Source organism: Abrus precatorius, unplaced genomic scaffold (assembly GCF_003935025.1).
Source record: "Abrus precatorius isolate BTA unplaced genomic scaffold, Abrus_2018 Scaffold3, whole genome shotgun sequence".
NCBI lineage: Eukaryota > Viridiplantae > Streptophyta > Magnoliopsida > Fabales > Fabaceae > Abrus > Abrus precatorius.
In genome coordinates this window covers 4,360,528-4,432,616 of record NW_020874373.1, presented here as the reverse complement: position 1 = coordinate 4,432,616, position 72,089 = coordinate 4,360,528, and the positions used below count along the sequence as shown (strand labels likewise).

General features: G+C 30.8%; 7 protein-coding genes across 7 annotated transcripts; 5 read left to right on the top strand and 2 right to left on the bottom strand.

Moving 5' to 3' along the window:
* Positions 1–1,221: 1,221 nt before the first annotated feature.
* On the top strand, positions 1,222–1,770 carry LOC113863794. The gene has a single exon (XM_027497509.1). It carries the CDS (start codon positions 1,223–1,225, stop codon positions 1,748–1,750), a length of 528 nt encoding a protein of 175 aa, XP_027353310.1. The 5' UTR covers position 1,222; the 3' UTR covers positions 1,751–1,770.
* Positions 1,771–5,374: 3,604 nt separating this feature from the next.
* On the top strand, positions 5,375–5,968 carry LOC113863850. The gene has a single exon (XM_027497604.1). It carries the CDS (start codon positions 5,375–5,377, stop codon positions 5,966–5,968), a length of 594 nt encoding a protein of 197 aa, XP_027353405.1.
* Positions 5,969–13,346: 7,378 nt separating this feature from the next.
* Positions 13,347–18,837, top strand: LOC113863361 (probable beta-D-xylosidase 2). Its single transcript, XM_027496917.1, has 7 exons — positions 13,347–13,751; positions 15,349–15,627; positions 16,491–16,660; positions 16,761–16,858; positions 17,040–17,390; positions 17,584–17,997; positions 18,230–18,837. The coding sequence occupies exons 1-7, from the start codon at positions 13,347–13,349 to the stop codon at positions 18,835–18,837; spliced, it is 2,325 nt and encodes a 774-aa protein (XP_027352718.1).
* Positions 18,838–33,386: 14,549 nt separating this feature from the next.
* Positions 33,387–37,683, top strand: LOC113862869. Its single transcript, XM_027496135.1, has 3 exons — positions 33,387–33,654; positions 33,760–34,160; positions 35,080–37,683. Exons 1-3 carry the CDS (start codon positions 33,589–33,591, stop codon positions 36,299–36,301), a joined length of 1,689 nt encoding a protein of 562 aa, XP_027351936.1. The 5' UTR covers positions 33,387–33,588; the 3' UTR covers positions 36,302–37,683.
* A 5,665-nt stretch (positions 37,684–43,348) lies between these two features.
* LOC113861021 (phospholipase A1 PLIP2, chloroplastic-like) lies at positions 43,349–46,355 on the bottom strand. Its single transcript, XM_027493618.1, has 5 exons — positions 45,810–46,355; positions 44,933–45,433; positions 44,646–44,705; positions 44,112–44,528; positions 43,349–43,930 (listed from the first exon to the last, which is right to left on the bottom strand). Exons 1-5 carry the CDS (start codon positions 46,353–46,355, stop codon positions 43,349–43,351), a joined length of 2,106 nt encoding a protein of 701 aa, XP_027349419.1.
* A 2,391-nt stretch (positions 46,356–48,746) lies between these two features.
* LOC113861424 (dnaJ protein ERDJ3B-like) lies at positions 48,747–53,820 on the bottom strand. Its single transcript, XM_027494227.1, has 10 exons — positions 53,555–53,820; positions 53,282–53,430; positions 53,019–53,151; positions 52,535–52,646; positions 51,897–52,013; positions 51,552–51,638; positions 49,920–49,979; positions 49,769–49,846; positions 49,533–49,604; positions 48,747–49,427 (listed from the first exon to the last, which is right to left on the bottom strand). Exons 1-10 carry the CDS (start codon positions 53,623–53,625, stop codon positions 49,269–49,271), a joined length of 1,038 nt encoding a protein of 345 aa, XP_027350028.1. The 5' UTR covers positions 53,626–53,820; the 3' UTR covers positions 48,747–49,268.
* Positions 53,821–64,926: 11,106 nt separating this feature from the next.
* Positions 64,927–67,737, top strand: LOC113861020 (transcription factor MYB11-like). The gene is made up of 3 exons (XM_027493617.1): positions 64,927–65,059; positions 65,321–65,450; positions 66,798–67,737. Exons 1-3 carry the CDS (start codon positions 64,927–64,929, stop codon positions 67,735–67,737), a joined length of 1,203 nt encoding a protein of 400 aa, XP_027349418.1.
* Positions 67,738–72,089: the final 4,352 nt, after the last annotated feature.

Here is a 72,089-nt window from a genome sequence, read left to right as displayed (position 1 = left end):
TTTTTTTATTGTATGTATCTTGGTACTTTAAAAAAAATTATTACGAAGAAGAAGTGAAATGTTTTCATTAAAAATAATCTTAAGATGAATTAAAAATCACCAAAAAAGTAACATTAACAACAGCTTTTAATAAATACTTTTCACTTATATTTTTTTTAACCAGTATTTTAAAGTTATTGGTTGGCATTTGTCATTAAAAAATTATTAAATAATTGTAACAAAACAATTAAATTTTAATTTATATAATATTTTCAAAATAATAAATAGAAAAAGAAATAATATTTTTTCTTTTTTTTTATTAATGAATTGTTATATGTTTTTCATTACAAGACTATAATTTGTCTTGCCTTAATATCTGTTTACGCGATTCACTCAGGTATTTGTCACAGGTGAACACTAGATGGTATTTCGAAGGGGAAGGTAGTCAACTATTGCCTGAACAAGGTCTTCTGATATGAATGTCACGGTGTCGAGAAGAGTCAACCGTTTGGAACCCTCTGGGAGAATGATACTTTTTTTAAAATTATGTTAATGATATATTGAAAATTTTATGAATAAGTATAATTTTATAAAAACAATTTGTTATCGTGTGTTTTAGATACATAATAAGAATTTATTCGTGATAAATTTTATGATATTTTATTATTTAAAAAAATATTATATTGTGTATCTTTAAACATTATTAAATATATATTTTTTTAGAAAATAAATTATAAATATAAAATATATGAGTCGAGAGGCAGGCAGAGCAAAGAGCAATGTTAGCACTGTAAAGCGCACTGCCGAATCAAATTAAATTGAGATATGAATTTTGGCCTCATTCTCAATTCTGGTAGCCACGACTGTTCCCTGTTCGTTCAAAATTGGAATCTGACTCGCATATCATAATGGATGGCAAGAAAACTCCCACGTATTCACCTCCCACTCACTGACAAATTCACGAATTTATTCATTCTTATAACCCCATCCGTAAATATATTTTTTAAATATCTAAGTCATTTATTAATGATTGCTTTTAAACATTCAAAAATATTTTTATCTTTTTAATAAAATCGAAAAAAAATAAAGGTCCGCGTTCTTGACACTACTTCTCCGTCACTCCCTTCTTTGCGTTGACTCATTTTTCAACCTTAAGTTTCAATTAATTTCTCTACTGCCCATAATAACAATACACACAACGCAACACTTCACCGTTCACCACCAAAGCAAAGCATTGCATTCGATGGGGAACAGCACTTCTTGTTCTTGTGTCTCAAGTGTTAGTATTGAGAATAGTTTGAAGAAGAGTGGAAAGGGTACTAAAACCGCGATACTGTTGGACACCAGTGGGAACATTCGGGAAATCAAGCTACCCGCGAAATCCGCTGAGCTAATGATCGAACAAATGGGCCACGTCATTACTCCGGTGGACGAACTCCGGAGAACAGGACGCGTTTCGGCCTTACGCGCCGATGAGGAGCTTGGGGCGGGGAAAGTTTACTTGCTGTTGCCGGTGACTAGGGTCCATTACAAGGCTACAGAATTTGAGATGGCGATTGCGGAGAAACAGAGTGGCCATAGAAAGAGCGTGAGTGGGAATAACGTCGCAAAGGTTTCACAGTCACTTGTAAGGGAAAGGGACGGAGAAAACGAGGTTGTCGTTTTCCCTGCATGTACTCCAAGGCCCAGGAACAAGGCACGATGGAATCCCGTTTTGGATACAATTTCTGAATCTTCTTCGTGTGTCAAGGAATTTACCCCACAATTATAATCTTAAAATCGTCTTCATTATACACACTTTGCATCTGTGTGTATTCCTTTTTTTCTTTGTTTAACATCGTTATTTTAATACAATAGTTCGTTGGCGAGGAATATTTTTTATATTCTCAAATTTAACAAATGAAACCTTTCATGATTTTGATATACATCCCACATCACTGGTTAGAGGAATTTTGTGATCAATTTTGACAATCATTATTTTTTTAAAAAAATTTAACGTTATTATAGTAAAAAGAGTAATATGATATAAATGTAAAAGTTGAAAAATTATAAATTTATAATAAAAATTCTACTAAATGCGTTCTACAATAAATTATTTCGTATTTTTATATATTATAACATTTACTTTTATTTCAAATTTTATTACTCAATCCCACAATTTTTTAAAGTAACGATTGCTTAATTAAATAACTATAATTATTATACTCTTCACGTCAGTTTTTTTTTTTTAAAGAACAACGATTGCTTATTTAAAAAATGTGGTTAAATATCACCTCCTATTGAAGATGCTTTTAGGATTACATTCCCTCTATATTAATACTCTTAATATTTTGTTAAAGATCAAATTGAATCAAATGATTTTTTAAGAAACAAATTGGGCCTTTTACTCTCAAAATAAATTAAAATATTTTTTGTGGATTTTTTATTAGAGTTTAAAGAATTCCTTTTTGGATCATTTATTGGAATTTATAAATTAAGGGTGTGTTTAATTCAACTAATAAGTATAAAATGATATAATATGTATATTGATTATATATTTAATCCAAATGTATTAATATTATAATTTAGATAATGTTACATTATTAAAAAATGATTATAAAAATGTATGTATAAAGAGTTTTATAATTAAAAAATTAAGAAAAAACATAATGAAAATTATGAACTTAAAAATTCAAACGTTATATAAAGTAACATTTTAAAAAATATATATTATAAAACACAAAAAGTAATTAAAATAAAATCGTTAAATAATAAATTTAATTTAATAAATCAAACTTGTAAGTCAATTAAAACTAACTTATTCATCTTGTTTTCTTTTTTTTTTTTAAAGTCGGAAATTTATTTATCTTGTTAAACACATTACTAAGTCAAGAACTAACCTCAACGGCCGAAGTGTTTTAAACAAAGCTTAGAAAAGGTTACAGCCCATACTCTTTTTGATCGTGATTACGGCCCATACCAAATGGTACCCCCTGTCCTTAATTATAAAATGTATAATTGTATTGACCAAGAAAAATAAATAAATACCACTCTAGCATTTTAACGATGACAACGACAATGATTATTGAAGTACGTAATTATTTTGATAAATTAAAATTGATTATTTTTATTATTCTTTTAATGAATAAAGAATTAGTAATTCAAAATCATACTTCTTGAGAATAGTTGTATTGTTAAATTATTTGTATATTATTTTGGAGCAATTTAAGAGAGTCCAAATTTAACAACGTAAAATTTAGATTGGGCTAAACACATGGTCTAAGGTATGTTATGGTCCATGCACTTGCACTTTTCACTTATTATACTTAGCTCAATGTATGAGATAACAACTAAGAGCTTACCCATATAACTCTAAGGAATCATAACTTTTTATGATGCATTAATCACATTAAGCAAAGCTGGACTGTACTATGCAAACCTACTATAGTATCTTCACTATTAGTCATCCTGATTTCGAGTCATTAGCCAAAATATAGATTCTATCACTTAATGTAACTCTGTTACTGTATCTTGATTTGTACCTAGAATGTGTTTTGCAAGTATCCCCATCACTTTGAAACTCTAACTCACTGGCCCATTAGCAACCTTAGTTTTGGATTGAACCACATTGAGCTTCTTCCTTTGAGTTTATCAAAGTGACACCAAATTATTTATTTTATTTCTAATCTATTTTGTTGCATTCTATTTAGAGAAAATAAACAAATTGTATATTATTTATAGCACGAGAAACTAGCCAAAATATTTTAAATTGTTGTATTTGATGAAATAATTATAATAATCTTAGCAGAACTGTAATGATTTTGCGGGCATGTGACATGTCCCTATGACCGTCGGTTTGCAATGATTGTCATCATTCTTTAGTTGCTTCAATTGTTAGTAAGATTTTACCAATATATCACATGAATGTTAGGTTTGATGGGTATAATATGCAACATCTAGCTCCCCCAAATTGAGGAAAGCACTTTTTTATTCTAAGTTGTTTGTTGTTAATTGTTATCCAAAAGTTACCTTGAACCCAGGCACGAGATTTTCCCAATATATTTCATAGCAATGAAAATTTGCTTGTATAAAAATCAAATTGCCAACTGAACCGTACCTCAAATCTTGTTTTTCATACAGGAGGTTATTCAGAAGTTATAAAGACTTTAAAAAAAAAAACACTGCAGGAGCTATCTTCACGAGGGTTGAACAAAACTTACATATTACCATTCTGCTGAAAAAGTTTTTAAAGAAAGATATATAGATTGGGATGATTTATATGATGAAGAGATATATAGAGAAAAAATAATGCTATAAAAAATGTTATGTGAATAATATATATTATTCTTATTTTTAACCTTTCTCCTTGAATGGTCATTTTTTTTAATTTTTTGTTAATTTGTTGTTGTAATGATAACTTTTGCACTTTTAGCATTTTTTTGCTGACACGAAAAAAGTTAGAATGAGAGCAAGTAATTTGACTGATAGAAAAAATAAAGATTTCTTTTTTCAAATTTTCTAGATCGTATATAGGAAGTTGTTTTTCTTTTTCTTTGAACTGGAAAACATACATATGAATCTAACCCTTTTACATCTTACTATTATCCGTCATTATTACAGCATAAATCTCAACGAAGCTTTTTCCAATGAATTTTACATGCAAATCGCGTGCTACCTTCATGAAATCAAGCAAGCAAATTAATTCCTCATATTTCACGTTATATACCATGCATGGTACATCAAATTAATTGCATCCAGCAACATTGGGCTGTTCTAGCTGCAAGTGAATCGGTGAATACGTGTACTTTTTTATTCCCACTCAAGCGAAAAGGTCACGGTGTTACAAAAATACAACCCACAAGCAACCTAATTTTCCTTTAATTAAGTTAGAACCGTCATTAACAATAGAGAAAGGGAAACACAAGAGAAAAAAAAAGGCACATTAATTGGAGAGTTCAATATAATTACACTGCGTCACATACAACAATAACCGAATCAAATTATTTGACGTAGTTGTAGTTGAACGGTTCCTTGAATTAATTTTCCCGTTAGGTAAATAGACTTGGCAATATTAAGAACACTCTAACGGCGTCACCACCTATCAAACTCAAGGCCATACTAGATCCACCCACAATCTAAATAAATAGAAAAAACACACATCAAAGTCGAGAATCTTATATTTTAAATTTAATAAATTAATAAATATGGGAGGCAGCCAAATTCGAAGTCAAAAAAAGTGAAGTAATGTACTTGTAACTCACCTCAGAGCCAACGACCCAGCCAAATCAAACCACCAAGTCCACCATTATATCCTTCACAAGATGGAGCGGTTTAACAAACATCATTTTTTTTACGTACATTACCACAGCCACAATATAACTCAATTCACATCCTCTACAACTGAAACCTAATAGTCATGGGAAACCAAATATCATTTCGTGGCTCAGATGGCACGGGGAAAATAGTGTATTGGGACGGTTCGGTTCAACAATTTGACGAACCACTAACGGTGGCAGAGCTCATGTTGGAGCACCCACAACAGGTGGTGGTTGAGTTCCATTCAGCTGTGAACCAGAAAAGGCCAACACCATTACCAGCTGACAAGAAGCTTGAGATGAAGAAAACCTACGTAATGCTTCCAGTGAAGCCAGGGAAGCCTGTGGGATTGAGTAGTGAAGATAGTCGACGCATGATCTTGATCGTTGATTCTGCTTTGCATTCTAACTATCTCATGCGTTCTTCTGGCTTTCTTCCTTGGTTTGCACGGTTATTCCATCCAGGGAATGCCTCAATTGGGGATGCTGCAATGTTAAAGGTGGAGAATGTGGAAGAGAGGTACGGTTTTTCTGAGCTTTTACAAGAAACGATTGAAGGGAGGCCTGAATATATGAGTAGGCAGTTATCAGGGAAAGGGTGGAAGCCTAGCTTGGACACTATTAAGGAGAAGAAGGTTAAGAGAAAAATGCTTCGTTGGTTGTTTCTAAAGAGTTTTAGTGGTTCAGAAATTTAATTAAATATATGGTTAAACTAGTGAAATGTTGCTTTATGGGGTGTTATTTTTATTTTTATTTAATTTCTAAGAGAGTGCAGGCGGGACTTAATTATGTATGTATATGCTAAGGTGAAAGAATGTGATGGAGCCTGTTCTTGTGTTTGATGTCACTGAATTTAGCAAAGCCTAAAGCTCATGGGATTAGATTAGAACATTGCTTTATGTTCCTGAACTTTTTAATGAGCACAGTTCATGGGTTCATATAAATTATGAGACTTCATATATGGTTTATTTTTGTTGTAAGTTGGAATGTATACCAACGTGAATTAAACATGAATGTTAAGAGGGGTCTGATAGAGTTTCTTTCGGAGCCAGAACAATGACAAGGAATTAGATGAATTTTTAATTCAGGTTTGTCCTGCGTTGATCATGATGCAGGGCAAGATACTCGAAAGGAACACGATTCAGGAAGATTTAGTCAAGTCACGATTACGCCTTGAAGCGAAGTCACACCGACATGATACAAAATTTCTTAGTAACTTGTGTCAGTTTGTCACACGTACCAGGTGTATTATCGATTTTTTTAATGTATATTCTATGTGTAAAAATTTAAAAATAAAGATGATTCTTATCTTAAAATCATAAAAAAATTATTTTATATATATTTTCTAATAAATTGTATTTTTTTTTAACTTTTTATTTAAACGTACTTGAAAGAATGTGATATTATTACGAATGTTTGCTTTTCACTTTTTATTGGCATTGCTTTTATACAAGACAAGATAAAACAAGCGAATACTAAGAACTTTTTGTCCTTTTGACATATAACTTCGATGAAATTACTTCTATCCTTTATATCATCAGCTTGGAAGCACCTCCTCCCTATCTACCTAGAGATGTCATTCTATATCAAGTCAAACTAAATAAAAGATAAATAAAACCTATGGATCTTACTAAAATGCGTTTTGAAAACGATAGTTATAAAGTGATATATAAGTATTTTTTAATAAAAATTACAGCATAATTGTATTAAAAATCATAGTAGAAATGTATTGCAAACTTTTTAAATAATTTTAATTTTAAATTTTTTAATTAATATCTTGAGAATATTTATTAGTATTTTTCAAAACATCAGAACTTTCAGTTTCATTCCGATTGGGAAAAAGAAAGTGAGGAAGGATATGGTAGTTTGTGTACAAAGCAATTCTATACGTACTCTCATAAAATATTACCATAATAAGCTTTTAAATATTTAATTAAAAATTACATTTAGAACCCGGTTGACATAGATTTCATTTTATTATATAACATAATATCGTTTCATTGTTTGCAGACACTATCGAAATTATATTGTTTTTCCTTTCTTATTTTACACGTATTAAAAGTTTTATTCTTGTAGAATTGTAGTAAGTGGTAACCCCTATCGCCCGAGAAGATTTGATCTCCTCTGCATTTGTAGCCAACTAACTCTCGTTTAGGAACACGGTCTTTGACAATTAAATCTTTGACTAGCATATACCAAATCAAATATTAAAATGTGTAAGTAAAGTTTAAACGCTCACGAAACCAAGCAATAACTCATCAAATTAATACTAGTTAGACAAGCTCAAATGGATTGAAGCGCTCTCTCTATTGTAACTGAAGAAATTAAAAACGACAATAGAAATTTAACAAATACACAAAACACCAATTAAAGAAGTTAGCAAAAACAATGACAGGATTACAAGTGAAAAGAATATTACCATATTGATTTCATCAACTCCTTCACATGTAATGATATCTTAATCCAACCTTAATTCCTTTCCTTATATTTGAAAGCAAACCTTTCCAATGGCAAGTTATCATTTCCTTGACTAATTAATTATCTCTCTAATTATCAATTAAATTTAGCTTTCTGATGTCAGTTATTTATTTATTTATTTATATTGAAAAAGCATAAAATTAAATAATTGGACGGAAACCGACTTAGGCCCAACATATTTAACGGCCCACAAAGCTGTTGAGCGTCAAGATAGTTAACTACAGCCGAAAAAGTGGGCCTGATGGGACGTCAACCTGATATCTGCACAAGTAAAATGAATCAATGCTAATACAGAGTATAAGAAACACGCCCACACGTACACACGAAAAGTTGTATATATGAGAAACAGAGCACCCAAGGGAAAAAATTGCTGGTACTTGGTAATTTGGGGGCTCCATTACCATTAGCTATGTTTGCTTCATTTTTACACCAAGAGTAAGGTCCCATTCATCATAATACAATTAGGTACAAGTTCTCCTGCGTCAACTGCTTATCATATATCCCCGTAGTTCATCGTTTATATGATCCCATCATTTGTTAAACCACCACCAGCCCCTCTACTTTAAACCCTAGTGGGAACACTAACTAAGTGGATTGCCATCTATTTTTATCCTAATCGAACAAGCCAATGATACACAAGTCCATTATGTACTTGAATAAAAATTTAAAAGTGAGGAAAGCAATGACGAATTCAAAAAAGTTGGACAGTGAAGTAAGATAATATTTCTTACTTCACTTGAGAATTTTTTTTAATAATAAAGGCAAAGTAAAAGATAACAATATATAAACGATAACATTTTCACAAGAGTATTAAAAAACATGAATGCTGCCTTATTGCTTTATGTACCGTCGCTAATTGAAAGCATGAATGTTTGAATTTTATATTTAATGGTAGGTTAGAGCACAAAGACACGAGAATGGAAGAACGAGAATGTGAATCTTCACCATATTTTTGTTTCTCTTATTTGGCTTAAAGAACCAGATATTATTTGCAATCAGACTTGTGCATATTTATATTTGAATATATTAATCCACGTCATGGGCATACCATATACTAGAGTCTTTACCGATGTTTACAAAAATCACTTTTGGATCCGGTATTAATTTCTAGTGATTAGCGCTCCAATTGCAAAAGGGACATGGATCATATATATATGCTCCCAGCTCTTGCAGGGCAACGTGATGTGATACCATTCTGGGCTGGGTTACAACTTTTTTTAGAAAACTGGCTGTAAAACTTCGGGTTGGTTAACAGAAACATTCTTACGAACTGAGTTACCACCAACCTCAAAGTATAGTTCAAGTGCTGAGACTTAGTATCTTATATATAAGATGATCGTTTGAATCCCGTGTCTTGAAAATATCCACATCCTCCTCCCCAATTCCTATCTTCCAATGACTGAAAAAATGGAGTTAGCGTTGAGTTGTTATAGTATTGATAAAGCCAAAAGAAGAAGAAGAAGTAGAAGTGTTTATTTTTCAAGAGATTTATAGTTTCAAACATAAGATTACTGGTGATGAAGTTTAAGAATTGTTTTAACTTTTTGTGTTACCTTTTATACAGTTGTCTTTAAACAAGCATGCTGTGTGTTACAAAAATGTATTTTGTAATACTGCAGAGTTGCTTTTGTTATGATATGGTTTTCTTATCGTATGACAATCTTTTGAACTTTAATCATATCATCGTCGATTAAAAAAATAATAGATAATGACGGACTAAAAAACAAAAATCAAAAGAGGGTCAGCGTTCTAAAATCACTTGCCAATGACTAAATGAGTTTTTTTACTAGAGTTTTACATGAGAGGTCATGTGAAATTATTGTTTTTACCAACATTTGCAAATGTTTTAGACATGAAATAAATAAATACAAAATTTTAACATAAAAAGCATGTGAAGTATTAACATGATATGTTGGTGTTGTTACTAACACAGGAGCATGGTTGTTAATGGTATGATCGAAGTCTAGATCCTTGAAAACCATGCCTTAATTACGCGATGTGGTAACATTGTGCATGCAAATTCTTATACAAATCCTGCCAACTATTGTACACTTCTCTTTATCTTGGAGCTTCTCAACAATGCTGATTGATTACGTCTACAAGTTAGGACTTGTTAGTAATCGCTCAACAGAAGAACAAGAAATTAAAGAAGCTAACTCTTTTTGGTACTAATGCGCCATCGTGCTACCAGATTGCGGACATATTTACATGCATGATACAATAATAACAGTAACAGTCCAAGAAGGGAAGTGCATGCCAACCGATGTATGATCAATTGGAGTATACGGTCAAACGTAGCCTTCAAGTATATTTACAAATCATTTACCATTATTTCAACTGCGAACTCTTGCTTAAAATCATTCGCATTTAGTTATATCTTTATGATGAAATTCTTGGTAACTTTTTTATGTTCAATATGATTTCTATTTGGTGTGCCCAATAGATGATATCATTCATCAGGTATACTTGTAGGCTACTAGTTAGCGCATGTTTGGAACGTCAATTTTAATCATATGCACGTTTTTTATGCAAAAACTACTGAGTAAGGATACACGTTTAACCTTTTCGAATGCAAAACCAAACACATACTTAGTAACAACAAGCAAACCCAATATTGCGAAATTATAAACGTATTTCAATAACATTTAAATTAAAGCTACATAAGCTTAACTAAATTTGATTCGTGGAAGCCTATTCTCAAGGTGTGGGTCTACCAGGGCAGTAATTAGCCCTTTTGAGCCTGAAAGATGATAGTATAGTGATAGTGGTTGTGAATTTCCGGTGCTTCTCTTTTTGTATTATTTTCTATTTCTCTTTAACTGGTCTTGTTTGGGTTTGAAACGCCAGATATCTGCAGTGAGTGAACGAATCAGTAATCAGTACGCTCAGGAGGAGCTTATCGTGTGGGGTTGTGTTGTAATCCATTGAGACACAGCAACTTGTGTCACTTATAAAACAAATACAGTGAACTGGGGCAGAGGCAACCCAAATGCAATCAATATAAAAATGTGTTATAGTGTGGACCACTTGAACCAAAACAAAATATTCCTTGTATTATAATATAATGAGGGATCTTTCCTTCAGAATATGGAAAAGGCTTTATTAACTATTTCTTTCTGTTGTTGTGTTAGGTTTAATAACCCAAAAGAGAAATCGATCTTACAGGAAAGAATAGTAAGATTCGGAACAAAGATTAGAAGCATGAATGAGAAATGGGTCCGGTGGCGGAAGAAAGCAGACAAAACTTCTGCAATACATTATGGACGCCTTCCCAAGAAAACCTAACAATGCTTTTCATTAATGTTCTTTTGTCAGAAAATGACCACCCACATACAAGTGGTTATTTTCTTAATTTCTTCCCATTCTTTGTGTCCATCCATCAAAACACGTGCGGACATAGTACCGCTACACTTCTCCTCCTATATGTCTAGAAAATTATAGGAAGCCACAAAATTGACCCAAAAAGATAAGTGATTAGATCTCCTAAACACTACGTTGATAACCAATTTATTAACCTTCTCAGTAATTTTTATACGTTCACCTAAAAAGTTGTAGGAATCAACTCGAGCTAGGTGGCTAAAAGCAACAACTAGAGATCTAGTATTTTCATAAAATTGGCCTCTACCTGCAAGGGAAATTCTTGTTCGTCGCCGCGAAAGGTGATATTATTTATGTGACTAATGTAAGGTCCTTTGTAACAACTTTCTTAAGCTCTTAGCTTAGCTTACCAGGCCAATATTTATTCATAAAAGGAAGATAGAAAAAACGAGGTTCATTCATTCTAATGCTTATCTTTTTGTTTTCGTAAAGTAATGTTTTCCTTTTTCTATTTCGTTGATGCCATTATATAAATTATGTTAAGTTTTCGCTGTCTTGATGTAAGTTTTCCAATCATCCACCATGCATAGTTCTGGGTTTGAATATCTGAGCCAGAAAAGCTCTATGCCTAGCCTTGCTTCTAAAATTGGACTCTTGAACTCTAATATTAACTTCTTGCAATACAACCCATGCTTCCTTTATTTACTCCTTGAATAATGTGTGCTATACTCAACCCATTTTTCAAAAGCTTTGCACAAAGTTAACAGCTTGACTTAAAGGGTGAAATCTATTAGCTGAATCTTGGTAACTAGCTTAACAATGACTTGACTCGCACGCTTTGATACATTTGATGGATTTCAGCAAGCATGTCAATTATTCTTTCCACATCTGAGATATTTGGCAGAGGAAAAAAAATGAGCAAGTTAATAATACTTTCCATAAACATTAGCCATTAAGTGATAAATGCTGCTTTCTCAGCATTTTTCTTCCTCTTTTTTTCCTTCCGCCGAATCAATTTTTGGCTTTTAAGGCATAATATCTCATCCAACTCTATCACCTAACCAATTCATTAGCCAAAATGTTCCGTACTTGGCAGGCGTGTAACTGAAAGACCCAGAAAAGCAATGGAAAACATTACCTCCAGAAAAGGCAATTTGGTGTATCTAATTAAAATAGCCCTTTATGCCACAATTATTAGTGTTTGATAAGTAAATTAGGCTCCTCTAGTTACGCTGCATAATGAATTTTAGAGACAACAATGCAGATTATAATGGTTAATTTAAAATATAATCTCAATTATTATTATTTTTAGTCAACATTATATATTTTAGAATTCTCGATGAGTCGAATTCTTAATAAGATAAATTATATGTGAAAACGGATGAAACAAATGTACCCTAATATATATATATATATAGTAAAAGGAGCACAATTTCTATAACCGCCTATGAAATGCGACAGGAATATTATTACAAAAGAATATTTTAGAACTCTTGGCGTGGGGTGTATGAATATCTGTAAGTAAAAAAGTTGTACGTACTGTGTAGGCTTGATTTTAATTGTACTTTTTGCCTATAAGCTTGACCCCAGATAAAGTGCTTAGATTATCAATTTTAAAATAAAAATAAGTGGATGTTTGATTGAATTTGTTTTTTTTTTTAAATCACTTATGTATACCAACTTCTTAAAAGATATTTGCAATAACAAACAACCTTTTTTTAAATAGTCCAAATAAGCAATAAATTAAAAATGGTTGTTATGAACAAGTAAAAACACAACATTTATTATGTATGACCCTTATATAATACATATTTTTATTTTATTTTTAACTCGAACCAATAATGTTTTAACAATAATAGAGGACACGGCAATGATTAAAAGAAACATTTTATAAAGTCAAATGAATGAAATTAGAAAATTTCCTTAACAACATGCGATGAAAATCCTGCTGGTCTATTTCGTAGGTTGTTAACTTGTTAAATAAGATCAGCACCGATTGAATTCTTTTAGTTAATGACCCACTTTATTGAAATCTTACCAACCCAAGGCAACTTGCTTCATTTCTTAACGCAGTTAAAGAAAAAAAAAAGTAATGGAAAATATATCCAATCATAAAAGGGACTAACAACTAGATAGCTCTCTCAATTACGTCGTCATTATCATCATCGTACAGTGTCATTTGTATAATTGGACATCACCTCACCTATTCTATATATATAATGTTCCCTCCACTCTTTACTTTGATAGCCGCTAACATTATTTTCTCTTTTTGCCCAAATGGCTACAACGTCCTCACCCCTCATTGCGCTCTTCCTTCTGCTCCTTTTGGGGCTTTTCCGGCACAATGGGGAGGCACGTGACCCATTTGCATGTTACCCAAAAGATGGCACCACGAAGAACATGCCATTTTGCAAGGTGTCACTGGCGATACCAGAGAGGGTAAATGACCTCATTGGAAGGTTGACAATGGAAGAGAAGGTTAACCTTCTAGTGAACAATGCCGCGGCGGTTCCAAGGCTTGGGATCAAAGGCTATGAGTGGTGGTCTGAAGCACTCCATGGAGTTTCAAATGTGGGTCCTGGAACCAAGTTTAATGCCAAGTTCCCCGGTGCTACTAGCTTCCCTCAAGTCATCACCACCGCTTCTTCCTTCAATGCTTCTTTGTGGGAGGCAATTGGACGGGTGAGATTTAATTATGCTGTTCTTTGCATTATCAAACAATTTTCTTATCATTTTTTTAATGATTTTTTGTTATACTAGTACATGTAGTTGTGTTAGTAAAGCTAATTTGAAATGGACAAAAACTATAGAAATATATATAAAGTATGTATAATGTAGGTTAATTTTTTATTTATGTTTTTATAAAGTAAGCTCAACAATATAAAATGAATTACGATCATTTTTGTATGTTATCTCCTCAGTTAAAGTCCTTGACTTTTTTGCTTTGATGTCTTTTAGTCAAGGTTTGTTTTTTCTTTTCGTTTTTGCTGAGATTCTTTTAAGTGGTGTTACCATCATAGTACTCTACTTCTGCTCTGTGGCCTGGGCCGAAAACTTAATATTTAGTTACCATACATGAGAATACTTATTACTTACTTATGGCTAAATTATGGGGGGTTTTAGTTGTATTTCTATGGACAAATAGTATGAAAATATTAGAAACATCTAATTAAATAATTTTAAATTCTTTAAAAAGTAAATATCGAATAGTTTTTTTTAATAAAATAGACATTTACTTTTGAGAAAAAAAACATATAAAATTTTCTCTAGAAATTAACTGAAGTGAATATATATAATTAACCAATTTATAATGTATTTATTTAACAACAAAACTTATATATGTAAATATTATTTGTTTATATAGAAATGTATTAAAAAAAATTACACCGCCAATGTATTTGAAATAAATTTAAAAAATCATATGAGAATTCTATAAGAAGATGTGTGTGTTAATCACACCCTTGGTTTTTCAAAAAAAAAAAAAAACTAATACTTATTAATCAGAAGTTATTAAGTGTGGTACAAGTGACATTTTGAAGTATATCTGTAACATTATTGATTACCAGTAATAAGAATGGAGTACGAGTGTGAGGCCACACTTGTGCCTGTAGCCGCTCATACTTATGGAACACCGTGCATTGTGCACGGCGAGGTAGCCATTCATTTAATTATGTTGCTTGACTTTTCTGCTCACGGGCTAGGGGTGGGAAGAATCTTTTAGTAACTTTGTATATACAATGACTGAATTTAAGAATTTAATAATAATAATATTTATAATTTTATTTTTAAGTCAATTTCAAATATTTTAAAAATATATTTTTTTATTAAAAATCCTATCAAATACACTAAGTCGCGTTTTATTATTGTTCCCCAGAAGACATAATTGTTCACGAAAACGTTACCTTTTAATTATCCTTTTCTCTATAACCAAATAATGATGGAGGTCATGTTTTTCTAACGAGATTATGAAATATTTTTCCTTTAAGAAACTTTATTCTTATAATTTTTTTATGATTAAAAATGTATGATAAAATGAGTTATGTAACTAAAAATTATTATAAAAATATTAATATTTGTGTTTTACTCATCAGTGATTGGTTCAGTTCAACTTGCATATCATTGTCTGTGGGGGGGGGGGGGCAGCTTATTGTCCTCCTTTTACTGAACAACTTGCACATCATGCCAAGTCACAATTTTCCAAAAGTGACATTGAAGCAGAGAAAAGTTAGTGAAGTAAATAATAATAATACATAATGGATTGGAGGGTGTTAATGCGCAGGTAGTCTCGGACGAAGCAAGGGCAATGTACAACGGTGGAACAGCAGGGCTCACATATTGGAGCCCAAACGTTAACATTTTCAGGGACCCAAGGTGGGGCCGTGGACAGGAAACTCCCGGTGAGGACCCTGTGCTAGCCGGTACATATGCTGCTAGTTACGTCAGAGGCCTACAGGGAACAGACCGTAACCGGTTGAAGGTTGCTGCTTGTTGCAAACACTTTACGGCTTACGACCTCGATAATTGGAATGGCATGGATCGCTTCCACTTTAACGCGGAGGTACCTTTTTTTTTATATTATTCTTATATACTCTTTAATTATAATGTATTTATATAAAGTTTAAGAAATAGAAAGATTTATGTGTAATGAGACAAATTTTGTAATAAAAATATTTTTATCAAATTTTATATCAAAATAAATGCTAAAATTTAGCATTTTTAAAATAAAAGAAATGCAGTGTAAGTTTTCCATATTATTATGACTATATGTAATTTCCATATAATTGAAATTTAATGTTATAGAAAAATTGGAAATCTTCTTAACGGTACCACTCATTCACAGATCATATCACTCCTCGAAGAAATTTCTCAAACTTGGCACTTTTGTATAGTCTTTGATTTGAAGGTCCTCGGTGCATTCCTTTTTTATCTTACTGTTTTCTGTCTTTGGATACTTCTATTAAATTTAATGGATAAAAAGACTAAGTATGACTCAGATGATTGGATTTGCACATCAGATAACAGTGCTTTATTTTCCCCTACTTGCTTAGAATTGGTCAACTTATCAATGATAACCTGATCCACGTGATTCAATTCTTGCCACATCAACTTGTGCATAGTTAATGTCAAGAGTTGAGATTAAGAAAATTGAAAAAAGAAAAACATGACTGATGCATACAATAATTTACAATGTCATGGTATGATTTGCATTATTATTATTTATTTAGAAGAGAATTGTGTATTATATTCACTTGTACAAGCAGTTTTAGTGTTTTATTGTGGGAAACATAACATAATGGGAAGAAAGATGGATAGCACAGCTTTGCAGGATGACAATTCAGTTGAGCCTTCAATTGAAGTGCACTGGCTTTGCTAATTCAAGGTGTTTGTTGAGTAAGAGCTGACTTAGAAGCTAATGTGCAGGTGAGTAAACAGGACATAGAGGACACATTCGACGTGCCATTCAGGATGTGTGTGAACGAAGGGAAAGTAGCGAGTGTAATGTGTTCTTATAATCAGGTCAATGGAGTCCCCACTTGCGCTGACCCCAACCTCCTGAAGAGAACAGTTCGTGGGCAGTGGCATCTTGATGGGTAAACTCATAATTGCTCATTCATAGGATATGGTTACCTTCTCAGTGAAGGAATCATCTCAACCTAAAAACTAATTAAATATATCTTTTGCTTTCCTTAGGTACATTGTATCAGACTGTGACTCTGTCGGGGTGTTTTACGGTAACCAACACTATACATCAACGCCAGAAGAAGCTGCTGCCGATGCCATTAAAGCCGGTTAGTTACATACATTGACCCCTTAAAAAGATAAAATTTAAATAAATGTTAATCAATGGTTGGACATTGATTAAAGAATTGAAATTTAGATTGTTTTTCGTCAAAAAAATATTATTAATGTACAGTGTTATGTATGATATCAATTTACATGAGATAGTTTTCTTGTTTGATAATGTTACAGGTTTGGATTTGGACTGTGGGCCTTTCCTAGGTTCGCACACGCAGGAAGCGGTGAAAAAAGGCTTGTTAAGCGAAGCTGATGTGAATGGTGCTTTGGTAAACACACTAACTGTCCAAATGAGGTTAGGGATGTTTGATGGAGAGCCATCGACTCAGGCATATGGCAACTTGGGCCCAAAAGATGTGTGCAAACCGACCCATCAAGAGCTCGCTCTCGAGGCTGCCAGACAAGGAATTGTGCTCCTTAAGAATGATGGTCCCACTTTGCCTCTCTCCCCACAGCGTTACCGTACCTTGGCCGTCATTGGGCCCAATTCCAATGCCACTGTTACAATGATTGGAAATTATGCGGGTAAGTCCAATTTTATTTTATTTTTTTGTTATCAAGTCATTTAGATTTTGAAAACTTGATCCAACCCCATCATGTAAGAAAGGGAGGGAAGCTCCAAACCCCAAGTCCAAATAAGTTGTACGCTCTTTCTACTTCTAACTATCTTTATGGCCTAAAAGTTTGTCTAAAACGGTTCTAATTGGTCTCTACCTAGGTATTGCTTGCGGATATACCAGCCCCTTACAAGGAATAGGAAGATATAGCCGGACTATTCACCAGTTCGGTTGTGAAAAAGTTGCTTGTGCTAATGACAAGCAGTTTGGGCCTGCGCTAAATGCAGCCCGTCAAGCAGATGCGACCGTCCTAGTGATGGGCCTGGACCAGTCTATTGAAGCTGAAACAAGGGACAGGGTTGGCTTGCTTTTACCTGGGCACCAACAAGACCTTGTTTCAAAAGTAGCAGCTGCCTCAAAAGGACCAACTATTTTGGTCATAATGTCTGGTGGGCCTGTGGATATCACTTTTGCAAAGAATGACCCTCGAGTTGTTGGCATCTTGTGGGCTGGTTATCCGGGCCAAGCTGGTGGTGCTGCCATTGCAGATTTACTGTTTGGAACGGCTAACCCGGGTTTGTCTGTTTATCACAAAATGACACTCCTTATTTTTCAGATTACATCAAATGTAAATTAATATAACATTAATAATTCTAAATCCTCCATTTCTTTATTCCTACAAATTCTCTTAATTATTAGATAAAAATTTTTAAATATTTTCAAGATAATAATTTTTTTTTATTTAATACTAGATAGTAAGAAGATAGTATAACAAACCTGTTGATATAACACATGTTTTGGTATCAGGAGGCAAGCTTCCAGTGACATGGTACCCACAGGAGTTCATAAGAAACTTGTCAATGACAAATATGGGAATGAGAGCAAGCAAATCAAAAGGATACCCAGGAAGAACGTATAGATTCTACAATGGGGCAGTGGTGTATCCATTTGGACATGGATTGAGTTACACACACTTTGTTCATACAATAGCAAGTGCCCCCACAGTGGTGTCAATTCCCTTGAATGGACACCGCCATGCAAATGTGACCAACTTTTCAAACAAAGCGATTAGAGTGACACATGCAAGGTGTGGGAAACTCTCGATCACCCTTGAGGTGGACGTGAAGAATGTGGGATCAAGAGATGGGACTCACACACTGTTAGTGTTCTCTGCTCCGCCAGCGGGTGCTGGGCATTGGGCATTAGAGAAGCAACTCGTGGCTTTTAAGAAGGTGCATGTGCATGGCAAGGCTGAGCAGAGAGTGAGAGTGAATATTCATGTTTGCAAGCTCCTAAGTGTAGTGGATAGGTCTGGGATTAGGAGAATCCCAATGGGGGAACACAGTCTTCACATTGGCGATGTCATACACTCCGTGTCACTTCAAGCTGCGGCACTTGGGATTATCAAGTCATGAATTTTTGGGCCAAGGTCAACTTCATGCCCCAACGGTAGTTAAGTATATATTATGTTGGCATTTGAAATTTTAACTTAATTTCCACCATAAACGTTGGTTCTAATTAAGGAACCATCTATTCAAAACCAAACTGTTGATATGTATGGGTTGAAGACAAGACACGATAGTTTCATTCATCTATCACTGTCGAATAATAGGATTGTTTCAATTTTGGAGAGGGGATTGATGAAATGTTCTCTCTTCTAGTGGCATAGTTTTGTCTGTCATCGTCACTATTGTAACCGTAATTGTAACTCCCCCTTTTCATAATTTTTACGAGATTGGGAATAAGATTGGGTTCGTATCGATGATAGATCCATTTGATGCCTAAGAACAGTACCGGTTAGTACTATATTTGTTTATTCCTTTTTTGCCTTCTTCCTTCCCTTTAGTACGAGTCTGGACCTGCAATGGTTACTGCATGAGTAACTTATATGGCCCTTTTTGCTTCTTCCACATACTGAATATATATATTTTTTCTCAATTCTCACCCGTTAACTTTTTCCCTTTTAATTGGGAGTTTCTCGTGCACTATTTCTACACATCATTATTTATAGAATGATTCTAAATCCTCCTACGTACTCAAGTATTTCCCTCGTTTTGGGCTTACAGCCACGTTGCTTGCAAAAAATTTTAATCAACACAGTTGCAATACTAGTATGGTATGGTATGCTTTGCGTTGGGCTTGGAAATCTACGGTGATTATATTTAAGCTTCTGATTCGGGCCAACTTAGATAAGAAAATATGGAATGTAGGGGAGCAAATACCGGAGAGAAGGGGTTTAAGATTTTCATTTTTAAGATCAATCGAGTGCGTTTTGATTAGTTAATATTTTTTTACCTAATTACAATTTTCCCTTAAATTTGAATTATGTCTTATTTTAATTCCTGATTCTTCTAGTTAATTATGTACTTTTTAAAATAAATTAAATAAATTTAGTCCTTTCATTTTACATATTATTCACAACCATGAGTTTCGAGTTAATTAAATTAAGAAAATATTTTGAACTAATTAATTTATAATTATTTCCAGACATGTGAACAAATTTATATAAATCTGGATAATTTTATAATAATTACATAATAATGTCACATTGTGAGAAGAAAAAAACATAAAAGTAACTGTATAGTAGAATCTACTAATGTTTCTGTAGAATTCATTAATTTTTTTGTTGGGATGTTTATCTATCATGTTGATAAGTAACATCAGAAGATACAAATACTATTTATAAGAGGCTCTTTCACTTCATACCATCTTTCTATCCCTATTTTGTGAACTTCAGAATTAAGATGAACTTTAATTACGTGCTAAAGCTTTATTTTGGAAGGTAATTTTTATTTTCTTTCTTTCTCATGTGTATGGTTATTAGGGTCTTAACTTATTCATTTTGTGCAGCAAATAGTATTTCTGTTATTTTTATTATTATATTGTTAGTCCTGTACAGTAAAACATAACTTAGTTTGTATCACTTTTATGATACAATATTTAAGTTATTTGATCAATAATTTAGCTATGTTTAAATATTACTTAATCCCTGAAACTAATTACAATTGTTGTCAAAAATATATTTTAAATCAGCGATCAAATATAAGTAAATAGTTGAATATATTTCATAGTTGATAGATGATGATGAAATAAACTGGTGTATTTATAAGGTGTTAGTGAATGGTATAAATTATTTAATTATTTGTACAAATCATAGAGACCCGTTACTTAGTTTTATTTATTTTTTAATCAGAAGCGAATATGGAAAAGAGAGTGCCAAGACTTGCTATATATTTTGACGTGACTAACACTCGACCATTCAAGAGATGAGCTAAGAAAGCAAATCATGTGCTACAATAATGTTCCAAATGATGAGGGAAGTGAAGCTGGCATGTGCTGGGCCAATAAAAACATAGCCAACACAAATACAACAAAAACTGAAAACAAAGGGTGGCTTTGAGAACTGGAAATGGCCTTGACGTGGACATACATATATAGTATATGATGCATCAACAAGAATGGTTGATGGGCTCTCACAAACCAACCAGGGAAAAACATCACCGTCCCCATCCCCATGTTTCAAAATATGGAATCACAAAATTCCCAACTGTTCAAGACCCTTATCAACCACTAACTCAACATAAAAAAAATATATTTATTACACGAAATAATAGTGCAATAAATTAATATTTATTACATCAATGAGTTCTATTATTTTACTTTCTTAAATTAAAATTTTTTAGTTTTTAATAAATTTTAACAAATAGTAGTGCAAGTGCATCGATGCGAAGAATTGAAATATAGAAAACGGATGCTTGACTTTGAATAGAAGTCTGTGTTTTGCAAGACCTCTCTCCTTGAAGCTGGATCGTTCCCTCTGATTGGTAGCAGTGGCGATGGCTTTAAATGGAAGTACCTTTGCTTCCCGTAAGCAAAAGGAATAAACAGATCGGGCAGAGCAAGCAAACTTGCTTTGTGTTTTATTTTTTTCAATGGCTGATTCACTCGGTAGGTTCGGATAAAATGCGAAACAGAAAAAGGAGGTTAGGTTTACAGTAACAGTACCCCCCATGAAAGAACCACATTAAACATCTTCAAGCACACTTTTCAGTGTTTATTGATCAAAATTTTAAAAAATCAGATGTGAAAATTAAAATAATTTTTATTATGTACATAAATTAAAATATTCTAAATATAATATAAAAAATAATAATGCATAATATATTAGAAAATTATTTATCGACTTTAAATTAAGTTATTGTAATTTAATATAATTATAAGATAAATATTTTAATTTTATTTGTTATAACAAATAAAAAAATATGAACAAAATTTTAAATATCAAAGTAATTAATTTGTATTTGAAAAATAGTAAAAAAATTATTTTTAGTTTTAAAGCTTTATCTTATAGGAAAAAGTTAATTATAAAATTTGTTCGTGTTTTTATATATAATTATTGTGTGTTGCTTACTTTATGGATTAAACTTAAATACAGTATTTAAAGTACTTTTAGTGTTACTTTTTATTTAAAATAAGAGTTTTATTTTAGTCAACATATTAAAAGTCAATATTAAAAATAAAGACGTGTTAATTTTTATGTAAATTTTTTATTTAAAAAATAACATTAAAATTTCATATAAAATACATGTAAGTTTTAATTATCAAACAATTCCTATAAATTATGTAAGATGTAACGTTTAGACATATATCCTCTTCTCAAAACAATACATTGAGTTACAATTATAATTAGGGCTGTACAAATCTGAAGTATCTGTTTCGCTTCATATAAATCCGACTAATACATCCAACCAAATTTGGATGATAACGCCTATTGAATAAGTATAATATTTTTTTGAATAAAAATGGATAAATTAGGTCAGTAACAGGTAAAAAATTAAAAATTTGTCGGTACCTAAAACTGACCGAATATACATATATATACTTAAATCTGTTGTTTAATTTATTAAATATACATTAATTTGGGTATAGCTCAATTTTGTTATTAGGTTAAATTGATACTGCAATGTCTTTTCCTTATTTCTTTTATCTGTGCGGTGCTGTGTTTCGTGAATTCATTGTTTAATTTACTAAATATACATTAATTTGGGTCCAGCCTAGTTTCATTATTGGGTCAAATTGATACTGCAACATCTTTCCCTCATTTCTTTCATCTGTGAAGTGCTGTGTTCCTTTCTTTATTATTTTGGAGCTCTGCTAGGATTTAAAATTTTTCTCTTCTATGTCTTTATTTTTGTTATCATGGATTACGGTTTCTTTCTTTCATTTTATTTGTCTTACTCTCAAATTTCAACCGATCAACTCCACTTTCCTCTTTATTAAGGTAACTATTTTTTTGGTTTTTTATTTCTTTGAAGTTAGGGTTATGGTTTTTATTCTTTATTTTTTGTTAATATTGTTATGTGTTGTTGTTATTTGGTTCAATGGTTTCTGATTTTGTGTTGTTGTGGGTGAGGGAGGGGTTCACTGATTCTTTGAGTTAAGCTTAGCATAAGACTTAACCGACCGATTTATTGAGTTATCCGATATACTTGAATTCGAACTAACCGATAAAAATTAGATTTTTTTTAAACAACTCTATTAAATATAATTAACTAATTTTAGACCTGAATCCACCCAAAATCGACCGATGATCACTCCTAATTATAGCGTTTAAAAGTAAGTAAATCACCATTTTATTATATTATGAATCACTATTTTTTTTTCTAACTTGCTTATGTGGTGATTCATTATGATCTTTATTATTAACATGTTTTTCATGTTGTTTCAATAGAACATTTTTTTTTTCATTGTTGTTTCTATTTTTTTTATTTAGATTGCTAAAATTGAACTTTTTATATCAAGACTAAAATAAAATGTATTATGTATAAGGAAAAAAAATGTTACATATATAAATTAAATTGGGTATATTTTAGGAAAGAAATTTACAACTTTAATAAACTCTTTAATTTATTTTAATAAGTTGTTTGAGTATAACTGATAAAACAATGATTTTTAAATTATTTAAATAAATTTTATAGTTAAATTTATATCATTAGTCACTATATAAAAATATTAAATATGTACTTAATTAAATTTTATATTTAAACGTGTCATTACAAAGCTTATACTATATGTTATATTGAATTCAGGTAAATAAAGTTATTCTAAGAAACATATTAAAACAAGTATAAAATAGTTTGTAAATTGTTTTCATAAACTCTTTCAATTTTTCACAAAACATGTAAAATATAAGGTGAGACGTTATAATAAAAATAGCAACAAAAAATATTTTAATTTTTTTCTTACTTAGAATATCGTTTATAAACTTTATTCTATAAAAATTAAAATTTTAAAAATATAAGAATAAAATATTATTAAATCATATTAAAAGTTATTATGATATTTCAAAAGTTTTGAGAAGAGCTGACTGAATCATAAGTACCGCGTCAAAATTCTCATCGACGAAAACACAATGCGTTGACTCAATTGGCCTGTCGACTGTCGTCAATTATGTTGACTTTGGCTATGGCTTCTGAGGGAATATCCAATGGCATTGCACAATAGACGGTGTTCCTTTCACATACATAGCACATGCACACATTTAATGTTACTTCAAAGTGGGTTAGCTCAATTCTTCCCACACTCTAGTTTCTATTTTTTTCAGACTTTGGGAGCTCCTTTCACACGTTGTTTCATATGCAGTTGATTTTTTTATTAAGGATATTCAATAATTGATTCATATCATTTTTAAATTAATTAAAAAATAAAAACTGAAATAATTATAAAGTAAACTTTTTTTGTATTTTATTTTTTATTAATTATTTTAATTTACTATTAAATAAATTATAACTTAAAATGTACTTTATTGATATAATATTTTAAACAATCTCAAATAACATTTTAAAATGATACTATAATATCGATACAGATCAAAATGATTTTAAATATATTGTCACTTTATAATAATATTTTATTTATTGACAAAAATGTTGTCTTTCTTTTAAAATAAAAAATATTAAAAAATGAAAAATTAATCGAAACAAAAACACAAGCTCTTTTACAATCGAATTAAATGATAGTTAACTTAAAATTAATTGAAATCACACTGAAAATACTTCTAAATTTTATGTAATGACTTGGAAAGATACAAATAATGTAAGTATACAAATGAAGAAATATTCTTTAGAAGCCGCCTTTTGCATGCGTAATCATTGATTCCTAATATTCTTCACATTTAAAAATTAGCATATGTTTAGCTATCTCGCAAATCAATTAGTTGATTTCATCATAAGTATAATAAGAATCTTATTTGTTTAAATCGACTCTGAAATGGTTATTTAATGATGCTTTAGTTAATGCTCCTTGTCTTGATTTATTTGGATGTTACATTTTGATTGTTTAAACGGAAAATTTTTATTTTACTAATTAATATACTCTGAACGCTTTGCCTAGTTCCCTGAGAAAAGAAATGGTTACAATTAAATATATAAAGGGTGTTTCTTTCAATTGTAATTTGAATTTGAATTTGCTAAGTGAGATGCATTATTGTGAAACTTTATAGCTAAGCAGCTGAGTTGAGAGACTAAGTTGGCAATTTCATTCAGCTACACAAGACTGCGTTACTATTGGTTCGCAAAGCTAAAACTGCACATGGAGCACCGTTTCCACGTGAAATTCCACCCACGAGACACGTGCATCCCACAGAGCACTCCTCAACTTTTGCAAAGAAGCTTTTCAATTAAAATATAATATAACAACGAAAATAAAAATGCGGCGAATATGCTAATTTATAACTTGCAACCCAAAATAATGAAAAAGTTAACGTTTTACTATAAATTATAATATTAAAGTCACTGACGCATTGCGTCGCCAAAGGAAAGAGCATACATCACACAATATTCAACCAAAATAAAAAATAAAAACCTTATCCAGCGAACGGTATTTTTTTATTAGAGAATCTTTAGGGCTTCACGTCATACTGCTTCCTTGAGTGCAAACATGTCTTTCAGAATCGGAGCGTTTCCCATGACCCTTAAATTTTAATCCCAGTTTAGCTGTTTAATCAATTAATTATATAACTCTTCAACTACTAGGATTACCAAGGGTACCATTCCCTCGTTGGCTATATTTTTATATATAATTTAAGCATCGGATTTTGTATTATATGTTCATTTTAATATTTTATTTATATTCAGTTTTTTCTTTATTATCACATTTAACTTGAAAGACTAACATAGTAATATCAAGTTTTATTGTATTCACATTGTGGTCTCTGACTTCAAAAATATATATTTAACTCATTTATTAAATTCTTATTAATAATACATATGCATAATAGTATAATGTCCAATCAATATTCTGGATTTAGGTTCTAAAATACCATTATTTTCAATTCTGGGCCGTTCGTTTAGCGTAATTATGCAATAATTAAGTAGTTTGGTTTGTATATTTTTTCAGCAATTAATAAGAGGAATGTTTGGTGATTGTTAGAGTTACAACTAAATTAAAGCTGTCTCCATTGCAACAACAAGTGATGAGGGATTCCTAATGATATAGATGTAGTTGGGTACCACAACTATTAGATTCCTATTAATAACATAAAATGGTCCCCCTTTAACACCAACAGAACATATATTAAAAAATAAGAATTGATTTGCACACCAGGATCTATATATTAGTGTTGTAAAAAAATTTTAAAAAATGGTTGTTGGTTTTGTACTTTAGACTTAAATAATCTTTTATATCATTATAAATTAAATATATAAACTTAAATGATATATTAACATAATTAGATAAACTAAAGTCATCAGTACGTGAGACAAGAGCAAAAACCCCAAAATGGGAAAATATATTAATAAACAAACATTTTTTTTTATCAATTTTATAAAGTGAATTTGTTAATTTGGAGGGAGAATTTAGATTAATTTATGAGTAATTCAAAGCTTATTTAGTTCAGATTAATTTATAAGCCATATTTCTTTGTTACCCTACTTTACTCAGACGATCTTTCCATCAATATACAACAAATATGCCCGCAATAGCACGGAGTTAGATATTTTGTTTCATCAAAATCATAAATATCCTTAAATGTTTATGTGAGACTGAATATTTATAGAATTGCGTAATTTTCCTCTGAGAACTCGGAACAAATCTCCTATGCAAGTTTGCCATTGCACTTGATAAGTGAGTGTCTTCTCTCTTTAAATTTAAATTCTAGCTCTAAACATGCTGAAAAAGGTTGCAACATAATAACCTTAAATTAGTTTATAATATTTAATATATTTACTACAAAAATAATAAATATACTAAGCTAGAAACATATAAACTGAATAATAAATAGTTAGTGTTTTAATAGATGATAAACTTATTTTCTTAATTTTGATTAATTACTTTTAATTTACTTTTAACTAGTATCTTTATATTACTCAGTAATTCATCTATAATAACAATTGTTTTAAAATAAATTTATAAATCATAATAAAATATATTTATTTAAAATAAAAAATTATCTTTCCCTCTCATTTCTTTTAACCCCCTCCAAAATAAATCCTTAATTATTCTTAATTTACACCCGTTATTTACTCATTAACAATCACCAACTACTTGGATCGCTTATTAAAACAGTGGGTCATCGTTGAGATATTTTTATCCGCTTAAGTCAATCAGACTTCTTTTAATTTTAACCACATGATATGATATACGTGTTTGCAATAATAAAAAAAATGGTATAAAGAGAAGATAAGAACTTAAAGAGCAGTTTCTAGACATTTAAAAGATTGCGTCCGAACTAAGGGTCATTGACCTTTCAATGGGAATTCTAGATGAAAATAATAATTGGCAATAGGAAGAAGAGAATAACAACGAAACAAGGATAGGTCCAATGCAAGGAAAAAGAGGCAAGTTATGGCTGCACCAATCAAACAATGTCCAATAAGAAGGGCCTCTACCTTGTGTTGGGTAGTGATCTAGATGCCACTTTGTATAACCGAGCTTTTGATTAATATAAGGAAACGTAGACACTGCATGTGTTGTATGCAGAACTAAAACTTAAATGAGTGTCTGATATGTTTGCTAGCCTGTTATCCAAAACCGTCCTTTCAATAATTCCTGGCCCCCAGTTTCATACAAACAAACAAACAGAGACTTCATATGGCCTAACAAAGAAATTTAAAATATCCCTCTTACAATAATGTCTCCCCCGCGCCTTCCCTCCTAATGAAAATGGAGAAAAAGTGAGGGGAAAAGAAAGGCCCAGTCAAGTTGGAATTAACTAGTTATTGCTAGGTAACAGAGGAACGAGGGGGACATATAGAGAAATGAAGTATTTCATAACACACACAAAGGTGGAATGGAGTATAGTGCAGAAATTTGATTTTTGTGACATAAGGCTTCAAGGGGGTTGTATCACAAAACAAGTGGACCCTCTCAAGGCCATGTTGTAGTTTCCTCCATTGATGGCTTCTACCAAATTACCAATAAAACAGATCGTCCCCATCACAATGAAGGGTCCCCAGTTTCCTTACACAACTTTTGATCCTCTTAGCTGTTCCAGCATACAGCAGAATTGCGCAGCCAAGTGTATGGAAAAAACCAAACTTTGTACACCCTTGTCCTTAGACCTCAAATGGTCCCAAATTGGCCCCGTCGGAACAACGCCAATACAAATGTTGCTTACGTGCGTAGAAGAGCTCTATTGCTATCCAAAAAAGAATTGAAAGAAAAATGAAAACTGTTTTTTTAGTATATATTCATTCTAATTCTTAAATAGATTTTTGCCATTGCCAATTTTAATTCCTCCAAACAAAATAATATGGTATTTCCGTATTTAATACAATATATTTTGTTGTATTCAAAAAATCAAATAAATAATAATAAAATATTAACATCAGCCTTATAGGCCAATTTTAAACAATTAAAATACTATTTTTTATTAAAAATAATTGTTATTTCAAGAATTTAAAAATAGTAAATGTTTTTAATAAAAATTATCATTTTTAAATGCTTAAAACTTATCCTAAGAGTTGAAATATAACAAATTTTATTAATAAAATATATGAGATACTCTATTATAAGTAGTCATGTTTTTAACTAATACATATCATCTTAATATACACACTCCTCATGTTAATGTGTACTGTATCAAGTTTGTTGAACTATATATTTACATGCCCAACATTAATTTTTTTTTACTGTATTCTTAATCAATATAAATCACCTTAACATGTCCTTTATTATCATTTTAATCATTTATTAATGAAAAGCATTAGTTCATATTCAAAATATTTGTGACAGAAATTTAGTATATTTATAACATAAAGTGTTACTAATATAATCTTTAATCAAGGAAAATATTATAAATTCACTTTCTAAAATAAAATTTCAGTATTTTCATTTGTTTTAAATTGATAAAAAAAAACTACTAATTTTATAACACTTTGAAGTCTTTGGTAAATATATCACTTTTAGGATTTTTAAGTTGAAAATGATAGATTTTTATGTTTAGAATAAAAATTTTAAAAATATATTTTTGATCAATTAACACTTTAAAGATAAAATTTTAAATTGTGGTTTTCAATAAAAGATTCCAATAAACCGTTAATAATTTAGAAATTTCATGTAAGCAAAAAATTTGTAACTATACTCATAATGGTGCTTATCACTTTTTTTAATATAATAATTATATTTATAGCATTATGAAAAAGGTGATAAGATTCTATATACCAAACCTCTCATAAAATGTAGTAAAAAATGAAATTTTAAGATAGAATAAAAAAATATAATTTTATTTAAACCTTAGAGAAGAGTAAGTAAAATTGATAAATAAAGTGTGTAGGGAAAAAATACGGAAATAGATAAACAATGTGTGTATGCACATCCGTGTAGCATATTGTTTTAGGTGATTCAATGACTTTTGTGGTGAACCATTAAATTGTGTAATTTATTGGGGAACTATAACTAAACAACATTAAATTAAACTTAAAATTAAGAAATATTTATTATATTTTAATGTAATAAATTATTTTTAATAAAATATTTATATATATTACATATATATTAATTGACTTTCTTATTATTGAATTTCATGATTGAGTTTAAACATTTAAATATAATAAGATTTTAATGCAGCCAAATTATAGGATGGGAGTTGGCTACGGTAGGTCGCCTAAACTATGACACACCGTGTGTTATTTATAGTAACTTTAGAGGTTCATAAAGTTTTTAAAAAATGTTTTTTAACGCAATTTTATTTAAATAAAGTAAGTCAAATTTATGTTTCATGACTTAATTTTTAAAATTTTTAAATGTATAAATTTATGACAATTTTAAATACATTTCTTTTTATAGTTTTTTACTGCAAAAGTTTGTGGCTGTAAAAATTGTTAAAAATTTATGTATAAAATTGTCATAATTTTATTCACACACAAAAAATTAAAATATGTATAAGTTGTATTTTACATGCATGACTTATACTATTTTGGTCATTTTTTTAAAATTACACTAATTGAGTATTTTTAAAAAAATACTCCATTTGTGTAAAAAAAAATAAAAGTGACTGCTTTAAAATTAATATTTGTGCAATGTTTTCAAATGAAAGTTTATAGTATGATATTTATTTTTATTAAATAAAATCATATAATATATTCGTGATACAATTTTTTAATGCTTATAATATAATATGTGATACTTTAAAGCTAGAAAGAAGAATCGTGTCGGTCTTTTACTTCTCGGGTAAATCCTATGCCGGAATTGTTGTTCCATTTATCCACATCTAGATTTTGAAAGGAATTATATCTACCGTGGAATGAATAAATGACCAGATTTTTTTTTCATCAGTGATTTAAATTTAAAAATCATAAAATTTGCACCCAGAAAAGCTTAATTAATTTTAATGTTTTTTAAATTAAATAATAGTTGCACTAATTGGTCATCAATTCATGTTATTTATGCAATAAATTCATGCATCTTTCTTACTTTTCTTCTTCGCTACTTGGCTTTTAATTAACATTCGTCAGTGAGAATTTGACAAAAAAAATTTCCGTTTAAATTTATAAAAAACGGTATATGAGAGGGATAGGAAAAGAAAAAGAAAATATGTGAGATAAAAGGGTAATACATGGAGGGAGATAAAGAGAAAAATAATATTATAAAAGAGTGTTGAATGTAATTGTTATATGATTAATATAACTAAAAGATTATCAATTTATTTAAAATTATATTATTTATTATATAATTTTATTTTATATATATTATATTAATTTTTTATAAATATTTAATTTTGAATAAAATATAATTTATATTTAAATAAATTTTATTTATTATAAATAAAAATTATAACATAATATATTAATATAATAATTAAATATTAATAATAATAAAATTAAAAATATATTAATATTATTTTATTATTTTATTTTTAAATTTTAGTTAGTTTAATTTTAATTGCATTTTATTCTTTTTTAAGGACTTAATTATTTTTGAGCTTGTTTAAATATAACAAATATAATATTTTATTATTAAATAAATTTATTATTTAAATACATGTATAAATATTTTTAATTTTAAATAGAATATAATTTTTATTTATTATAAATAAAAATAATTATAACATAATATATTAATATAATAATTAAATATTAATAATAATAAAATTAAAAATATAAAAAAAATATTAATATAATATTATTTTATTTTTAAATTTTAATTTATTTAATTTTAATTACATTCTAATTCTATTCAAAAACTTAATCACTTTTTAACTTGTTCAAATATAATAAATATAATAATTTATTATTAAATAAATTTATCATTTAAATACATGTTTAAATATTATTAATTAAAATTTTTTATATACGGTATGCTGAAAATTTTTAAAAATAACACAGGATTTACCTTTCAAATTTTTTTTTTATCATTGACCAGATTCTGCACACATAATTATATAAAGGTCTATTGTTAAAGATGAAAAACTGAGATTGTTTAAAAAAAAATCTGAGAGGGGAAAGAAAAGACATAAAATATTGTTGATAGATAAAATAAAGTAGTTAGAATTTAAATATTATTTAACTAGATTAAATATAGTTGTTACATGGGATTAAGTACTAGAGACTATTTACCCATTCAAATAGATCAAGCATACTGGTCCATTATTTGAGGGGGGTAAGAGGTAATGCTTTGCATGATGATTTAGTTGCGTTTTGGAGAGTGGATAATCGGAGTCATGTGGCAGAACATGAATAAAGAATGTCCAGAGCATAAAGGAAATTCAGGTGCAATTATTTGAGGGAAAAAAAATAGAGTAGGATGGGGGAAAATGAAAATGTATATAGGAATTGAATTGTTCGTAGGTTATTAAAAGTGAAATCATTGATCATGTTAGGAGTGATTATTATATACACACAATGATAGCACTGGTCCAGAAAGGAGAAGAACAAAAACAAAGGGCAGGCTCCAAAAACTGAGGTTTATCTATATAAATTGGATATATATGGGGATGGAAATGGGAGAGTGCTTGGGGTGTGGGCCTTAAAATTGAGAAATGCCACGTGGAGACAGGCTGGCTTGAGTAGGGTGACATGGCAAGGTGTGGGGGACTAAGTGACTAGGGAGAGGGGAATATCAAATGCAATCCACGAGATTGTAGGCACTGTGCCATTTATAATGCGATTGTGGGGGCAATGGAAAGGGAAGTTAGAGAGCCTTAAAGACAAACCCATCTGGCTATCTAATCCCAATTCATGTGCATTCATTAATCAATGTGGGTGAAATAAAAAGCAAAGCAAACCCTCCCAAAAGAAAAAGCATGATTCCTGTGGCTTACGAGAGAAGAGTCGCTTTCTCACTCCCCATAAATATGCTCCCTTTTTACTAATACATCCTCACACTCTCCTATTCTCACCATTTTGCCCTCACTTCTTCTTATGCCCCTTTCTTTATCAGTCCCGTAAGTTGACAACTATAGAGTGCTTGTATTTATCAGCCAAACTGCAATCTAACATACCAGAAACAAGCATTTTGTTCCAAAGAAAACAAAATATTTGCTTAGAGATGAGTTGGAAAATTAGTATATAAAAATTGGCTCCATGATATATCGGTTCAAAAGCTCATGATACCCTCTTGTGTACTGATAATATCTACTTGTCAAATTATGGTAATGGGCAAATTATGGATGGCCTGTCCCGTTCACTGTGATTATTGCAACTTGAAAAGTTATAAATCGGAATAATCATTCAATAGCAATGAGGAAAAAAGGTGTGTTTAATGTCAAAGTGAATCCTTGATTGGTCATTATTTGTGTATGTACCTCCTTTTGTGACACAAAGAATGTCTAAAGGCTAAAGACCCCCCGCGATCACGGTTTGTTTTATTACTAAGAGGGAGTAATTTACTGGGTTTGTTTCATCAATTACCCTCGGAGCTCACATGTGGAGCTACTATTTTTCGGCATCTTTATTCACAATTCTAATTGAATCAATCATGGGTGTTACGCGAAAGGGACAGAAAGAAGGGTGATTGTAAGTGTAGAAGAATAATAAAAACGAAAAGAAAGAAAATGATCAGGTGCCTGGATCACAGAAACATTGGGTCAACGTATACAAGGGTAAACCCGTAATTGAGTAGGCTACTAGAAATAAATAAGAAGGGGATCTTCTTACAAGCTTTGCTTACTTTTGGGGCATTTAGCTGGAGTTATCTTTTCCCGGTAGTTGAACCTTGAAACAGAGGACCCGTGATGGGTCACTGGCTATATCCAGTAATAATGATGAAGTCACCGGCTGAGTCAGGTAACAAATCATAAATAAATATTAGTATTAGGGCCATAGACCTAAGAGGGGATGCATATAGGTTGTGGGTGTGTGAGAGAATCTGCTGTGTGTTGCCAGCTATGAATTTGAAGGATGAAAGCTTTGGATGAGGGTCAAAGCTGTCAATTTTTTATTTTTATTTCCCCCCCCTCCCTTTGTATTTTTACATTTACACGAAATCCCCGTGTATAAAAATGCTTCATTTGTTCTCCCTACTCCCTGACCGCATTTTCCATCTCTCAAACTCGACACACTGTTCTCTCTATCTTGTTCTGCCCTTATATATTCCTCTCCCTTTGTTATTATTAGAGCGCACAAATTATGTGCCTGTTTTGATTTGATTAGGAGGGAGGGAAAAGGGAGAGAAAATTGGGGTTTCATTATTTCACGGTCCAATATTGAATCCTTTGCAGGCACCCAAACATGGCCGTCACTACTCACACTCTAAACGCCACAGAAAAAAAACACTGGTGGCTTACCAACCGAAAGGTAAGGTATCACACCCTTTTACCCTTTTATCTATTATTTTGGGGAAATTAATGTAAGATTGTGTCTTAAGAAATGTTTGAAATGACACACATTTGTGTTTTGTAGATTGTTGAAAAATACATCAAAGATGCTCGTAGTCTTATTGCGACTCAAGAACAGAGCGAGATCGCTTCGGCTCTCAACCTTCTAGACGCGGCTCTAGCCATTTCGCCGCGGCTGGACCAAGCTCTTGAGTTGAGAGCCCGGGCGCTACTCTATTTGCGCCGATTCAAAGATGTAGCTGATATGCTTCAAGACTACATTCCGAGCCTGAGAATGGCGAGCGATGATTCTTCCTCTGTTTCTTCTGATACCTCTTCTCAGCAGCTTTCGAGGGAGGGAGTGAAGCTTCTCTCGTCGGATTCACCGGTTGGGGATCAGAGTTTTAAGTGCTTCTCTGTGTCTGACCTGAAGAAGAAGGTGATGGCAGGGCTGTGTAAAAGTTGCGCGAAGGAAGGGCAATGGAGGTAATTTTCCATGACTGACACTAGCATTATTCTGTTTCATTGGTTTTTGCTTTGCTTTGCTATTATCTGACTCTCGTTTTTATGGGGTTTTAAAAATGGAATTTCTTCGTTTTCAGAATCGGCTTTTAATTTAATGGCTTTTATTATTTAAGTTTGAGATCAGATCGAAGTAAGTACTCAAATGGGTTTTGAGTAAATGCTCGTGCCACCCACGCAAATGCTTTCCAGCTTTTTTATTTTGAAAAAAACCCAATCATATTCAATGCACAACTAAAGTATTAACTGTTCTGGTTTCTTAATAACGCTGTATCTTTTCATAAATCTTCTCAATATTTTATAAAGTAAATATTAAGCGAAATTATGTACGTAGTTAATGTCTTGAAAGTATAAAATATGTCCTAATTTTTTCCTTATTTAAAGAGGACATCTTAGAATTTTTTAAATTGAAACAGAGGTGCTTACGTAAGACCCATTTCCTTTTTATCAATTAGACTTGTAAATTGTACGCTAGATTTGTTTTTACTTGTTTGTTTTTATCTCAAAAAGTATAGCCTTCCTCTTCGTGGCTTCTTCAAGGGGAAAACAAAACAAAATGTAGCATACTATATCTCAAATCTGAATACTGAATTGGCTTTGAACAAGTTGCTTAAATTCCATACGCCTGGTAGACATAGGCACATAACTATCCCATCTCATCTCTCTTTCGTTACACACTATTCCCCTTTAAGTACATGTTTCTAACATAAAAGTATTAGACAGGTAATGCACGTGAATTAGAAAATCAACCATTGAGAGTTTTATAAATAATGTATACCTGGACAACAAATTAAATGTAATTTAGTTAAAATTTGTAATTAGCCATCACATGTTTTTTATTACTATTGTTTGACTGAGTTTGTGTATGGAATGGAAACAACAGATACTTGGTATTGGGGGAAGCATGTTGCCATTTGGGCCTAATGGAGGATGCAATGGTTCTTCTCCAAACTGGAAAACGACTTGCCAGTGCAGCGTTCAGGCGCGAGAGTGTGTGTTGGTCAGAAGACAGCTTTTGCATCTCAAGCATTCCCTTCGCCGGAGACCCCACAAACGCACCACCCACAACTCCACCGCGAACCCCTCTCACTGACTCAGAGAGCGTGACCCAACTCCTCAGCCACATAAAATTCCTTCTCCGTCGACGCGCCGCTGCACTCGCCGCCCTTGACGCCGGCCTCTACTCAGAGGCCATCCGCCACTTCTCCAAAATCGTCGACGGCCGCCGGAACGCCCCACAGAGCTTCCTGGCCGAATGCTACATGCACAGAGCCTCTGCACACCGTTCCGTGGGTCGAATCGCCGAGTCGATCGCGGATTGTAACCGCACCCTCGCCCTGGACCCCACCTGCATTCAAGCCCTCGACACAAGAGCTTCACTCTTCGAAACCATTCGATGCTTACCCGATTCTCTCCACGACCTCGAACACCTGAAGCTACTCTACAATTCAATCCTTCGTGATCGCAAGCTTCCTGGGCCTGCATGGAAGCGCCACAACGTGCGCTATAGAGAGATTCCAGGGAAACTTTGTGCCCTCACCACCAAAATTCAAGAACTAAAGCAAAGACTTGCCTCAGGGGAAACGGGTAACGTTGATTACTATGCTTTGATTGGCGTGCGAAGAGGGTGTTCACGATCAGAGTTGGAGAGAGCCCACGTATTGCTTTGCTTGCGGCACAAGCCTGATAAGGCCACGAATTTCATTGAACGGTGTGAGCTTGCGAATGAACGCGATGTTGATTCGGTTAAGGAGAAAGCCAAGATGTCAGCGTTGTTGCTGTTTAGATTGGTTCAGAAGGGTTACACGAGTGTGATGAGTACTATAATGGATGAAGAAGCTGCAGAGAAGCAGAGGAAGAAGGCTGCTTTACAAGCGCTTCAAGTACACAAAGTTACTGAACAACCTGAGCTGAATCCGAATAATAAACCAGAAGATAATAGTAGGAGCAGCGTAGAAAATAAGGCTCTGATAGCTTCTTCTACTGTGAATCCGGCAGTGTTTCAGGGTGTTTTTTGCCGCGATCTTGCGGTGGTTGGGAACTTGCTTTCTCAGGTGGGATTTAATCGACCCATTCCGGTGAAGTATGAAGCGTTGAGTTGTTGATTCAATTTCGTCAAAAATGGAAAAATTTGGTGGGGGGGCTGTTGGAGATGTTGCCGGCAGAGGGAATCTCTGGTTCGTTCACTTTATTGTACAAATTATGCAAAGGAAAAAAAATGTTTCGACTGCCGGAAAATTTTGTCACCTTTTCCTTCTTTTTTTTAATCTTTTATTAGTTATCCTTTTCATCTATCAGATGTACAGCTTATCAGTACTGAAGACTCTACTTTTCGATTTTGGTTCTTCCTTGGACCTTCTTTAATTTCGTATTTAAGTAGTGATACTGATTTTGGATGACGGTAATCTTGTGCTTCTAATGGACGTGGAAAAAAAAAATTATATATAGGTTTTGTTCCGTAATGGGAAATAAAGTGTTTACTGGGTGATGTCGTATCAATAGCGTGGAACAGGAACTGGAGCTGATTTCCTCAGGCTTTCTTTTTTCCTTCTTGTCTTTATCTGCTCGAATTACATTTTTAACTGATTAGTCTATCACGAAAACTGACATTCCATTTACTTTTCTTCATTTCTGTATCTACCAGAAAATTTGCTGTGTACAAGTTTTGGGTTTTTGTTTTGGCCATTCTTCTTCGTGCCTCTGTTGGCGTGGTTTGTTTTATGAAAAAACTCTTGCCTGGATCAGAGAGAGAGAGAGAAAAAGGGGAGGGGGGGGGGTTGTAAAATCACAGTTTGGAGAATTGCTTCTTGGCTGTCCATGTCATAGAGCATGACTTTGAGGAATGTGAACGTGGTCATATTATAGTGGTGGACAGTTTTGAAGTGATCAGAGAAAAAGGGGTGTTAGTTTTTCTTTCCTCTTCCCTCAGGTATACATTCAACGAAAGAGAAGAGCAAGAGGGTCTAATCTGCACTGCATGCACTCAATACGAGAAAACAAAGGGATTATATTGAAAATGTCATCAACTTTCTTTTGCTTTTTTGCAAATGTGTTCCGTACATCCAATATTGGTTGAATAAGTTGCTATCTATATAATATGAAACAAGTGTTAGAAGTGGGAGAGTTAAAGGTAGATATTAGCTAGTCTGAGGAGGTTGATGGTGTTGTTGCATTGGTACGACTTGTCCTGCTAAAGAGCTTGTATGTAAAAGAGAACAAAGCAATTTTTGCAGTCTTTAGGTTCGCAGTTCGCACATAATTAAGAAGGGGGATGGTTTGAAATCAATGAGGGTTTCAACCTTCCAAGTGTAATAATGGTATATGATTTGAGGCGTGGCTTCTGATTCAAGAAAAAGCCTGTGTATTTCTGCTCTCACGTAAAAGATGCATTATTGTGTTCCTACAGTGATTCCCTGGCTGTCACTTTGGACAAAGTATACAACTGTTGCCACGTAAAGGTTTGAATGCACGGGCTGATTTGCACTTGCATATGCTGATTTGAATCCAAATGTGAAAGCAACCTAAAACGTGAGATTAAAAAAATCTTTATGATCTTTCACTCCGCAAATAATAGCAATTATAGGTCAAAATCCATCTGTCAAAGGAGAATTTTTTTGTATATATTTTTTTTTTATATCTCATTTCTCTTTATTTTATTTTTATCACTTTTGTTCTCTCATTTATTTCATATTTTTTATGGGATGTGAAAATATCAAAGCTGAAAAAAAAGATCTACTCGAAGAGAGAGGAATTCAACGCTTTCGATTTCGATTTCGATTACAGTTGGATTGTAGATATATTTTTCAACAAATGTTGAATGCAAATGCATAATGGTGCGTTTTCTCATTATACTTGTAAAGGACAGCAAACATTTCCCACATGTAAAATTTTAACCATTTTTTGGGTTAACTATTCTGTTGACAGCTATCTCTTTATAAGTTCCTTCTTTTCACTGCCTCCTAATTAGAAGCTTCCTTAGGAGCGATAAAAGAATTCAATAGTCTTACGATATTTCCCTGTGAGACCGGAAAATTTTCTTCCTTTCCTTGCTTGCAAGTGATTTGATGCCTTTTTTCCTTGGCAAGAATAAACAACTAAAAGAAAAGATTTGACGTCCCTTTTCCTTGAAGAGCGCCACTTTATTTTTCCACCTTACTCTATCTTTATAGTAGTATATGTTTCGCATATTTTTCACCCTTGAACCACAAAAGCAATGTAAGAGATTTTATATTATCAAGATGCCTCGAGTATTCGAGTCATCCACAATCATTCAACTCTGTATACGTCATTGATTCACCCCATAATTGGTTAATTAACATCAGTAATTTAGTTCTATATTTTAATAATGTTCTCACATTTTCTTGATTTCAGTACGTAGAATTTTAACTCTTCAAATCTGAACCCTTTATTAGAAAGAAAAAGGAGAAATAGTAGTAATTAATTATGCACTTCATAGCCACTAGCGTTAGAGGATGCAAATTCAAACTACGCCCATGTTAAATAATAACTTCCCACCTTCCATGTTAGCTACCTGCACTAAAAAGTGCTTCCCAACCCACTCGAAGCGAACATTTAAATAATGGGGCCAGATGTGGGGATTAAAATGAGAGTTTTAGTTGAAGTTTTTGAACCATAGAATATATAGCTGGATGTATAGTATACTTCACAAGGCCACACAGCTAATACTGAACTGATCAGACTTTTTTTGAATGCTGAAAACGAATTTCCTTTTCTTTTTTTTCATAATGAAAAGAAGGATAAAGAGGGATATTTATTAGTTAGATTTGGAATGATGAATAGCATTGGTGGAAAAGAGGAAAACATGCCTCGCACATCTCCATTCTCCATCATTCATGTAAACAACAAAATTCTTCCAACTCTGCAAAAAGCATGGATATAGCGCCATTGGCAAATTAGTGATCTTCAACTACTCTGACAGAATATTATTTTATTCTTTACATTAACCTCTCATATTCGTATTGAAAGCATATTTCGATTTCTTGAGGCGAAAGAAAAGGTACTTCTCACGAGGGCTCCATTTCTTTAATACTTTATTCCGTAGACACAGTCTTTAAGGGCATCTGTGTAAGACTCACATTTTTTGCTAAGACAATTTAGGGTATGATTAGATATAGTTTATTTTAAAAATATACTTTAAACATAAATTAAATAATAAAATTTATTAAAATAAGCTAAAAATAACTTATTTTATTTTAATATGCTGTATCAAAAAATTTATCAAAAAAATTTAAAATTAACATTAGAATCATAAGCTTAAAAAAGTTATAAGTTCCATCATAAAAGAGTTAGTTTTGAATCGTATATTAACATGATTTCTACCTCGTGGACCTATCATAAATTGTATTACTATTATGCTACTGTATATTGTATAAAAAGAACAATGACTCTAGTGTTAAAAATTCTTCCTTCAAATTAAATTTTAAGTGGACTTATCTAAGAGGAACACATTTAGTAATAGTTATAAACAAATGCTTTAGGAAAACGGGTTGAAATTGAGATAAGAGAAACATATCTAAGATGTGTTTGGAGGGAAAAAATAACACCTCGTGTTTGAATGTAGGGAGCATGAGGGGAACTCGTGGCCAGTTATAATGCTAATGGCATCATGTGCTGCTATCATGTGGCTTCTCCATCCCAACAATGATGGATTAGAGGGTTTTCTCTGGCACGTTGTCAAACCTTGGTGGCACAATGTGCTGGATGAAATATCTGACAAATTCTTTTCAACATTATCTATTTTTATTAATCAATTCTATAACGCAATTCAGATAGTTACAAAAGAAAAGGTACAAAAAAATGTGTTTTTTTCTTATTGTTTGGGACATGGGGAGTCGAATTTCATTATGAGCCTAAAAAAAAGAAAGAAAGGTTTATAGAGATCTGAGTCTGCAGTGAACAACCTTTACACCTCATTTAGAATGGTTTTTATGTCACCATATGTAAACTAGTCAATTAAATTTTCTACCTTAATATTATATATGAATAATGGTAATGACTTTTGAAAACACTATTACTTGTTTAAGGATTGATTCTGAAAATAAGCAATGATACGGAATCTGAGGATATCTGGATATGGCTATTGTCCATTCAATTGCTTCATAGGCCTATTCATCTAACAAGCGCATCAGGAAGACTAAGACCACGTAATGGATGTGTTATGCACGGTAATATAGTGTGATTAGTGATGCGCAGAACATGAAAGTCCACGGAAAAGGGTATGGGCAAGAAACATGATAATTGTGTATAGAGTAGCATGCATTCAGCTAGTGGGAATGGGTAGGAAAAGTAAGCAAATGAAAGCTTTTGAAAAATTGTATCTGGGCCTTAAAATGTCATATGCAGTAAGTTGAGTACGCCTTTGTACTAGAGATTGGTTGATTGCTGGCGTCTCCACTTATAAATTGTAGGGATGAACAAAAAAGCGATCGTACAATTATAGGCTTTAATTTCTGATCCCACAGGTTGAAATTTAACACCAAGCCAAGGACTTTTGTCCCTGTTAAGAATCAGATGAAAGTGAAATTGCGTGCCTTCTACTTTTCTTCTCTTTTGGTTTAGTTTCCTTTGCACCAAATAAATATGAGCATGCTTGCTTTATTCATTTATATATATATATATATATATATATATAGAGAGAGAGAGAGAGAGAGAGAGAATTTTTTGTATTGTTGGCTCCTATTTTAACATAATTCGCTCGTGTCTATAGTGAAATAATGCGATGCCATTCACGTGTGTCTTAATGTATCATGTTGTATAAAGTATTTATTCCTATATAATTAACTAGTTAGATTTTGGCAAGTTGCATTAACGTGTTTTCCTTTCTCCCTACTAGTCTACCTTATAGTATTACGTTTTACCATGACGGATTACTGACAAAGCAAAGCAAAGCGGCATGTTATTTTTGGATTGCATGTTCTGTAGAATGATTAATCATGTCAGGAATTGAATTAAAATATTTTATTAGTAAAAAAATGTATAATATCACTACAAATTCTCATTAGATTAGTATTATTTTGACTTGCATGTGAGCGAAGTTTCTCCTAACTTTAACTTTTCAGTATTAGAAAAAGGAATTAAAATTATTAATTAAAAATTAAGAAAATGATAATGTATATTTTGAAATTATTAAATATATTCCACCTGTTTCTTAGGGTTTTTTTATTTACAATAATAACTATTTTTTGTATTGTTACATTACACTTGTTCTAATATAAAACTTTTACTGAAATTAATTTAAACACATCTTCTAATTACATTCAAAATTTAAAATTAATTCTATTAAAGCTTAAAAAAAAACACTCAATTGCTGGTTGAAATTTTTAACCTATTTTCTTTTGAGGTATTGTGTAAGCAATTGTCAATACTAACCAAGACCTTTGCGTCATTTATGATCGGGCTTGAACATGGGCCGTTCATAGTATTTCATAGACATCACTGATCCACAATCCAGGTTTTTTTCTCTCTATAGAATAAGATAATTCAACACTAATGGGTTAATCGACCCAAAAGAAAAAAACAACTTAAAGTTGGTTAGATTAAATGGACCCAAAAAAAGAGCGACTGAGAAATGCAACAAATGAAAATGCGAGAGAGAGAGAGAGAGAGAGAGAGAGAGAGAGATTTGATACGTTTTATTTTTCACCTTGTATTTTTATTACGTCAAAGCAATTATAATATGATTTTATAGATGGTTGGTTAGTCTAACAAAGAAGCAAGATGAATCTCGATTATTGGCTTATGGCATGTTTGGAGGTAAAGGGTGATGATTATTTTTTTTCACTGATTTGACTCTTTGAGAGTTAAAGATTATGTTAAGGAGAATTGAAAACGTCCCCACGATTGGTATGCATATGATGGCAGTGATGGCTCTAAACCATATCCAAATCGGATTCTGCGTTTGTAATTGCGCTGAAAGGTCAAGAGAGTTTGCTTTGTTGGATGGATAGGGATTACTCAGATTTTCAGGCATGGCCATATGGTGTGGTGACTGTTCTTTTGTCTCTGACCAGTTTTCAGACCAAAATCTACGTTAAACTAATAAACTTGTCGGCTATCTTTGGATTGTCGTGTGAATTGTGAATCAACATGTGCATAACATGGGTTGTCGAAGTGGACTAGACACAATCTAGCTAGTTTTTATGCCTCCTATCTTGCAAAACGTATCCAGAGTTGTGATTTTTATACATCTATAAATTATTTTTACTTTTAACTTCTTCTTTTTTATCTCTCTTTCTATTTCTCACTAAATTTATACACCTTATTTAACAATCACTGTGAAGTATTGAGTAAATAAATTCGTTTGAAATTATAAGCATTCACTCTCTTTACCCTTCTAATCAACTTATATGACTAAAGGAAATGAGGCAAATAAAATAAAATGAATGGTTTTTATTATTATTAATGTTAGAAATAAACTAACGATAATTACAAGGTCATGTATTAATATAGAGGTTTGCTCTATTCCTCAAGTTACACCACAGCCTTTAACACACGCAGTTCTGTGTTACTCACGTAAGACACGGGTGATATCTATTAATCGAATGTACGAGGAAGCAGCTCGCAAAACGTGAGGCTTTTTTTTTTTTATTATTATTATTATAAACGCGATTCTACACCAGATATGTATTTTTTTTTATTGTAACAAATTAAAATTAAGTTTGCTCTTTAAAAACACGTTTAGTTAGAAGCGAATATACAACTTTTGCATTAAGTTAAAAAATTTCACTAATTTTGTCATTGAAATAATAGTATTCAAATATTGAATGTTTATTTACTTTGGTCAATTTATGTTAGCACCACACGAAGCTCGTTGTGTGAGGACTCCATGCCATCAATAAATGTTTTACATGTAACTTGATGCGCATAGGCAAACTTTATAACTAATACTAGTTGTACAAACAAAGCATACCTAAAAGCTCAATTCCTTGTACTATTTGGAGCAAATAAGAGTCACATGAATGCTAAAGCAATTAAGAATTGGGTTTGTTAATATTGAGCAATATTTTCTATACAAGTACATTTAATTTTGAAATCAATGAATAAAGAATGGCCTAACTGTTCCACCAACAATGTGCCCTCTCCCTATACAACACTCCCAATGGGAAAAAGAATAAAGTATCATCATAGTGTTTTCATCTTAAGCTAATCATGTTACATGCTCCCAAGAGTAACAAACGTGCAGGAAACAATAGCACTACAAAGAATTGCATATGTTGAGAGCCCACAAGACTAGTGAACCTTTTCAAGGACTCTCGACCTGTCTGTATGATGGCAGAAAAAGGAGGCTGGTCTTGAATCACATTCACAGATACAACGGACTTCCCAACAACAATGCCTTCATGATTTCCACGTGGCGCCACCAGAGACCACCACGCCTTTCGCCTTTGCTTTCTCTTTGCCTTACGAATTTGGTTAAGTTCTTGGCGAATCACAGTTCTCACAGATTTTAAGTATGAATTCATGTCATGGTCTCTCTGTATGGTTCCTCCTGATCCATAAGCTGATCGGTCACTTAATATTTCAAGTGGGTGTGGTGAGTTCAAGAACACCAATTGTGCTGCTCTGATCAACTTGTCTGTGTCATTGGATTCTGAGAGAGGAGTACCACTCAAAAGATATAGACCACTGCCTGAAGGTAGTAGATGATGGCTTGGTGAAAAATTCTCATCTGGCTGTAGAATCAGCAATTCACCCATTGGTGCATATAATAGCTTCTGCAGTAAAAGATTCACAAATCAGTTGTTACATTTTAAGCAACTAAAAATGTCATGCTTTTATTGAGAAAGACAACGTAAAAATATAATAAGAGGTTGCTACTTTTTGTATGCATAAAATCAATATATAAACAGAACGAGTCTCTATGTATTGTTTCTTTTGAATGAAGTAGAAATTTACCTGGTTATTAAGACATGGATGACTACGGAAGTTTCCATTAACAGCCTTTAGTAGTTCAGCAACATGGTTAGGGTACTTGCAAGAAAATGCTCGTGGCACAATGTCTCTGTGCATTGTGATTGCTTGAACATGACTGCGTGGTAATCCTAGTTTGTCAAGTAGATTATCACCTCCACACATGATGGATGGGGAGCCAAACGTTATTACAGGAAGCAGAGAGGACATTGGAAATTCCTTCCTTATCAACAGCATAAGATTTACAAGTAATGCCAAGCTTCCCCCAAGAGAATGACCCGTAAAACGAAATGTTGCACGAGAGCCACGACATTTTAGGTGAGCACGAATTTCTGGCAACATCTGTTGATATGTCCCTTTGGCAGCCTCATAAATACCTCTATGAACATGTACATCCAACCCCTAAAAAAATGTATCAGAGAAATTACATGGCTGTTTGGTTTTAGAAAACCTTTTTTGTTTTCACTTTTAATTACAAAATTGACACTTCAAATACAAATTTGCAACATTAACAATTACCTCAAATTGAACTGGCTCAAATAGTAGGTTTGCTTGCCAGGATGCAAACGACTCAGAGCCCTGCATATTAAAACAATGATTAGTTGGACAGAACATGGCAAATATAAATCCAAAATTGTCTGTGAAATCACATATAAGTGTTCACGCATGACTGCTAAATGAAATAACTAAAAAGTGGTAATTATAACAATCATGCTTTCATCGTATTTAAGTGCTCATGCATTATTGCTAACTAAGTGCATTTTATACGACAAGATAAAAACATGTTCCTGATTAGTATACCACACCTGAATAACAAAATATCTTGTAGAGGTCTGGTCATCATCACATACGAACCATTCACAGGGTGAAGATCTTGTTGAGTTCAAATCATCCACAAAAGCCTGCTTGACATCCTCATTTGCAGCAACCACTGCTGTCATAGAATCAGTAGTTGCTCTCAAAGCTGCCACCTCAGTGTTCCTCTTGCTGTCACTGTCACAGCTTTCATTGCTTGCTTCATGTGAAGCTTCACTGACCCCATCATCAGAAGATTTGAATGGAAGTATGCTCCTTGTCTGAGCATGAAGATAAGAGGCAGCAGAAGCAGCAATCCCATATGCAGCAGATGCACTTATTTTGCATACACCATTCTTTTGCTCTTTTCTTTCTCCCACATCCTTTTCATTACATCCTTCTTTCTGAGTTCCACCACATGCCTGATTTTTTTCAGCTGCCACAGCTAGTTCCTTCTTTTCTATGGATGAAGTTACAAAACGTAGACCAGAGTTTTGCAAGAGCTTCCCTGGCTAATTAAACAAAGAAAAAAATATAAATTAGTATGACCTACCGTACCCGTTATTGGAAAACCAAAAATTCCAAATTTTGATTACAAAAATAAAAATCACCAAAACTTAGAGCAATGCATTTTTATACTGGTGTTACATCGAAATTAAACCTTTTAAAATGCAGATTTATATACCTATCACTGGCCTGACATAATGGGATTCAAAGATATCATCCAAAATTCCAGATCAGTCTATAAAAAAATTAGAAAAATTAAGGATAACAGGGTGGATCCGATGTCAATTGAGGAGAGTAAGAAATCTGATTCATTTATATCAAGATGTTCCGTTGCTAAAAAAATTGGAAATAAAAAACTAAGAAATAGAAGAATTAAAATACTTCGATTTTTGGAATAGAGTATGCCAAGTTGCCCAAGTGGGACATGTGCGCATACAATCTAGCTTCGGCCAATGACACCCTCCGTAGCATTCTCGAAAACGAGTCTCTATCGAATTCAACCTCTTCTTCATCCTCATCCTCATCATCATCATCGACCTTACAACCATCACACTCCTCTTCATTCGTTCCATCATTCGCCACAACTTCATCTTCATCGTTTGCATCGCTCCTTCGCTCCCCATTCCAAACAGACCTGACATGAAAAATCTTGAAAACCCAGTTTCCGTTTTGACGCTCTCCTTCTCCTTCAAGCTCCGCCGTTCCATTCTCCGCCAAAACGGCGTCGTCGACGGCGAGCCCTTTGTAGCCGGCGGCCTTGCCACTCGGCTGTGGCCACAGCGACTTCAAAGGGTGTCTAAAGGAGAATCTAGAAAACACGGAGGAGAACCCCACCGTGCTAACCTGAGACTGTGACGCGTAATCATTGGCGCGTGCAGTTACAGCAATGGGAATGGAAATGCTACTTCTTAATAACAGAGTATCCATTGTTTTTGTTATGTAATGATTATTAAGACTGCGTGTGTTGGTTTGCAGAGAACGATGATGGAACCCAAAGATTCTTCAGCTTCAGGTTCCGTTTGTTGGTTCCTTGAAATTCTTAGAAGAAAAATCAAAAGAAGAAAAAGTAAAGGTTGGAACCAAACGGATCGCCAAATATAGGAAATGTTGTTGCTAATCTCTCTCAGGCTCTCCAACTTTGCAAGGAAACACGCAACTTTTGATTTGGCTCTCACAAAATAGAAATTTTTATTCGCACGTGGGTGTGGTCGCAATTGTGTCGTTTCATGGCAAAACGCGATGTTTCAGGGAAGTGCCACGTCGTATAAAGTGCATTTGAACAACATGGCTACAATCACTGATTTGTCCCTCATGCTTTTAACTTTCGTCATCAGCTTTCTGTTCCTATCTTTTTGGAGAGATCCTCCTTGTCACGCACCACCGTTACCGTGTCTTTCCTAGTCGCCACATTCAAAAGCTACACTTCTTTTTTATTTTCAAAATGCTGCATTGAAATAAACTCATCAAGATAAATATAAACAATATTATGAAAAATAAAAAACAACTTTGAGGTCTAACAAAAGAAGGCATTATTACAAGAATTAGAGATGGTGACAAGATAATCGAATCACACAGCTAGTTGGTTGAAGTTTAAATTTCAAAATATAAAACAATTAAGAGTATCTTGTAATAGTAATTTCAAAGCAGTGACAATGTTCATTATTAATCTCACATAAAATTGATAAAACAATAGGCTAACTTGCAATAATCCTGTTGTACTTAACAATTGCTGTCTTGTTTTTTATAATTATTAATTATCTGATAATATATAATATCATCTTTGTTTTTATCTATCTTTTCAGATAAAATAAAAAATAAAAAATAAAAGGATAATTGATTTTTTTTTAAACTTTACCCATAAATAGAAAATTAGAATAATATTCTTTTATTAAATAAATTCATTTGAAAGTATTTCAAAAATTGGTTTGCACGATTCAAATCTCGTCCCAAGTGTTATATAAGAAGGGGTCTTAAATTCTAAGAATTTGATACACATTGACTGTAAATAAATATCTCAACAAAGATAAAAATGTGATTTATTGCATTATAGGGGATTAACTTCTTTGACTAAACTTGATTTTCATTAGTATCCATAATTGAAGTTATTTAATATATTTCTTTATTATTATCAATAATTTCAAACGAAATAAAGGAGTTGGACAAGAGTAGTGTAAGAAAAAATAAATCCCAAATAATAATTCACGAAAGTCAAAGCAATAAATATTTACATAATCATGAATATTGATTGCTACTAAAGTGCAAGTTAGGTTATGATAAAAAAAAAGGGAAAATATAAAAAAAAGTACAAGTTATGTTATGCAATTAAGAAAAGCAAATAATTAAATATTGATTCATACCAACGATCTTGTGCATGTAGTTTATACGGTTAAGAAACACCGGTCAAAAATTACGGTGGAAGCAAATCAATGGTCAACCCAACCAAGACTGCAGCTGTTACTATTATATAAAATATTGAGTATAGACACGACAAAAACAAAATTGAGTATAGCATCAATTAAGTGTGGGCGTTGCCTACACATCTTTCTTATTATGTTCAGTTTCAAATTACTTTTTACTTTAAAATTTTCAATTTATTTAAAATGTTTATCTTCATAAAAATATTAAGAAAATATTAAAATACCCTTATTATTTTTTTCATTCACTATAAATAACTTTATTTACTATAAAAATATATAAGTATTTTAAAATTTTTTTTTTAATCTATTTATACTATAATACAAATTATAAAACCTATAATGATATAAGCGCCACTTCAGAACATGAATTAAAACTTAATTTTAATGCCAAAGATGCAACAAACATGCGTATGGGTGTGCAAACATCATGGGAACCAATTTTTTTACATTTTATATTTTAAATGAAAGTTTTAATTTTAAAATACTTTCATAATTGTAAAAAGACTGAGGAGAACTTTTTTCTCAAAAGGTTCAATAATCATTTAGATAGAAAAATCAAAATCAAAATTAAAGTACAGAGAGAATAAGTAAAATCAGTACTTTTTAATTAAGTATAATTTTAAAAAAAAGCTACATATTTTAATTAAATGTAAAACTATTAATTAACCTGAACAAAATTTAATAATTTGAAAAGTGCCTTCCAATTAAGAAATGAGAAAGTATTAAGTTAAAGTACATCAATCATATAATTAACCTCAATCATTGATTTAAATAAATTATGAAAATACTATGTCATATACGCATAACAATGTTAAAAAGTTTAGATGAGTAAATAGAACAGTCAAAATATGAGTGATACTCAGACGTAAATGCAAAAATACGTTGCCATCATAGTCAAATGCTTGCAACAATAAAAAAATATTATGAATCACACTAATGGGGTCCATCAACATTGTTTTCTACGTTTCAACAACGACACATATACCAACTTCAGTAAGACGACCTTGTGTTTGACAACATCATCGAAGAGACTGTAACTCACTCGCATCTCCAAACATTTACTCATTTTATGTTAGTGTCAACCACCGGTTAAGGCAGAAACCACAAAGAAATGAGATATGCAATCAAGTCTAACTCTACAATTCACGAGATGAAGACACAGAACAAAGCTAACTTAAGCATTTTTTTTCTCATGGCATCAAAATAGCACCGCAAAGAAGGCACTTGAATTCACCAGGACGGCAAGGCTTACAGGATCCGCATCATTATGAATGGGAGGGGGGAGGTATCTATTTGTCAACTAACAAAAAAAGGGGGGCGAGAGGCCCAAGGCATGCATTTACTCTAACATCCTATCATGTTACATTGAGGACACAAGAGGACATAACGTAATGAGCGTAATAACACGTTCCTTGTGTATATTCTAACCAAGAATTGCTTTTATATTTGTTTTCTGCTCCTCCGTTAGTGACGTGGGGAATAGAACCTCAAAAGTGACGTAAAGGTCTCCTTTCTTGGTGCTCATATGCAACGGCATGCCCTCCCCTTTGAACTTTCTTACCTGCTTTGGCTTTGTGATTGCCTGCGGATTCAAAAGATGTCTGTCAACCGTGTTCTCACACACACACACGCACGCACAAATACATCAACACGAATGAGATCTGAAACATGGATATTTCATGCTCACCTTTGTGCCTACGTCTACCAGATGCTCGTCTAGGTGTTTAATGGTCTTCTCAAAACCAACAAGGGCTTGAACCTGAAGATGATTAAGGTTAATAAACTTTACAATGAAAAGAATTTTAGAAACCCCAATTGAGAGCAAGTAACGGTTGCAAAATCAACATGTTGTATTTAAACATGCTGATAATACCAAAAGGCACAGTAGCAAATGATATGCATATCAACAAGAGCGATACTTACCAGAGTTATAGTGACAGTAGTGTGCAAGTCATTGCCTTCTCGTCTGAAAAAGTCATGCGGTGCAGTACGGATACGGAACTGTTCAAATATGAATTGTCAGCACACCGCTACACGCATAATAACATGCATACAAAAACTGACAACTACTAACCCTTAAATCTCCAGACTCTCCATCAATTATTGGTTCGCCATCCTCATAAAATAGCACCTCCTGTGAATGGACAAGAACTTGTAATTTCTATAGGACTTCAATTAACTAGATTTTAAAACACCTTAAAAAGTAGAGAGATACTAATAACACATGCTGATACAAACCGGTAAAATCAACAAGGAATTTAAACAACTCATACGAGGGAAACAGAGGAAATGATGTTGGTATTACTTGATCTAAAAGAAAAATCAGTAGAATGAATACTACTGTCCAGAGCTAGGATCCTACGGAGAGCTAGTGCTCTCCATCCAGAACTAACTTTCAAAAGATATTCCCTCTCACACACCAGTCCCACTATAACGGACTCCCTCCTTACTTTGGCTAATCACTTACTTCTCTCTCTATCACATCACTCTCCTTGTCTATACACTTCTTCTTTCTTCTAGTGTAAACTCTATGGTGTGGGCTAGGCCCCATTTGAGACCATATCCTCCCCCGCAGTCCTAACACATGCTTCAAGAAACCATGTGGGAGATCCATTAAATACGGAGTAGGAATCACAACTTCATGAATTCCAATTACTTTCAGCCAATAATAAAAAAGCGTATTATTGACATTCCGCTACAGAGTTCAGTTGGTAGAAATGTAAAATAGAGAAAGTGGAGTGGATAGAAAGCTTTAGCTTATCACTCCTTGGTGCTAGGTAAATGGAAAAACCTTCTTTTTACCACTCGTTGAGCTGAAGTTAAAACAAGGATCCATTTAAAACCATCCCACGGCTGTGTAAAGTAAATTTCACTACAAACTTTCCACTTGCCTATTTTCAGCTAAACTAGGCACACCTTTAAAATTGAAACATGGCCTTCTAAAGTTTGGAACGATTCACATTTTTTTTTATTCTTAGTTTTTGGTTCCATGATTTATCTCACCCGTGCATAACAGCATCAATTATTGGTTCAAGACTTCAAGTAGCTAAACCAAAGTACTGAGAAAGGCTCTGGCTGTTGGTGTTGTTTATCCAAACTTGGAACACTTTCTTCAACTTTTACTAAAGCTCGGATTATATAGCAATCAAAAATTGCAACAAATGCCTCCACTAAATAACTTGGAACCATTGACAATATCAACACAGCCAGGAATTTGATATATGTGCTACAAAAGTGTAGATAGTTTGAAAACCAAAAATAACTTCAATTTTTGTGCTAGCTTACAGCAAGGGCGAATGAACTGTTTATACATATGGCCATTGGACAATGTCATAAAAATGTTTTTCTTTTTTAGATGCATCAGAGGCTATAATTGATGGATTTTGTTCTCACTTTTTAATGCTAATAAATAAACTAAATGAAAAAACAGGTATAATTGGTAATAATTACAAGAACTTTTTTCAGTTGAAGTGACACAATAGAGAATTTAAAAATACTCTATGCTGTTCAATCTAACATGTAGAATTAATCCTGAGTCCTGACAGAACTAAAATAGGAATTATTAAACAGAACCCTATTGTCTTCAGAATTTGGATGTATACACGATTAGATACACTTTAGATATTAGGGCTTTTAGGACAATCGGTAATAAGACATGATATTATGCATACTTACATAAAGTTTATATATAAACTTTAAAGTTTACCTGCCCATCTTGCATGCCTTTCTCAATATCAACAGTGATGAAATACCCCTCCCTTTCATATTTGACATTAGGACACTGCTCACAGACCTGGACAGTTAAATTAGGGAGTGAAAATTTCCACATATGGCAACAACAGGATTAAAAGATATCTGCACAACCCTCAGTCTCTCAAACACATGCAGACAAGTAAAAAAAATTCTGAGCATGAGCAATAAATAAACATTTTACAGTCAGATGTCATGGAACATGAAGTCCGTGTGTTTGTTGTATTGGCATCCTAAAAAAAGTACCAACAATAAAGGAGAGTATGTATTTTATATCAACATTCTCAGAGGTTCTGTTTACCTGCTCTGTCATCTGTTGAAACATCCCAGGCCCAATTTGCTTGTGGTAAACCTCATTTCTACAGTTACAGCGTCTCTTCCCAGGAGCTGGCTTTACTACATTTTTCTCCCTCCAAACCTGAAAATTACAATGCAAACTCAGAAATTCTACGTTTCAACTCACTATTTTTCTGTTAATCATTATGATAGTTTACAACCATGCTTAGCTAGTGGCCAAAGTGCTTCCTCAATTAATATATTTAATAGGGTATAATACAGACTATAAGTATCTGAGATAAATTGGAAAAGGAAATAAGAACAGCTACCAAAAATATCAGATGCCATATGAATGTGGAATACGTTATGTGTGTCAGAATCAAGTTCTGCTTTTCAGCTCTTAGTGCAGTTCTTCCTAGCTGCTAAAAATTTTACTTATAATTTTCTACAGGCTGATGTAGCTAAATAAAGGCGTACTTTACTGTTACCATGCAGCACATGAAAAAACCATTTTGATAATTGATAATCTTGAATCTATCCCATATCCATCTATATCCTTAGAATAAAAATTGCAGAAGTTCAATAATGGAATGTTTTACAACAAATCAGCAGATATATAGCAAAAATGCATATGCTCAGAACAGTAACTGGATGCGACCTCACCTTCAAGGAACCTCCCATGTATAAATCTTCAAGCGTTGCATCCAATTCAACAACAACGTCATCTCCTTTTACAATTTTCTCTTCTTCCTCCATGGATCCCGTACCAAAGAAACTAAAACAAACAATTATGTTTCACAATGTCATTCATAAAACCAAGCTCAGAGCTCCTACTAAAAACTAAACACCCAAGAATTGCAGAATTAACATACATCCAAAACCTAGGAGTCTGCCTATTCAGGACTGTAACCTAATCTTAGCCCACAAATCAATAGCCAGATAGAGATTGGTGCCATAGCAAAATTGATGCAGACATGAGGGACTCAATGAATCAATAAAACCATATAAATATTCTTATAAGAATATGTTAATAGGATTATATGGAAAAACTGTATTAATTGCCGCTTTGGATCCGTATTTGATGCAACATACATATCAAAGGTGATAGATTAAGAACCAATCCGGCAAAAGCTAAGGCAACACTTACGAGCCAAAAATATCTTGGATGTTCATTCCCATTCCACCACCTCGGCCTCCACTAGCAGCGTGCTGCTTCAAACCCTCTTCACCATACCTGTCATAAATACTCCTCTTTTCGCTATCCGACAAAACTTCATATGCTGATAGTGATAGCAATCAAAAGAAGCAACAATAACAACCCCTTAAAACCAACATAAATGGTCATAATAGACCAGGTCATTGAAATTAAATCAACCAAATAAATATATGTATATATATATATATATATACCATTGCTAATCTCAGCAAATTTCTTATTAGCTTCTTCATTGCCCTGGTTCTTATCAGGATGGTACTTCAGTGCCAGCTTCCTATACGCCCTCTTTATCTGCTCGTCCGATGCACCCTTCGATACTTGAAGTATATCATAATAGCTCTTTCTGCAACCCACCAAACAATATATACAAACTATAAGCAATGATACTAGGCACAAAATATAAAGTGCTTTACTGTTTCAGGGAAAGTTAAAATTTAAAAGGAAGAGAGAACATAGAGAAAGAGTACCCAGCAATGGCGTTGAGAGAATAGCAGAGAGCGCAAAGAAGGAACAACAACTTGGCTCTTCGATGCGCCATGATGAAGATCACGAGAGACTTGGATCTCTCCGAAACGGAATTTTAGGACTCTGCTATGCTCCCTCAGATCTTGAAGGAATTGGAATCAAAATTGGGGATTAGGGTTTGGGATGAGAAATCAAATGTGTTATGATTAATGAATCGCTTCTTCTCTTGTGGCCGTTGCTTTTTTACAGTGGCAGACCTGAAAGGGATTCCGCCAAGACTTGACTACGGAGTCGACAATACGCAATGAAACGTGTTCGTTTCGAAACTGACCAATCACCGTCAACCTTTGGTTGTTCCAACCAATCCTCGTTCTCCACGTCGGTTTTCCTAACGTCTTGGAAGTTCCCCCCATCTTCGCCTAAGGAAAAATAACAAAATTACCATTTTCGCCTTCTTTTTTATTAATTTTGGTCCCAAGAAAGGCTTCACATCTTAGCCCAATTCTGCATCTTTGGGTCCAAAGCTTAAATGCTATATCTCTTTCTTTCTCTCAGCTTATGTTTGTGGCCCAATGAAACCGTAAAGCCTAAGCCCCGAGATATGCAAAAACACATTTTCTTATTTAGTCACAATTTAATTTTCAAGCATTATCGTTGTAAATATAAATGACATTTGGATATTAGAATCAATTTATTTAGTTAGTTTAAATTATAATTGAATAAAACCTTTATTACTAATTAATTTATGTGAAATTAAATTAAAAAAAACAAATTAAGATATCCATAGTACTCATCGATGACTACCAAATACAAAGGGTAAGAGATTATTCCAGTTTAAGATACATCATTTAGATGTGACGGAATTTGCCAAGCCCCGTACCAGTACCACCCTCATTGTTACCCAAAAAGAAGCTGAGTGGTTTTTTAAATCGCCATGTGACTCTCTGTAAACAATAACATTAATTATTATCAATGTGGGACTCGCAGCTCAAGTTGATAAGTTCAGCTATCCTTTATGTTGAAATATGTTTTGTTCTCTTATCGTTATATGCTTCTAAATTTGCTGCTAGTCTCTGCTTTGAGGGTCTCTCAGAAAATATCGCCACTCTTTAACTATTTGGCTTTAGGCGTTCAGCCAACTTCAAACTAATTTCCAAGTTATATTTAGTAAAATCAACTAAAAATTTACAACTTATATTTTATAAGATTGTTGAAAGTTTATAATTTTTAACTTAATATTTCATTTCTCTTTGATTGTTTTGTGAGGAAAGAAGAAAAAAATGTTATTATACCCTTGCAATAACGCAAATATTCTTAAACGACAAATTTTACACTCCTTCCAAATTTTGCTAATTTTAAGGAGAAGCCAAAATTAAGTTAGAACTAATGCATTATTTTAGTTTCTTTCATTTTCCTTCTTCTTGGTTTAAATTTTTAAATTACAGAAAAAATTATAAAAAAAACCTTACACATTTTTCCTCTCCTTCAAAACTCTTTTCTTTCTCTCTTGGTCTAACAAAATATTTCAATAAAATAGTGTGTTAGTGGCCTCCCACACCCGCAGATTCCATACGCCATTATCAACATCTTGTACAAGCTGATTCTCATGGCCCATATAGGCTTCTATTTTTTATTTTTGACCAGGTGGCCCATGTCTGTTCCTCATTTCCATACCTCTTGAACTGGTCGTTGTCCAACAACCTAAGACACGCTGATCTTCGTTTTTCTTAAAGCTGATTGTTCCTTGTTGGCAAAATTGTGGTTTATTGGCCATAAACAAAACTCTGGCTTTGGCTCATGTAAGAAAAATCATAATTTTCCTCACATAAAACAAGGCCAATCAGAGCATGCTTTTACTTTCCGATTTGAATATTATCTTCTGGAAACCTCTCTTCCTGCCGTGCAACTCGGAGACCAAACTTGATGGCTGAAATCTCTTCCGCACCACCAAGCGTAGCCATAATTCACAACCCACCACTCCGTAACAGGACACCCGTGCCGACGTTTAATTGAATAAATATCCTTCTTGATTCTTCAAACTATAAGGATCAGTTATTTTAAATTTGAATTGTATACAAAATTATTTTAGTATTTTATTTTATGAACAATGATATAAAACAGTAAATAATGAGTTTCATGATGTTTTTTATACCTATAAACAAATAAAACCCATTGAAATGAGTTTAAAAAAAGTATTAAAATTTAATCAATAATATTTTAAAAATATTTGAAATTAGTATATGTTATTCATTTTTCTTTTTTAAGTAAAAGTACAACTCGTTATTGATCTCATTATTTTTTATAATATTTTATTATTTAAAATTAATATTTCAAAAACAGTTCTTAAAAAATATTTATATTATTTTAAAAAAGTAATAATGAATTAAGAAAACCCTTTTCTTCTTCAGTCCTCGGAATCCGCTTTAACTCCATTATAATAAATACTTTCAAGTGTGTTCTCGGTGTTCTTTAAAAAGTTTCAACATTTCCACACTTAATGCTTTGATTTCCCTTTTTTGGCAACTGAGTAAGCACGGTTCTAATTCTGTTTACCAGAGAGATTTTGAGTTTTTTCTCAATTTATCTTCAAGTGGGTATTCTACATTTAGCTCAAGTTTGTTGTATCTTCTTTGTGGACGATGAGAGTAAGCTTTGGACTTCGCTTGCTGAGTATTACATTAGGAACGGGTTTGCATGAATGTGTTTGAAGAGGGAATGACCCTCCACATTGTTATTATGTGATCAAGGTGTTTATCCTAATATCTTCATTTTTTATTTTTAATGATAATATCATGCATCATAAATTAAAAAGCCCACTGTTTTAAACTGACGACGCATAATAAGATACTTTAGATTAACATACCTAGTGAAGTGTAATATAAATATGGGAGTATATAATATTAAAAAAAAAGCTTTTATTAGAAACAAGGAATTTATTATATTTTAGATATAATATACATTTATTTTTTAAAAAATTATAATACTATTAAATGTTTACATTTGACTTAAAATTTAATGTTAACATTTTTTAAAACATTTTTTTAATATATATTGCTAGACACAGAATAAAAAATCAATAAATAATATAATTTTATTAAAAATTTACAGTATTTAATATTATTAATGCTTTAACTTTTATAATATAATGTATTTTTTAATAAAAGAACATTATTTATAATTATAATTTTAATATTATTTATAGTGAAATTCAATCATCATTGGCTTGAAAATTATTTTGTGATTTAAAACCTTATTATTATTATTATTATTATTATTAAATGAATTTTTTTATAAGTTTGACTATTTAGAAAGTATATCTAAAATATTTACTAGAGGCGTAGGGTTTACAAAAATTCATCAAATAAGAAAACATTGTTAACATTATCTCTTAATACAAAAAGTGAACTAGAAATCGTATTAATGAGGACAGGGCTAATGACCTGTAATTATCAAATTTAGCTAGTGAAAAATTTACTGAAAAATAATTTATTTTACACAGTATAAAATTGTAATTAAAAGTTTAAGAAATTTTTTCTCTCTTATGTTTATTGTCATTTCTATTTAAATTTTTTATCCAAAGTATCTCTATTAATAATATAATTATAAAAGAAAAATGATATTTTAAAAAATAAATGAAAGTAATAATAGACATAACAATTGAGACAAATTTTAATATAAGCTATTTGCAGTCAAAGTAAACTGTAACAAGCAAATATAGCATTAACCTTAGATTGAAAATTATTTGTGGTCTAATCTTGCAGTGAAAGTAATAAAGATTTCGCCTAATCATTATTTGTGGTCCCACGCTTAATCTCACAATTATTTATATGAAAACACTTGGTCAGAATATTGAAAACAAAAATTACATAAAGATCACATAATTATAATGTAACACACGTATAAGATTTGAGTTTTACATTGGAAATATGTAGTTTTAACGTAAACTTTATAAAACTTTAGACTCATCACCTATAATAACTAATTTTTGTAGTGCGTTCTTTCAAAGTTCTTAAAAATATGAAATTCCAATTAAGAAAAAAACTCAATTGTTTTTTAAGTTTGGGATTAATAGAACTTAACACGTATTCCTTGTTCTTATTATGATAATGCTAAGGAAGTTTGGGAACCTTATTACCTTTACAGGCTGTACTGAGAGTAGAGTACATGCGTTTCGTCCTGTGTTTTGGTTGGCAAAAGTCCTCAATTTTTAAGTTTGGTCCATATAACTTGTAACTTAAATAGGTTGATCACGCATATTCGTGGATTAACTCGTTTAATTTACTAACAAAATTAAAATAGGTTTTATATTTTTAAATAAAAAATGATATTTTACTTAAATTACTACAAATAAGAATAAAAAATATAAATCAAAATATTAGTAAGTAAAAATTTTAAAGATAAAAAATATTCAAACTAATTTGAGAGCTACCCTGTTTAACCATGAACTTATATAAACTTTTAAAATATAATTATATTTAAATGTTAATCACGTGACCTTATTTTTGTGAAATTTATGTAAAGTGGGCCGGTACAAGCCGGGCCTAGACGGACCCCATAATTCAGACGGTATTGTCGGTTCGGCCAGTACAATGCCTTGGGATATTATGATGTTCTTATTGCACTAGTTTTAGTATAAAATTATTTATTTATTATATAAAATAAAACCAATAAATAAAACCATTTTATTTATTATATAAAAATATTTATTTTCAATTCTTACTATAAAAATATTATTTTATTAACCTACAAAATTGTCAAATATTAAGATAGCCATTGTTCATGTAATTTTATTTTAAAAATTGTTGGTAAATATTTTAATTAAATTACTAACAGATAATGTGTTATGTTAATATTCAATTCAATATAAAACATATAATGACGTGATTACTAATTTGGTTTTAAATGCTAACTATTGATACATGTATATATATTTATTTGGTTATAAAATGTTAAATATTGTGAAAATTTTGAGTTTTGGCTAGTATTTATTCTTAAGGTATCCATAACCCACCCATGCGACACACATCTCTCGTTCTTATATTTAAACATGTTTTTCTACAAAATTTTGATGATCGTTGGGATCAATGTCATTTTTCTTCTTTGATTTATGCCATATTTATATGATGCATAGCCACACATTATTCATTATCATGTCATAGTCCTCCAATCTCATTATTTTCAAGTCAAAGTCTAACATAATTTACTTGACTCTTTCAATCAATTTTTAATCTAGTCTTTCCATCATTCACTTTTTAACACACACATAATACATTTGAGGCACATATCAGGGTAGAATTACAATTCTAAAAAAACAAAAAATCAAACTAAATATTTAGAATCAAAGATAACTAAATTTTAGAGTATCAGAACTTTATTAGTTAAATAAAAATAATAATTTATAAACATTTAAACCTGGATAAATTAATCACACATTTAATTATAAAAACTTTTTATCAATCAGATAAAATTTTGTAGTAAGAAATAAGCAATGCAAAACTTCATACTGCCAACTATAAAATTTCAAATTGAAAAACATAGACAATTTACAATAAACTTTTTAAAATCTATTTTGTGAATAAGCATACAGTTAAATTAAATTCGTAATAACTTCTAAGAAATAAGATTTCATGATAAATAAAACAGAAGTAGTTTGTCTAATGGTTTCTGTGTGTGTGTCCTAAATAATATATGTATACTTATTTGTTTAGAGTTTAGATAATTATACTATATAGTCGATAGTCAAAACAAGAATTCTAAAATACCATATAGTAAACAAACATAAAATAAAATCACATTAAATTTTATAAGAAAACTTTGAAGTAGAAATTTAATTAGCAAGCACACACAAATCAATTCAGAGTGGAGATAATATAAAATTTAATCAAACACTTAATATATATTTTTGTGCTAAACATATAATGACGTAAGAATTAAGTACTCCCCTTTAACAAAACTCTAAATGTTACATCTTAGTATTCTTAGAGTGTTTCTTCCCTTGCCTAGAGATTAAGGTTAAACAATATCCCAAATTTTCTCTATTTTCAAGAGTTTCAACCCTAAAGAAGTATATTGCCTTCATGTTCACCTTTTTCTTTGGAAACAAATTTTGTATAGTAAATGTACTTGGAAAGAGAGTAAATATCGGTTTTGAAGATAAGACAAGATTCGTTGTAGCCTTCTTTTTTCTTTAAAGCAGTTTAATTACGCTTTGATAGGTGGGCCTAAGGTTTTTTACCGTGAGAATTGAAGTTAATTCATGTAATGATTTTGGTTTAATTTGCCAAGACATGTTAAAGGAGTGCTTCATTCAATCCACCATTACATCCTAATAGACAAGTGTATTCCTCACTCATTCATGGTCAATCTCGACCCTTAATTTGGCTAAAGAGCATGCAGACCTTGGATCAACAAATAACTTGCAGTTAAATCGATAAATTGGTTTGAAAATAATTGGGAAGCTTAGCCGTAAACGTTGGGTGTTGGTTTGGGCCAAATAAGAAGAAAATGTCTTCCATTATCATAGGTTTATTATTCATTAAAATAATTACGGTGGTTCTAAAATTAAAATTATGATTAGCGTTAATTAATTTAATTAAGGATTAAAAGTGCAAATAATTGTTTCTTTGGTAAGTTGCTACAAAGAAAAGGTTTAATAGAAGTTTTGCTAATTATAGTTTATGTAATAAATGTGATAATAGTCATAAATTTGTGATGCATATCTTTAAAAATTATGATTTTTTTAAATATTTTGTTAACTTCAATTCTAAGAGTTGAGAATAAACAGTTGATAATAGTAAAATTTTATTAAAAAAAAAGTATTTATTGTATTTTTATAACTTTAATATAATAATTTTATTTTATTTATAAAAAATTTATATTTGTAGATGTTTATTCTTAACCTTTAAGATTAACAAAATTCTTTCTTTTAATATTCAAAATAACTTCGTTCTTGATGATTTATAAGCTATAAGCTGCTTTTTTCAATTTGAGTTTGATTGGTTGACTTGCTTTTTAAATTTTAAAAGTTATTTGTATAAATGATATTAACTATTAAAATGTTCAATTTGGAATTACTCTTTCACTTTTTTAATTAAATAGGGATGATTGAATTTTTAATAGAAATTATTGAATTTAAATGATTTTTTGGTTCATTCTTAACAAACATATTTTTAATATAACTTCTATTATTTTTTTCTTTTGAAGACTTGAGCAACCAGAAGATCCTTATTGACCGATCTCTTCCTCCTTTCCATAAATTCAAGCTTAATGTGAGTGGTTCTATCTATAAATATTAAGAGTTAGCTACCTGTAGAAGTCTTATTAGAGATTATTAATGCAAATTTTGTGTGGGTTTTGTCACGAAACTAAACTCTTGTTCGGTTATTGCCTCAGAGTTATGGGTTCATCTTTTGGATACTAGGTTAATTAAAGACTTCAATTTAGAAAATGTTTTAGTTGAAATAGATTATAAATTCAACATTCTATTAATTAATTATAGTGTTTTCATAAAAATAGGTTATATTTTATTATTAAAGAAATCTCTTTGCTCATAAATTTCACTATAATTGTTAGCTTTTATCATGTATTTAAGAAAATTATTCATTTTGTAAATTAATTCGATAATTGGGCCTTTGATAGGCCGAAAAATAATCTTGATTTACAATTTTCCTCCCAGCTTATCCACATCTTTAAAAAGGATAATGGAGAATTTTAATTTTCCATATTATTCAAGTAATCTTTGTTTTATTTAGGTTTATGCTCCGTTAATAAAAATAGATACAAATAATATAAAGAGAAGAAATTAGAGTCATACAAATTTAACTACCACAACTTTAAAACATGATAAAATTCAATAATTTATGTTTTAGTTTTTTAAAATATAGATAAACTCCGATAGAAAGATGTATATAACTTTTATTATCAATATTAGATTTTAAGTCAATGAGTTGAAATATCAGAGTTTTAAAAAAATATATTTCTATCAACTACTCGAGTTTATACAACTAAATACTAATTAAAATGTTTTAAAGTTAGCATAAACTACTTTTATTATTTATCATAATATACTAAAACTTTTTAGAGCTATACTCCTCACGTTTAGTGTTATTAATTAAATAAAATTATGAAAGTTATAATTTAGAAAAGTATAAGAACATGTTCAGTAAACATGATAAAGTAAGAAGATAAAATATGCTAGTTGAATAAAAATAATAAAAAAAATAAAATATCATTTTATTTTAATATATGTTACGACATAAAAGTAAATAAGCATATGTTATTTTATTAAATATTAAAAAATAAGATATAAATTATATTTAAATGATAAATTTTTATTAAAAATAATATATTTTGTTTCTGCTGACATAATATTAAATTTGAAAACCTATACTATTTAATAAATTTTGATAAAACGCAATGTTCACAAATACATAATTCTGGTCGCACGGAGACACCGGTCACGACTCACAAGACAAAAATTGACGAATCCAACGTCGACGAGACACGGAGACGGAATAACTCTACGTGGGCCACAGTAGCACATACGAGGGGGGCGCGAGCATAGAAGCACGTCAGCGAAGACGACGACCGGAAGACGGAGCATTAAGCACAGCAGTGGGTAGCGGCGGCTCTAGTTTGAGGCTTCTCGTTTTACACTTCACGATTGAAACTATAAAAGAACAGGAGAATTATCGAAGCCATTCAGATTCAGATTTCTTCTAGTTTAATAAATTAAGTTTTAAATAATATTTTCATCCTTATATTTTGCTTAAAATTGTAATTTAGTAGTTATATGTTAAAAATTTATAAATTACTTATATTTTTTTTAATCTAGTTTTAGCCATTAAATTCAGAATAAATAATATTAAAAAAAGTAATAGACTAAATTAAAAAAATATATAAAATAAAGATTAATTCATAATTTTTTTATATGCAAATAATAACTTATAAATTTAAATTAAAAGTATTTTTATAAATTTGTGATGCATCTTTAGTCTATGTCTTAATTTTATAATTCACTCACACTTTTTTCTTTACTTTTAACTCTAATTTCATTATTTTCATTCTTCTTATTTTATCTATGTAAATGAGGATATAGTCTTCTTCTTTTTTTTAATTTTTCATCCTCAAAACTCAATCAATTTTTAATAATTTTTGTTTAATTATTTTTTCTTTTCAACTACTTCGTCATTTTTACCCTCACATTCACCTACTCTAAACTTTAATATTTCATCAAAACTTTTTTTTATCCTCAAATACACCTTCATTGACGTTGTTAGCAATAGAATTAATAATGCATTCATCTACACTTTTATCCACTCTTTTAACACTATCAAAATCAAGATACAAACTAAATTTGTATCACCAATTTACAAAAATATTTTTGACTCAAATTTATAAATTAGTTCGTACACAAATTTATCTTTTTTTAATTTTTAAAACTAAACATTTTTTTTATTTCTCTTAGTATCATAATTTGTTTACTTAAATAATGTGTTTTTAAAAATAAATTTTTAAAATATAGTTTTTTTTAAACTAATTTTTTGTCTGATATTTTTTTTATTATTTTAACAAATTATTATCTCAGTATGTCTGACTACATCAAAGACTACCATTTGTTGTAACTATATGTATATCAAATGAGATAGAATAATAATAAATTATTATTATTATTATTTTAATACTATAATTGCAGGTAGTCTATTTAAAAAAAAAAGAAATTTATATTAGTTTGAGTATTTTATTTAATTTAAATCTGATCATTAATAAAATAATAAATTATAATTTATTAAATTTAAATTAAATAAAAAATTTAAATTAAATATAAAATACCGATTTAAGAATATTCTGCTCCTTAAAAAAAAAAAAAACTATCCTCCCAAACCATCTTATACTTATATTTTTTATTATTACCTGCTTTTGAATGGACGCTTGATCACCTGGACTCGCCCGTACCCAATCCTATCTTCAAGCTTGTTCTTCTTTATGCTAAGAACTCTGTTGCCTCTTCTGTTGGCTTCGTTGGCCCTGGTAAGTAACTCTTCCTTTTCATTATTTTTATCAATTTATGGTTTTTGTTGTTCATTTTGTGACATTGTTTCGTAGGAGCCGCTGAGGTCTTGTCTGTTGTCGATGCGGATTTGAGGAGAACAGCTACCAAAGTTGTTGAACAAGCCAAAGAACTCTGCTAGAAGAAATCCGTATGATATTTTTAAAAAATATTCTTATAAAGCATCATAAAATTTAATACAGGGATAGCATTAAATGTTATAGTTTTATTCTATAAACATTTATGAATTATTAACTTTTTTATAATATATCCTTAAATAATATTTAAAAAAATTATTTATGTAATGCTCATGATTTATAATTTTAAAGTTTTTTTATTTTATACAAACACGTAACTGTATATATTTATGCTACGTATTCCTTGTCTGCAAAAAAAGTATTGTATGACGATTATATTAAAATAATTATTTTAATAAATTTAAAATTGTTTAAAATAATAATTTTTTAAATATTTATAAAAAATATAATTATCATGATAATAATAAAATATACAAATATTAAATATTATATGACAATAATTTATTAAAATACTAATAAAAATTATTTATTTTATTTTGTTTAATATACATATAATTATAATATGTGTTAATCTTTAATGTAGTATAAGATATATTGAGATAATAAGTTATTATAATAATAATAATATACTATCATGTGTCCACGAAGGATACTATTGCTGATTTAAAAGAGAAAAACATTAAATTAAAAATTAATTTTAAAAAATCCTATTTAAGAAATTATTTTTAAAAATATTATTTAAGGAAAAAAAAGCATACTATCGGAGCATAGATTAAAAAATAAAATATTAAACACATTTGAACGGGCCAGAAGTGATTGTACATGGTGACCGACGTGGGAGCTGAAATGCCCCGTCACAAGGCTATGTAGTCCCTCAATGATGGGAAAGCCACGACAGAGGATTCAGACACGGTCAACGTGGCACTTCCACCACCGCTGATACATCTCATTCGTTAGCCCCACTTCTCGTTCTCTTTCTCTTTCTCTTTCACTCCCACTCTCCCCTCACTTATACTCATGCCTACTCCGGCACCCACTACGACCCTACCTACTTTAAATAAATCGTGCTGCTTCCTTCCTTCCTTTGCATTTGTGCTATATGCCAGCTCCAACACAAGACGAGGTTCTCACATTTAAAAGTTAACTACTTCGAACATGCACACACCCTTGCATCGCCATTATTCTTAGTGAGAGAGGTAGCCATTTCCAAAACTAGTTTGTTGTGTGCGTTGTACGTACCATATTTGACAAAACAATCACTGGGCCAACAAATTAGCATACCTCTGATATGGGAAGGGCTCCTTGTTGTGCGAAAGTGGGTTTGAAGAAGGGGAGATGGACCGCAGAGGAGGATGAAATTTTGACCAAGTACATTCAGGCCAACGGAGAAGGTTCCTGGAGGTCATTGCCCAAAAATGCAGGTATAAATTTAATCAATGACTTCAAATAATGACGTTTATTTTAAACTTTTGATGTAAATCACAGGTTAAAATTAAAGTAATTGTTTCCTAAAATTAAGAATTAAAAGTGAAAAATATTTACATCTTGAGATATCAAGATTAGTATTTACACTGTATATTTGTTGTGTGACCTTCCAGCTATAAGGTTTACCGTTGAATGCCTGATTTGTGTTGTTGATTGGGTTTTCTCTTACCGGCATTTTAATTTTTTTCATTCTTAAGGATTGCTGAGGTGTGGGAAGAGTTGCAGATTAAGATGGATTAATTATTTGAGAGCTGATCTCAAAAGAGGTAACATTTCTGTTGAAGAGGAAAATATCATAATGAAGTTGCATGCTTCACTTGGCAACAGGTACTCTCTCTCTTTTTTATTATCAATGTGTCAATATTAATTTCATGCTTATTTCTGGGACTCACTCCAGTTACTTTCATATTTTTTAAGAAAAAAAAGAAGAAGCTGTTTGCTGTTGTAGTAATAAAAACAAATTAAGCAAATGTCTGAAGGCTTGTTTTAGGATGCAAAGCGACGAACAGTAACTACCGTTGCATCATTTAAAATTTCTTAAGATTACAAGAAATAAAATTAGAGCAAATTTTTTTTCGTTTTTTTAAAGTTAATTTTAGATTTAATTTTCAATACATTAAAGTCAAAAAAATGCAATGAATTATTCATTCTATGTTTTTTGTATTATAAAATATGAAAAAAAATGTGCGTCAATATAAATTTGATTTCGTTTTGTTTTATTGAAAAATTTCTTTTGAACGAAATATAAAAGTAACATAAAGTTTGACTTGCTTATTTCGTTTTGTTTTTACATAAAATAATGACAAAATTAAAGGAAAAGTATTTTTATGCTTAAAAATATAATAAAAAATAATGAATATGTTATAAGTATGATTCTATTTAATTAAAATTTAGCAATAAAAAAGAAAAATTGAAATTATAAAATTTCATTTTTTAATTTAATTAAATTGTAAAGTTAAATTATTAACTTTTAAACAATTTAGGTCCCTCCGGAGGGTATGCTCCAAAGGGCGCATGCAACTCGTGGTTTGAAAGTAAAATATACTATTAATAATTTTATATTCTAACTTTATTGCGAAAAATTTTTAGGTGGATCCGGATACTTACGCCTCGTCGTGCATTTTTTTTTATATATAAAAATACATATATGTCGTGAAACTATTGGTCAGGTGGTGGAGGTGTAGAGATTAGAAAATTTTCTCCTTAACTGCCATTGAATTTAATGGTGGTGGCCTCTGCACAAACTTAAATGCTGCTCCTTTGCAACCTGCAGCCATTTCTCACGTATTACTACTTTCGTTTACCAATTTTCTTATGCAAACTTTTCCTCAATTTATGGGATCAATTTTAAAGATTTAAGAAATCTATTTATGAAATTAAAAATTATAATTATTGTATAAAACGATATTTTTTAATAAAAATCATTATTTTAAATTCGTAAAATAAATTTCAAAGATTAACTTTAATAAAATCATTTCAAACGAAATAATCTAACATTATATTGATTTTTATTTAACTCTTTATTTTAAAAATTATTACGAAATACCTTAAATATTTTTAAAGTCATGAACAAAACTGCTGCATAAAAAAAGTATATAACAAAACTGTAAAAGAAGAAGAAGTAGAAATGAAAAAGACATGAAAAAGTTTCTGATACCGACTTGGTAACTTCAGGTGGTCGTTGATTGCAAGTCACTTGCCCGGAAGAACAGACAACGAGATTAAAAACTATTGGAACTCTCATTTGAGCAGGAAAATTTACAGTTCCCGTGGAACAAGTAACAAAGAGATCATCACTCTCCCACCTAAGCGCAAAGGTGGTAGAACAAGCAGGTGGGCCATGAAGAGGTCCAAAACCTATGCCCAGAAAAGTACTAATCTATTAGAAAGGCCGAAACCTAGTGACACTGATCACATCCACAATAATACCGAAGCAATTCCGCTCCCACCCACTCCGACACTAGAGAGCGAGAACTTGTCTAGCACTATAATGGATTTAATGGTTTTGGACGAGCATGAAAGGGAAGAACTAGGTGATGGGCCGAGTACTAGTGCCCATGATCACCAAGAAAGTACTATTCAAGAAGAAAATGAAGGCACTGTGTTGTTACAGTGCCTCAACGGTGAGAAAAATGGAAATTTAACATTGGGACCGCATGACGAGGATATTATTATTATTAATGATGGAGAAGTGTGGAATTTTAATGATATATTGGACACGAGTTGCGTGCTAGAAGCAAGTGGGGAATTGACCTGTATTAATGACGATAATGAAGTTGTTGATGTGATGGGAAATGAAAGAGGTGACACGTGTAATGACAAAATGGGGTCTAGTGAGGAGGAGCGAGAGAGTAGTGGGAACCACAGCACGAATGGGGAGTTGCATTCTTGCGCTTCAATGGCTTCGGGCTTAGATGATTGTAACTGGGACTGGGAAAGGGTCATGCAGACGGATCATAAAGATGAGTCGGTGTTATGGGAGCACAGTGAAGACTTGTTGAGTTGGCTGTGGGAAGATCAAGACTGGGAAAAGGATTTTCAGAACTTTGGAGAGATTGGTCCTGAGGAACAAAATGCATTTGTTTCTTGGTTTCTTTCTGAAGCTGATGTGTAATCTCTTTATGAGCATGTATTCTCAGCTATTTTCTTTCCCTTTATTTGATTTTAGGATGTCAAAACTATGAACATCTTACCACTTCAGAGAAGAATATGTAATTACATTTACACCGATCTATTTCTATCAGATTTAAATCATCTTGTAAAATGTGAAATTACGGATTGAAAACGGGTAATATTTGATTTTTTTAAAATATAGGTAAAATATGATAATTTGATCGATAAAATTTGGGAGGAGATTTCGAGAAACAATAATTGAGAGGCATAAGAACAGATTAGGTAACTAAAAAAAAACTATTATAACTACTAAAGAAAAAGTTAAGACACTGAGATTGAATAAAAGATATATGAATATAAAAAATACAAATTAGTCATGATTAATAGATTAAAAGTGTACTTACACTCTAAAATTTTTTATTTTAAAAGCAAATTATTTATTATATTTGATATGATATGTTTTTATTAAATGGAAAATTTTAATTTTAATTAATAAGAATTATAGATAACAAATTATTTTAATCTATAATATAATATAAATCTGTATTTTGTCAAATAACCTATTGAAGTAATTTCCCTAAGAAACCCAATAATAAAATTTCCCATCTCTCGTACTAACGGTGGCTTTGTATAAATTACTTTTTTTTTAATTTATTATTATTATGTATAAAAGTTGTTAAGCAAATTTTATGTAAATATTATTATTTTTTCTATTTTTATTTAAATAAAAATGTAATTAAACATTCAGTTAGTGCCACAATTAAAAAAAGAATCTATATGCCTTTTACATGTATTGAGTTAGTATCTAATCAAACAAATCAAATCATGCCTACTTACCTTTAACTTTATTAATTAAATAAGTTTAATTTTCATTTTTTAATCATATTACATGTTTTTTTAATTTTATTCTAAATATAAACATTCAAAGAATATTTAGGTAACAAATTTCATTTTAAGTAACAACCCACGGCTAAGAGTGTGAATCTCAGTAACGTGCAAATGGATCCATGACAAAGACTACTGTTATGGTCTGTTTGTAATAGTGCAACACTGTTCATTTTGTAGTAAGGGTAAGATTAAAACAAAATTGTGAGATCCATTGGTTTATTTTCTTTATATCTAAAAATAAAAAACATCGAAACTAAAAAAGGATAATTAAACGTAAACTTACCCTGCACGTGGCCGTGCCTTCCTCGCATTCTATGCATAATTTGTTTACATTTGAGTACCTTCTGCTTTTCAGTCTGTGGACTGTCGAATCGAGTTTATTGCAGTTTCCGCTTGCCGCCAAAATTGTTGTTGAAGTGCAAATGAATGCTTTGGTCCATCACTAAGAGGCTTTTATATATATATATATATTACTAAAATATTTTTTTAAAATTATAAAAATATAATTAAAAAATTGCATAATATTTAATATTTTTTTTGAAAAATCAACCAAACAAAATTTAAATTTTTTAAAAAAAATTATTGATAAATATTTTTAAAAATTTGAAACTTTTTATCATCAGTATATACAAAAATTATAATTTTTTATATTTATAAAGTTTATATTTTCATAATTTTTTTAAATATTATATTTTATTATTTATAACTTCCAATTTTCATAAATATGAAAAATCAATCTCAATAAAAAAAAGTTTTCAGTAATATATATTAAAATTATAATAATTTTAAAAATATATAAAAATTTAAAAAAATTTATTGTAAATGTAAATTTAAAGATAAAATAGTTAAAAATTATTATAAAAAATATTTTAACTATAACTTTAAAAAAATAGAAAACACTAATAAATTTAAGAAAGTAATGTTTAAGTGAAATTATTCACAATCAATCTTTTTTGAAAAAAATAACTTTCTCCATTTCAATTATAACAATAACTGTAAATATATGTAAACCCTAAAACATAAATTTTCATTGTTACACAAATATTATCTAATTGGATATCTTATCCATATATAATATTTTGAAAAAAATTTAAATGTAGGTGTTATTTTTCATACATCAATTTATTACTTTTTAAATAATCTTAATTTAAATTTTAAAATTAACATATTTATTAATATATATATATATATATATATATATAATAATCCTCATTTAATTGATAAAACTTTTTGTTAAAAAAATAATAAAATTATAGACCTCTAATACACTTAATTTTCAAACTTCAGTTTTATTTAAAACTTTAGAGGATATAAGAAAGAAAATATTTTTAAGATAATGAGAAGAAACGATGATTAATATAAATTATTTAATAAAAAGTTATAAAATATAAAATAAAAAAATTAAAAGCTTTTTTCATCATTTAATTTTCTTTTCTTAAATTACATAAACCTTATATTCTTTCTTTTTCTCCAGGAAAAAAAAAAAATCATCTTCCGACGAAAGTCTCGGTACTAATCACACGGTCAGGATTTAAAAAAAAAGATTTAAATTGAAAATTTCACTGAGTAAATATGGATTTTGGTTTATTAACGGTGTTTAGATATAAATAATAAAATAAGTCACAAAACAAAAATTAATAATTAATATGATATTTTTAAATTTGAAAAACTGAAATATTTAATATTTACTATCTATGACTATGAGTTGATTTTTTCAAATTTTTTAAGTATAAAACAGGTTAAGAATTAAGATAATTTACTATTAATATCATATATCTATTAATCTATTATTCTCAATAAAATCTTAATCCCATTATAAATACTAAAATATGAAATGTAAAAGAAATTACGAAGATATAAGAAATTTATAAAATTTAACAAAAAATATTATTAGTAATTTTTATATATGTTAAATTAAATTTTTAAAAAATATTATTGACAAGAATTTTTAGTTTTTCTATTTTTTAATAACTTTGTAAATTTTTTTATTTTTTTTAATGTTTTTAAAAAATATTTTTTAAATATATATTTTTTTAATTAAATTTTAGAAGTTAGATCAACATAAAACGTGGTATAATTGTATAATTTTGTATTTGTTAAAGAAGAAATTGAATAAAAAAATTAATTTCATTTATATAGTAAATAAAATAAATGTAAACGTGACAAAAAAAAATCAAACAAAAAATATATTTTAAAAAATATTATTTTAAGAATTTAAAAAAAAAATTTAAAAAATTAAAAAATCAACTAAGTAACTATTTTATATCTAAATATTTTCATCTCATTAAAAATTATAAATAGTTATTTGTTGAAAAATTTAAATTCTATATTTTTATATATTACTTTAAAATATCATATAAATAAAAAATATTTGTAGTTGTAAATTGACCGATAAATTTTAAAAATACAGACACACGTTTTAGTGGTGCATGATCACAAACCTTTTCCGCTTGTCAGAGCTTTCATGAGAGACGGCTGACAACAGTCCCACGTAGAAGAGGGGGCGACATTGATATTACTTTGCTGTTTCATAAGTGGAAATTAAGACCAGGCCCCACTAACATTTTTAACTTGGTGGAACCCGGTCTTCCCTAAATTGTCAGCATCCTTGTCTTCATTCGATAAAAGTCAGCATTTATTTTAATATTTTTTAATTATTTATTAAAATTTATTATAAGTTCAAAAAATAACGTGAGTTTCATTTTTTATTATAATTTAATTTTTTAAAATATTTTCTAATTGTGTTAAATTATTTTTTAATTACAAAAGGAAGTAAATAAGTATAATTTTTTTAATTTTAAAAAAAATTATTTCTCCAAACACATAAATATAAATATATATATATATATATAATAATAGATTTTGTTAATTTCAATATTTAAGATTGAGTTTAAGCATTTATTAATAAAAAAATTTATACAATTATTATATTAAAGTTATAAATAAATAATAAATAAATTTTTTAATAAAATTTTATAATTATTAGCTGCTTATAAAAATTAAAATTAAAAAATTCTAAAATAAATATATAATTTTTTTATAAAAAATTATTTATAAATATTTAAACTCTTCCAGGTAGGTTTTGTTAGTAAAACAGCAAATGCGCTTTAGTCGATCGAATGAAACAAAAGAAGAAATGGACTAGCAACTTGATACCTAGTAAATGAATCAACTTGTAGCTGGCAGCTTGCAGCTGCATGTCCTTATCACTATTGTGTATCGATTCCTTCATTTAACCTTTTCAATCCCCATATTCCTGTTTTGTTTGGTGCAATTAAACTTACAAAATATTATGTTGTAAGACTATGTTATAACTTACAATTTGCGGTTGCTTCAGTTGCTTACATATTTATGGTCCCGATGGTTAAAAGCAAAAGACATCAAGGAAACACAAAACTTAGCAATACTGTTGAACGGTTGAACCCATGTTTAGTCGTACGTCAACGTAACTACTAGAAAATAGTA

What these genes read in the sequence shown, in the direction of transcription:
- LOC113861021 (XM_027493618.1), bottom strand. Translation starts at nt 46,355, where the DNA reads ATGGATACTCTGTTATTAAGAAGTAGCATTTCCATTCCCATTGCTGTA. An exon ending in CAAGATATTTTGTTATTCAG is followed by an intron (nt 44,706 to 44,932) that starts GTGTGGTATACT and finishes TTTAATATGCAG; the next exon opens with GGCTCTGAGTCGTTTGCATC. An exon ending in ATCCATGTCTTAATAACCAG is followed by an intron (nt 43,931 to 44,111) that starts GTAAATTTCTAC and finishes CTTTTACTGCAG; the next exon opens with AAGCTATTATATGCACCAAT.
- LOC113863794 (XM_027497509.1), top strand. Translation starts at nt 1,223, where the DNA reads ATGGGGAACAGCACTTCTTGTTCTTGTGTCTCAAGTGTTAGTATTGAG.
- LOC113861020 (XM_027493617.1), top strand. Translation starts at nt 64,927, where the DNA reads ATGGGAAGGGCTCCTTGTTGTGCGAAAGTGGGTTTGAAGAAGGGGAGA. An exon ending in GTCATTGCCCAAAAATGCAG is followed by an intron (nt 65,060 to 65,320) that starts GTATAAATTTAA and finishes TTCATTCTTAAG; the next exon opens with GATTGCTGAGGTGTGGGAAG. An exon ending in CATGCTTCACTTGGCAACAG is followed by an intron (nt 65,451 to 66,797) that starts GTACTCTCTCTC and finishes TGGTAACTTCAG; the next exon opens with GTGGTCGTTGATTGCAAGTC.
- LOC113863850 (XM_027497604.1), top strand. Translation starts at nt 5,375, where the DNA reads ATGGGAAACCAAATATCATTTCGTGGCTCAGATGGCACGGGGAAAATA.
- LOC113861424 (XM_027494227.1), bottom strand. Translation starts at nt 53,625, where the DNA reads ATGGCGCATCGAAGAGCCAAGTTGTTGTTCCTTCTTTGCGCTCTCTGC. An exon ending in TTCAACAGATGACAGAGCAG is followed by an intron (nt 51,639 to 51,896) that starts GTAAACAGAACC and finishes TTAACTGTCCAG; the next exon opens with GTCTGTGAGCAGTGTCCTAA. An exon ending in AAGGCATGCAAGATGGGCAG is followed by an intron (nt 49,980 to 51,551) that starts GTAAACTTTAAA and finishes GTCCATTCACAG; the next exon opens with GAGGTGCTATTTTATGAGGA.
- LOC113863361 (XM_027496917.1), top strand. Translation starts at nt 13,347, where the DNA reads ATGGCTACAACGTCCTCACCCCTCATTGCGCTCTTCCTTCTGCTCCTT. An exon ending in TGTGGGAGGCAATTGGACGG is followed by an intron (nt 13,752 to 15,348) that starts GTGAGATTTAAT and finishes GTTAATGCGCAG; the next exon opens with GTAGTCTCGGACGAAGCAAG. An exon ending in TGCCGATGCCATTAAAGCCG is followed by an intron (nt 16,859 to 17,039) that starts GTTAGTTACATA and finishes ATAATGTTACAG; the next exon opens with GTTTGGATTTGGACTGTGGG.
- LOC113862869 (XM_027496135.1), top strand. Translation starts at nt 33,589, where the DNA reads ATGGCCGTCACTACTCACACTCTAAACGCCACAGAAAAAAAACACTGG. An exon ending in GGTGGCTTACCAACCGAAAG is followed by an intron (nt 33,655 to 33,759) that starts GTAAGGTATCAC and finishes TGTGTTTTGTAG; the next exon opens with ATTGTTGAAAAATACATCAA. An exon ending in GCGAAGGAAGGGCAATGGAG is followed by an intron (nt 34,161 to 35,079) that starts GTAATTTTCCAT and finishes TGGAAACAACAG; the next exon opens with ATACTTGGTATTGGGGGAAG.